Source organism: Gymnodraco acuticeps, unplaced genomic scaffold, assembly GCF_902827175.1.
Source record: "Gymnodraco acuticeps unplaced genomic scaffold, fGymAcu1.1, whole genome shotgun sequence".
NCBI classification, from domain to species: Eukaryota; Metazoa; Chordata; class Actinopteri; order Perciformes; family Bathydraconidae; genus Gymnodraco; species Gymnodraco acuticeps.
In genome coordinates, this window is record NW_022989840.1 from 405,337 (window position 1) to 466,422 (window position 61,086).

Consider the following 61,086-nt stretch of genomic DNA (forward strand, 5'->3'; position numbering starts at 1 on the left):
TAACACCCTTTTCACCCCGGTTACACGTTTCATTTGCCCTGTACGATGGGCGCTGTAAGTGATGAAAATGGGGGATGTTGGCTTATCTGGCGCCCGCAGCTCACAGCCAAAATGCGAGGGAGAGAGGGAGAGAGGGAGAGAGGGAGGGTGCACCGGTACCAGCGTTGTTGTTATTAGAATCTGGTGCCGTGCTAGCTGCTCTAACGGATATAAGAAGAAGATGTTTCTACTATAATGTGGAGGGAGAGTCCTCTCCAGTCAGACTGAGAGGCTGATACTACAGCTCAGTGAGGTACATGTAAGGACTCTTAGTCTAAATTCAAACGGTTTGGTCACAATTTATGTAAACACATATTTCCAAGGCACTCCTTTATAATTATTGGGATAAACAGGTTTCAAATCATTCCAATGTATAAGACAGTAACCAAAAATATCCTTTAAAACTGGAGAGATAAAAAAAAATGCATAAATAAATAAATGTTAAGGTAAAATAAGATATGAATGAACAACACAAATAAAATAAGTTACATTCATTTGTTATTGGCTATAGGTTATTGGTTATGTTCACATACTTATTTGATTACATCCACTTGTCTAAGATGACAACAGAGACTTTCGACCCAAAACCAGCTGTTGACTTGTAGATGCAAGCAGCTAATCGCAGACTCAACCAGAGAGAAAGAAGTAGGCCTACATCATCAGCTACCATGTCTGACAGTGAGGAGAACAGTCAGGAGGTAGTGATGACAGCTTGTAGGATTACTGGTCGTGCTAATGTTGTCTTGTGTTCACCACTGCATGTGTGTTCTGTGTTCACCTCTGCATGTGTGTTCTGTGTTCACCTCTGGATGTGTGTTCAGTGCCGTGTGTCTGGCAAATAAAGTCAAGACCCCCTCAAAAGTTACGGTTTATTTCATTTTAAGGATGAGCACCAAGCAACATCCCAGGTGCTCCTTTGAGAACCAGGGCAAAAAAGTTATGTGCACCCCTGGTTATAATCATTGTTTTCCTATACTCTAGCCAGGTGCAATAATGGTTGATTGAACTAGATTGTGGCTCCCTGATCAGCAGCGATCATGAAGAAATGGAACCCACTTTAACTCACTCCCCTTGCTATTTTCAGCACAGAATTCACTCATCTCTCAGGGCCATCTTGAGGTAATGATTCTTGATGAATGCAAATCATTTTAAAGCTTGCAGTATTTACACATAATGTACATTATTGCAATAGCCAAGAAAAGTAGCATCTTTACTCACAACTGAACAAAAGTAATAATGGTTAAGCTTTTCTCAACAAATTGGAACAAATCACCAGAATCACAAGTTATCAGAGACTGGGGGTGAGGTAGACATTATTCTTTCTCCATATGAAACTTAAGAGTTAGGCTTGCTTTCCTCTAATCTCAATATTAGTTATGGAACTAAAATGTGATCCTGAAAAATACATTTCATCAAATTCCACAAAGGTTGCAAAGGTTTCCAGTAAGATTACACAATTGCTCAGTAGGTTGAGAACAGAATTTTGCTCAGTTTTCATTTTGTGGTTCCTTGAGCACATTAAATGGACCATGAAACTGAGGATCCATCAGGGCCGATATTAAATATTGTCAAAAAGACTGGTAGTCTTCTTAGAGTAGGCTACATCCAATCCAAATAGTACTAAGGCCATGATAGCAGTGCAAAGTGAAAGAAGCGTTTCAACAGTCCACCTTACCACTATAATGGTGTGTGCGTTTGTGCGCGCGTGTGTGTTTGTGTGTGCGCATGCGTGCATGTGTGTGTGTGTGTGTGTGTGTGTGTGTGTGTGTGTGTGTGTGTGTGTGTGTGTGTGTGTGTGTGTGTGTGTGTGTGTGTGTGTGTGTGTGTGTGTGTGTGTGTGTGTGTGTGTGTGTGTGTGTGTGTGTGTCTGTGTGTGTTTGTAAGTATGCACAGTGACTGTGTTCATTCCCAGACGTCAGCTGTGCTTTTGGACCAAAGTACCAAAGTAAGTACCAAACCATCCTGAAGGTTACCGATGATCAAGACAGGGAGAAAAAAGCTGCGTAACCCATTGAATGCAGTTTTTCTTATAAGTCTTTGAATGTTGAGAAAACGGGATACACTATCAGACCAAAGTGAATGATCTGTATCATCTTAACACAACATTTTAATGAAGCTATATTCATGTTTGCACTCAGTGATTAACTGTATGATTTATGTGGGCTGAACTATTTGATGAATTTGCTTTAGTTTTGTGCACAGTTTGATCACGTTTGACACATTTACTGAAACAATAATAATATTTTAAATAAACTAGTTTTCTTTTGAATTTTAAAATGAGTTTGGCTGCATGACATGCATTTGCATAGATGGTGCAATAACAGCTCTTCAATGTATTATCAAATGAGTTGGTCAGTAGGGTATGAAGGGTGAAATAATACCAAATAAAGGAACATTTTCAGACAAGTAAGAAATGCCTTTTTCTGCTCATGAAATATCCTCTTCCTGTTCTCTGTATAAAGATACTTTCTTCAGGTCTGTGTCGCCACCTGTTGGAAATGTGGTGTTATTACAGCATATTTGACATTTCTATCAGGCACTGTGTAGGCCACCCCTCATGACGACGTACTATTGACTGACGAAGGACCCACAAACGGCGGCTCATCGTTGAGTTTAATGGAAATTGTTAGTATAAATTATACTTTATCCATCTGAAATCTGAAACATCATAGATAACACGCCGGTAAATATTGTATTGTACAATTCTACAGCCTTTTCTTATTCAGATGGGGGTTGTATGTGTGTGAAGTGTGCAAGGTCTTAAGTAATATAGCCCTAAAAGAAACGATAGCGTCGGGAAAAAGTGGCGCTTTCTATGAATGGGCTCTCAGTCCGTTGAATGCATGTCAATAAGTGAGCTATATGGGCTAACTGCGTACACAGTTTTCGCCAACTTTAAGTGTCGAGGGTAAAGATGGGTAAAATGGTGCTTCATTGGCTTTGCAACGAAGGAGCTAATTTGAAAACAACCGTAAACATTGATTACGAGATCTCGCCTAGCGTGAAGTTCGTAGCCACTCTGCTAAGCTAACGTTAGCATTGCTTGTCGGTTATATGCATGTATTAAACTGAAAGCACAACTTAAGTTTGTGTTAAGCACATTTTTAACTCACTGTTAACTGTTAATGGCTATGCTATAACAATGATTTTGTTTTGGGAACCTAAGTATTTTGAATACCGTTCTACTTCCTCAAATGTGCAGCTAAGTTAAGTTTACATGTCACTTTTAAAGTCAACACATTGTAAAGTATCATTTAAAACACTCCACTTGAATTCAACTGTTATAATATTAACGAAGATATTACCGTTTGGACTCAAACTTCCTTCTTTCTCTACAGTTTTGAGCTGGGCTTAGTGCTCTTTTTGCAGCCCCTGAAGATCCTGGTGGGAAAACCACAGAAAGGGAGCCATGTTTCTGTACAACATCACCCTGCAGCGTGCCACTGGCATCACTCATGCTATCCATGGGAACTTTTCAGGTCAGTTCCCCACCTGCCTTCTTTTCGTTTTTGGGTTTCTGCATTTCCCAACACTTAAAATGTATGGACTAGAAGTACAATACATGGCTTCTCCTTTGATCAATCATTCTAGAGCAAAACACTTGACCTTAAAATAATCCAGATGTCTGAGTCCATGGGGGACAGAGTTGTCTGATAAATGAATATAATATGTGTAAAATAGACCTGTCTTTGCATCAGTCTGTGTTTTCGTTTTTAAATAAGCGTCCTAGTTAATTCTCCTATCCATTTGGGTAGGTTGCCTGTCCTTCATTCTGCACATATCCTCTATGCCTGTCATTTCTTTTGGATTTGTTATTTCCAAATACACACATTTGTGCTTTTGTGTGTGTGTTCTGAATGTTACAGTAAATAGCACCCCAATACTGCAATGCAAACTTAAAAAACACAAAATACTAGACTTGCTTTGCCATATCTAGCCTCCAATTACTATATGTATACATGACGGACGCATGCTCAATGCTGAAAATACTTTGTTTATCTTGGTAGGAACCAAGATGCAGGAGATCGTTGTTTCCAGGGGAAAGATCATAGAATTATTGCGGCCAGATGCCAACACGGGAAAGGTTCACACTCTGCTCACAGTGGAGGTGTTTGGTATCGTCAGATCCCTGATGGCCTTCAGACTCACCGGAGGAACCAAAGGTACGTAGAAAATCATGGACTCTATAGTAAGGACACCCTGACGGCGTGTCCTTCAACGCTTCTGCCCATTCACTTTGAATGGGGTGACGTCACACTTTGCCCAACTGCATTGTGGGAGCTTGCGTTGCTCGCTTCAAAAGTTGAGCAATGTTCAACTTTTGAAGCTTCGACGGAAGCGTCAGCCAATCAAATCATATGCCAGTACAAGCTCTAGCCAATCAAACCGCGTGCTTGTGTGTCCGGGGCGGGAGATTCATGTTGTTGGTCGAGCTTCAGACACGCATGCCGCCGTGTGGACGCTGCGTGAAAGGAATACTTTTTAATGAAATAGAATTGCATATGTGCCTAGTTAGCTACTGGTTTCACATTCACTCACTGAAGGGGAAACGTTTCTCTCTCTTTCCAGAGATCCAACGTTTACATTTATGACCTGTATATACATTGATAAAGGCTTAGTGGAAGCACAGTTCTTTAACTGCATTTACTATCTTTTGCTAAATTGTTTTGTTTCTTACAGACTACATTGTTATTGGCAGTGACAGTGGACGTATTGTCATCCTGGAATATCATCCATCAAAAAACATGTTTGAGAAGATCCACCAGGAAACGTTTGGAAAGAGTGGCTGCAGACGCATCGTCCCCGGACAGTTCCTGGCCGTGGACCCAAAAGGCAGAGCTGTGATGATAGGTATGAAGAACTCAATATTTTAAAGGTCCCATGTCATGGCCATTTCTACTGATCATAATTCCATTGTTGAGGTCGAATAGATTTACATTGTGCAATTTTCCAAACTCACATTGGTTTCTCATACAGCATCTCTGTATAGTATGTGTATTCACTCCCTGTCCTAAACGGCTTGTTGGAGCTCCTGCCCCCCCCTCTCTGCGAGACAGCGAGACACCACGGAACTCAGCCTGGGCACACACACACACACACGCAGCCTGGCTGGGAGTTTGTGTGTGTGCCCAGGCTGAGTTCCGTGGTGTCACGCTGTCTCGCAGACCCCACACCAGTGAGCCAGCTCACAGTGTCCCGCTCCTCGCAGCAGCGAGCCTCGCAACGTCCCGCCGAGTGCGTGTGTGTGAGGAAGTCTGCGGATTGGTCCAAACGTAACGGCTCCGCGGACGTAAAGTCACTATACCCGAGATGTAAACAATGGAAAAAGAGAAATGCCCAACGAGGCGTTCTGGGGCAGCACAGACAGGTCTTTTCTGTGTTAGAGTTTTATTCGCTACAGGGTGTACTTTGAGGGTTTGTGACTCTGCAGACCGTTTACATGCAGAAAAAGCTACATAACACACAAGGGGACGGGTGATAACCAGAAAAGCTAGAAACTAGAAACAAAAAATATGTAGTGCTGTTCAACAGCCTCTTTTTTTCAGTGCATAAAGCTGTGTTTCCGCCAGACCAGGGCTGAGAGGGCGTCCACCCCGAGAGGGGGGGGGGGGGGTGTTGAATTTTGACTTGAGCCGTCCCTTATAGACACTATCTTTTTACGTTAGTGAGCCGGATCATTTGGCTCGGCTCTATTAAAGCACCGGCTGTTTCGGCTCCCAAACGGCTCTTCATGTTACCACAGTTTGCCACGGAGCCTCAGTTTCGCCGCTGCGAGGCTCTGGTGCGCGTGCTCCACTAGCACCGCTCATCGCGTCCAAATCGCGCACGTTCCGTGTTGTCCTGTAGCAGGCACCGCCGATGTCGGGGAAACGATCCTCAATACTCCGAAAAGAATCCCACCAGACTCCTTTGCCCCTCCAACAGAGGGATGTCCTTGTCCTTTTTCCTTTTCGTCATTTCAAGCGATAAAAACTCTCGATCTTCTCTCGAATTATTAATATTTTTGGACGCCCTCGGCTCGCGTTCAGGGCGTCCCGAGCTGTATAAGGGCGTCAAATGACGGCAAGACATTAGACTAGCTAACCAGATATTAATAACAACAAAGTTATTGACTGTAATGATCAGTATGACAGATGAACAGATGCCACTGTGCTTACAACTAAAGACACAGCCACGCAAAAACTGCGGCATGTGTACGGCTCCTTATGGGTACTGCAATTTTTGGAAGTGCCGGAGCCGCTCTCCGTCAGCACTACACCTTGTCAAACGAGACATATACCACGTGATGACACGTTAGGCTCGTGTTGTGTTCAAGGACCCTTACCTTGGCCAGGAAAAACAGGCACACGTTTAGACACTTGTTTATAAATTACCTCGAGGCCGTCCCAAATTGCCGCAGGTTCCCCACCCCTGCTTTAGGGGTTACAACTATCTTTACTGCTAAGAAAAAAGAACCACCAGACACTAAAGTGAGCTCAGATGTGGTGTGCTTGCTGCCGTTTCCTATCGTGCTGAGCAGTTGCCCTGGTAACAGGTTTGTGGTTAAGTATGGGATGGCCTGTGGAGCAGAGAAAAGGAGAGGGATAGATTCCCCACCCCTGCTATAAAGAGAGTTGGGAGAAGTACTCAGATCGTGTAGAAGTACCAGAGTTTAGGAAAACTGTTACAAGTAAAAGTCCTGAAATCAAAAAGTTACTCATGTAAAAGTATCAAAATCTACATAAAGTACCATACATACACATTATGCAGATTAGTCCATTTCAGAATAATATATATTTTGATTATAATTATTGATGCATTAATGTGTTATCAAAGCTGGTAAAGGTGCAGCTAGATCATTGTCACCTTTTTAATACCTGATGAGTTTGCATCCCTGAACCTTGATGCAATATTTCTCTCCCCTGTTTAGGAGCGACCGAGAAACAGAAGCTGGTTTATATTCTGAACAGAGATGCAGCTGCGAGGCTCACCATTTCCTCTCCACTGGAAGCCCACAAAGCCAACACACTGGTGTACCACGTAGTGGGAGTCGACGTCGGCTTTGAAAACCCCATGTTTGCCTGCCTGGAGATGGACTATGAGGTAAGGTCGTGAAAAGTCAAGGTTAAGCCTTTGTAAGATAACGCCCACTGGCCTGTGTTGCAGACATGATGAGATTCTCATGTCTCTTCTCTGACTATCTCTGGAGAAAGATTGAACCTCTCTGATCTCAGCACACAAGTTCAATTTCAATGCCTGCTTTTAACAAATATTGCTGACTAAACTGATGCTGTAAGACTTTCTTTTTACCTTTTGTTTGATTAAAATCAACTACCACTCGCATAGTTTGTATACTGAGCGTAACAATGGCCTCATTTTTACACTTTTTTCCCAACTGCTCCTGATCATGCGTGTTATTTTTTTTTCTCCAGGAGGCTGACAGTGACCCGACAGGAGAAGCTGCCGCCAACACGCAACAGACGCTCACCTTTTACGAGCTGGACCTCGGGTTGAATCACGTGGTGCGAAAGTACAGTGAGGCTTTGGAAGAGCATGGAAACTTTCTCATCACTGGTGAGCATTTTGGACCATGTGGTTTGCACTCTAGGGATAACATTGGTCTATTTAGAAAATGCAACGTTTGTTTCTAGAATAATCTATTTAGAGTTCTGGCTGGCCTGTTGGATAAACCATCAATTAAACCCATATAAAACTGTTGTTGATATGATGAGTTTGTCATGTCTCTTCTCTGACTTACAATGGAGAAAGATTAAACACCTCTGATCTCAGCACCCCCACATTCAGGGGCAAGTTAAAGTAGGAATAGGACACCTTGGATTCGAACACGGAGCACATACTGCTTAAGGATTCCAGCTGTTTTCACTGCAGCCCTCGTGATTTAAAAAAATAGCCTAGGCCACTAAACACTCTTCTCTCTTTAGTTCCTGGTGGTTCGGATGGTCCCAGTGGAGTTCTGATCTGCTCCGAAAACTACATCACCTACAAGAACTTTGGAGACCAGCCTGACATCCGCTGTCCCATCCCGCGACGCAGGGTGAGTCTTAACAATAGAAACAAAAGAACTCTATACATGTTACACAGTAAACTATCCATTGCTGGTTTTGTTGAGTATATTTCACTACAACTTCATACAGCATGGCAACAAAATGTGAAACTTCTCTTAGTCTCTTCTCTTTTCTAACTCAGGATATCATTTAAGTAGTGATTTTGTAATACAGCCCTATCATATCCTTTTTTACTCTTTTTTTGGAAGCTGTGTTTGGTCTTCTTTTTTTTTTCTCTGCATGCACTTTTATTTGACTCTTCTCCTTTCCTCTCTCCTTTTCCTAATCTCTTCCATCCTGCAGAATGACCTGGATGACCCGGAGCGCGGCATGATTTTTGTCTGCTCAGCAACTCACAAGACCAAGTCCATGTTCTTCTTCCTGGCCCAAACTGAGCAGGGAGACATCTTCAAGGTTACGCTGGAAACAGATGAGGAAATGGTGAGGAAAGATTAAGATTGGATGCATACCCACTTCTTTATGCGACTAATTCTTTGGTCAATTTTAGAGTGAGACAAACCGTGTAGTACAATGCATTTTCACCCGATGCAGCATAATTGTAATACCACACATATCTTCACAAAATAAATTAAAACCTCTGGATTGATTTAGTGAATACTTTTTTATTGTTTTACCTTAAATCTGTATGTTTATAAGGGCTTTGTGTTATTTCTCAGGTCACAGAAATCCGGCTAAAATACTTTGACACCATCCCCGTGGCAACAGCCATGTGTGTCCTGAAGACTGGCTTCTTGTTTGTGTCTTCAGAATTTGGCAACCAGTAAGTAAATTGCCAGAATTAAGTCTGTCTTACCTTTTTTATGATAATGTCTGTTACTTTTCTAAGACTATAACTTACAACCATTCAGAATTTTTCATTTTTTGCTTTATTTATTTTCTATTTTTCTCATAATGTGCAACTTTTTTCCCCCTTTAGTTACCTTTACCAGATTGCTCACTTGGGTGACGATGACGAGGAGCCCGAGTTCTCCTCTGCAATGCCCCTGGAGGAGGGAGACACCTTCTTCTTCCAGCCCCGCCCCCTCAAGAACCTCGTGCTGGTGGACGAACAGGAGAACTTATCCCCCATCATGACCTGTCAGGTCAGTGTGTTAGCGTGCACTTGCGCCCATACAGAGAGCCGTATTACTCTACCTGAAGACGTTTTTGATTGGTGTCTTTGTTTCCTGGCTCATTGTCTACTCCCCTCCTGTTTTTGACAGATTGCTGATTTGGCCAATGAAGATACACCACAGTTGTACGTTGCCTGTGGACGAGGACCACGGTCTACTCTGAGGGTCCTTAGACATGGACTGGAGGTACACACCAAACACACAACTACATCATAACATGTAACATTAAATAATAGACACACGTACACGCAGCTGTGTGAAAAAATGATGAGTATGTTCATGTCTCTTCTCTGAATAAAACTGAAGAGTTTTTCGATTGCTCTGATTTCAGCACAAAAACATTTGTTTTTACATAATGCACTGTCCCCGCTGTAAGCTGATTACAAACAATGCACCAATCAATCACTGGTTGTTTACTGGTTGCATGTGACAGACCTTGAAACATCCTTAGAATTAGCACCAACTTTCATAATGTGATATTTGATAAACACTAAACCCCCTTTACCTCTTTCTCCACGTTCTGTCCGTCTCTATCAGGTATCAGAGATGGCTGTGTCTGAGCTGCCCGGTAACCCTAATGCTGTGTGGACAGTACGCAAACATGTAGAAGGTAACACTTTTTTCCCGTTTTACTCTTTTTCTTCTTCTTCTGAAACAATTATATTCCGCCTTTTTGCAACTAAGAAATTGTCACCATATAGTCTGACCAGCAGAGGGCGCTCTTACAATACTGTGGCCAGCAATGTGGTATGACACTAGCAGCTTCTGCTATGTCAACCTTAAGTTCAAAGTAAGCGGAAATACAGCTGTTGTCAAGAAATGTGACTGCAATTTCCCCTTATGTTTAAATCTATAAAAATTATCTCTGAACTATAAACATCACAAAAAATGAAAGTTACCAACATAGACCACCATGTTCTGAACAAACAAACTCAAATTAGACAAACACTTACAAAACGTACATTTTTAAAGCTAGGAATGCTCATACAAGCAGGGGTGCACATAACTGGTGCGGGAAAAATCTGAAATGCGTCACGTCACTTTTGTCACTGCGCGCCTTTGCGTACCTGATAGGTCATCAAAACAGAACACATATTTCGTCTACACGTGTTTCTTGTCAACTCTGAACTACTAGACATGTCAAAAACACCAAAAGACATTAGGCAGCCACTTTGGCGTTTTGCTCCCTGCAAAAAATCTCCGGACTTTATTGTACCGATTTAAATTGAGCCGAGCCACGCAGGCCATAACCGACGGACCTGTGAAGCAGAGGCTTAGATCACCGGACGACAGTTGTTCACCGTGTGCACAGGCGTGGTTGTTGTTAACGTCGGTATGTATGAACAGAAATGTACTAAAACTACGTCAAATGGCTGCGGAGGGAGACTCCCCTGGGCACATTCTGTGCCCCGCGCACACACTGGAGAACTGCGCAAAATCAGCTGATCATAAAGTTCGCGCACTGTGGTCAAGCTGCTGCAGTTTTCTTTACAACAAGGTGGAGTAAAACCAAAGACACAGGTGCAAACTTAGGGTGTTAATGGAAGAGTTTGAAATCAGACAGAGGTGGAAGAAGTACTGTTGATAATGTTACTCAAGTAAAAGTAGAAAAGTATTATCATCAAAATATAGTGAAAGTAGCGACAGTAAAAGTAGTCATTGTGCAGATTGGTCCATTTCAGAATAATATATATGATGTGTTTTATAATGATTGATCATGAAAGTGTTCTCAAAGCTGGTAAAGGTGCAGCTAGTTGGAATGACTTTGTATACTGCAGGGTAGCTTGTGACTTTACTCCAGGTGGAACTAAAGTCTGATTTAACACTTGGTTATATTTCACATCATTCACCCAGGTCAAATTGAGATACTCAAGTAAAGTACAAGAATCTCAAAATTGTACCTAAGTACAGTACTTGAATAACTTAGTTACTTCCCACATCTGAAATCAGATATGACTTCAAGTCATGTGATCATTTCTTAGTATTTGATCCTTCAACTTGGCCTCAGGAAATGACTTCACAGTTTTGGCAACACGTTTTGGAGAAAGCAAATTGGAGGCTTAAACAGAGACAGGGAGGTGCATCTGCAGCATCTTCATCATCTAGCATGCAAGAACAGGAACTAGAGGACACTGAGGAAGATTGCACTTATTAACACCACACTTCGTGTGTGGTGAGTACCGAACGCTGTCCTGGTACTCATCTGAGTAACTCATTAAAAAAGTTATGTGCACCCAGTGCATGACATTAAGGATGTTGGGAGATGGCCCTGTGTGCCGTCTAAGCTAATTTACAGATGGCCCTGAGCCCAATAGAGATTGCCCTGAAAAATGCGCGCGGACGAAATGACGCACGAAGGGTTTGGGGGGCCTCCCCCTAGAACATTTAGATATTTGCAGGTCTTAGATCAGGGGTACTCAAATACAAATCTTAAAGGTCCAAAATAAATGTTTCAATAAGACAAAGGTCCGTTTATCACGGTCATTCAAACTTTTAAACAATTACAACAAGATTCTTAACACGAGGTTGCAAAAACAAAAATAATCTATGCAGCAGTTTTCATTGTTATTGTGTCTGTGCTTGACCCCTCAGAGTCGCAGTGTAAGAGCTGCACAGTTAGGAATAAAGGCAGCTGCACCCTCTTTCATTCAGCATTCCCATTATTGCTTTATAAATGTCTTGCCCCCTTGTGTGTCCACTGAGGTTCGTCAGGCCCAACACATCTTCAACAAACTCCCCCTTTGCCTCATCATAACAACTCACAAACACCAGCAACTGAGCATTGTCAGTGGTGTCAGTGGACTCACCCACAGCTAAGGAAATGCACTGTGCATTTTTTATTCCATCACAAAGCTGATGAATCAAATCACCAGCCAGTATTTATGTTCTTCTGGTTGCTGTGGAATCTGAGAGGGGGATTTGCTTGATTTGACCTGTTATTTCCTCTTTTTGTTTGCCTTCAACATGGTCTCCATCACTTCAGTCATGCATTCTTTTATACTGCAGTTATTATCCAGTGGAAAGCCCTTACCTACTGGCCTAGTTCAATCAAAGTGGTTACTTTTTTTTGGCTGGGCAGTGTAGTTTTACACACCGTCTGATTTGACTTTCTCAGGACTGAAAACAGTTTTTTGGGGGCAGACCCCCTCAAAGAAAACAATATATTTACACACGTAAGGTCATCATCTTAATAGTTGTGTATGCTCATCCGTGAGCAGAGCATCAAGTTGGCATGTCTATTACAGCTGAATGCGGCGATTACCATTTTGTTCAGCAAAACGCCTCACAAACGTATTAAGATCAACAGCTTTAGTGCGTTTTGATTCAATGCTGAGTACAGCCACACTGACAGTCTCTTCTCTGTCAGTGTAGACCGCAAATACCTCATTCCTTCAGCGCTTGGGTCCGAATGCTTCTCGTTTTGCGCCGTCCAGTTCAAAATGAAATCGCCGCCAATCGTATGTCCACGCTCGCGCCAGGACCGGGGGAGGGGTTACATGACGTGCATCTTGTGCTGCATTCACTTGCACTCGGACATTAGAGACTTTCTCTCATAAATGTCCGATGAGCCACAACTTTTCTTTCAAAACAAAGCTGCCAACTGGAGTGGCAAGGCCTATTTTTAGGGTGTCAGTTGCCACCCCGGTAGGTGAAACTAGGCTACTAGCTACAGTACAGATGGAACTAGATGAGCTGTTAACTCTCGCTCTGAATTTATTTATTTAAAATTCTCGCTCTGACTTAGACAGGTTGAAAGAGAAACACACATGTTTCCCACCCGCATTCCGCGAAGACCCGCCCTACTGTGCCTCTGATTCGCAGATTGTTTGGGGGGAAAAAACGCTGACTGGATGCTGAATGTGATTGGACCAAAGCGTTGACACACACAGGTGGAACACAGTGGAACAGTCAGACATGCAGAGCGCTGTTTGCAGTGGACATAGCGGAGAATTTTGACTCGTTGCGAATGCGTTGTGGCGATGTCTCACATATAATACAGAAAGATAATACATATGAAAAGTATAATTTGCTCAGAGTCCGGAGACAGTGGTGGTTCGGTCCGGATCCGGACCAGAGTCCGTAGTTTGAGGATGCCTGTCTTAGATGCTGTCTGGTTCTCTAGACTGAATTATAAGATGAACCACCACAATATTATATTGTACAATTTCAATTTTATTCTTCATTTCACTTGTTTGTTTGTTCTTGTTTGTGTTTGCTCGCTTCATGCCCTGCATAGCTATAAGAAATACTTAAGTTGTTGGTCAAGACACTTTCCATCTGATGAAGGCAAATGCCTTCCCAGATGTAAAAAAGTAGAAAACATTACATTCAGTTATTAATGCCAAAACAAACATTATTTACACTAGTATGAACCCAGTTAAAAATGTTTGTAATGTTATCTACTGTAAGTTGGTCGAACGAATGCCTCCTCATCCGGAAGCTGACCGAGCAGACCCGAGCAGCAGTCGAGAGGAGCCGAGCGCATCCGCGAAGCACACAAAATGGCGACGTCAGAGTTCCCGTTAGCCGGCAAATCTAAATCTCTTCGGTCAAAATGTCCGGTCAAAATAATTTCCCTTTAGCGCAATACCGCTTCAGTTGCGCCACTTATGTGACAGACAAGAAGAGTAAATTCTAATGTCTAACACGTAATGTGGAGAAAGAGATGTCCTGTGTGGGTTGATTGTGCGTTGATCTTTTGGTAATGCCTCGGGGTTCCGGTGGGCATGTAAACAAATGCATAATGCTGCGCTATACTTTGTGGCCTCACCCAGTTGCATAGCGACACTTATTGTTTAGGTGTCTTTTAATAAGCAGGTAGTCATATCATTAGCTAGAACTAGCTAGATCTGATCGATATGGACATAAACGCGAGTGAAGTCTAATCTGACGGGAGAGAGAGATCAGCTGCTGCTGACGAGTCAACACGCAGAACACACACTTCAGGTTAGAATATCACACGTAGCTATTTTAATGACCTCTCAAACTACCTAAACTAGTTATAGATATGTTTAATTTTACTGTCGGGTCACTCATTACTGGATCCGCGAGCGGCATGATACTGGCATAATAGATTGCCCGATCAGGCAACCAGCAGGTGAGGCTTCATTGCCCGAGCTAAATACTAGATGGCCCCGGGCCATCGGGCAGTCCTTAATGTTGAGCCCTGGCACCCCTGCATATAAGAATATGTTGTGAGCCCCTGGCTAACTGATCATTAATCGAGAAGATGAATGCCTTCATTGGTTCTGTTTTAAGTGCCTAACAACTCACGTAGCTGCAGTGATAATCGATGGGAAAATAGAGCCGCCCCTATTGCTACATCACTCCATTATTATTCTCAGGCCCACATGTGTTGTTCCTGTGAAGGTAAACTTCTGTTGTTGCAATGTTGAGGTAGAATGAAGGAGTCTGGAACCGTTGTTAGCCAAAAGCACTGAAGAGTTTATTGATCACAGTACATTAATTACATACGGCCGGGGAGATCATCTAAGTTTCACACATGCCCAGTGCTCCACCAGCGATCTCTGCCCCAAAAGACACAAAACATCTAACCAACACGAGGAGAGGCGGGCTTCCAGAAAGCCCGCGTATAATCAATTAGCCGATGCAAGACAATGATCTGCTTGTCTCAAAGAGATCCTGCCAGGTCAACCCTCGGACATAGGAGATGCGTTTGACCTGTGACCTCAACCCACAGAGAAGTCTCTGACTGACTACAAGCAGATGTTTGCAGTATCACAGACTCTAAGGAACCATAAAAGACTCTATAAACAGATCAGATGAAAATATTCTCTTACAGTTCCTGCCCGACTGCCTAAAGCAGGGGTGGGGAACCTTTTTCCTCTCAAGGGCCATTTCAATTTTTTCAACATCCTCCGAGGGCCGTACAAATGATTGACCTCTGCTTAAAAATACTAAAATCACAGCCCATTCATTTCGCCTTTCTTTCATGTTGTGCAAAGAAAAAGCAACCTCTTAATCCAGATATTTTACCATGACTCGCACATGCATGCACGTGCACGGTTGTGGCATGACTACCAAAACAGAAAGATGTGGACGCAAGATGTGTGCAATTTAGTTTCCTATCCATGTGAATATGATTTAGGGGGGGGGAACCTAACCTCCTCTAGGGGGGTCCGGGGGGCATGTTTAAATGTTGAAGTTAAAAGCATCAATTTGAGAGCAACATTAAGAGATCTATGGATCCATCTCTCAACATCCATATGAAACAGAACTGTAAGCAGATTTTCTTTTTCTTTATGGATATTTTACAAATCACTTCCCTTTCAAACTGTATTCTTGTTTATTAATAACAACTTTTTTTGACTGTCATATAGTATTTTATACCTGTTTACTTTATTCTCTTATTTTTTTGATAACTATAATGATCATATAAAGATGTGCCTTTACCTCACTGGTTGGAGAAAAAGCTTCTTATATTCGTTAGCATAGCTAGCTAACCAGATGCTAATAACAACAAAGTTATTGACTGTATGATAAGTATGACAGATGAGCAGATCGCCACTGGGCTTTCAACTAAAGACACAGCCACGCAAAAAACTGCGGCATGTGTACGGCTCCTTATGGGTACTGACATTTGTGATGTCCCGGCCCGGAGCGACGTCCTGGTGCTCTCCGGCAGCTCTAAACCCCTGTCGGACGAGAGATATACCACGTGATGACACGTTAGGCTCGTGTTGAGTTCAAGGACCCTGACCTTGGCCAGGAAAAACAGGCACTCGCTTGTTTAATTCTTTTGCGTCTAGATTTCTTAATTTTTTTTCTTTTTCGTGAGTTACCTCGAGGGCCATATCAAATTGTCTCGCGGGCCGTATACGGCCCGGGGGCCAGAGGTTCCCCACCCCTGGCCTAAAGGTTGCGCATTATGTCTGACCTTAGCTTCCATCAACATACTGACTGTGCTTTTAAAGGAATATGCAGTCCTGAGCACTTCAATGATGAGTAAAGAAGCCATGAATCACCTTGCCTTAGCATCTAGCATCCTAGGACATTTATTCAACATGTTTAGTCTCGGTACAACTCAATCAGCAATTTTATTTTCTTTCCTGTTTTCATTAGATGAGTTTGATGCCTACATCATCGTGTCTTTCGTGAACGCTACTCTGGTTCTTTCCATCGGAGAGACTGTAGAGGAAGTGACAGATTCTGGATTCCTAGGAACAACACCCACTCTCTCCTGCTCGCTGCTCGGTGAAGACGCCCTGGTGCAGGTGGGTGCAATGTCCCTTTTTAATATCATTATTCATACCGGTGAAAAAGTACTGGCCACATTCAAGCAGTCTTGAATCATTACGAGATCGCAAATATGTGCAGGTTTGATTCAAATCAAGAATTTGTCTAGACGAAGCAACATTACAAAAACGATCTTTGCACAATATACACAAAAACATATTTAAACTTCATGCAAAGTGTTAAAGATTGCCTCACAGATGACAAAATCTAATTTGATCCTGATTCCTTTTTAAAGATGCTTACCTTGCTGTATCTTAACCTGTTAAGCCCTGGAGCCCTCCAACGTTTTTTTTTCGAGACTGTGTCTCAGGGCTTCTTAACATTTATGAAACTATTAATGTGTTGCACCAGATTAACGGGAAGAATTTCAGCTAACTGAAGATATGAACACTTTTTACCAAAACAAAACACAACACAAGTCTCATAAGAAGCATCTAAATTACCCCTGAGCGAAAAAATGCAAACTGACTTTGGCACAGAACTCAAGATAAAGATACCCTTATTACTTATCGTAACTGCACATACAAGATATTCGATTAAAGCTGAGACTCCACAGATTATATAGGTATGGTATCATCACTGAGTGATCCGAACTCGTGACAGGGGAAGCAAACACAGACATCACAACACGTACTTTTACGGGAGATTGTCTCACCGTAGCTGTCAATCTGATCAAAAGAAGTGTTCAATGGCATTAAAACGAGAACAAACGCGGCTCAATCGGTTGATCCATAGGTTAATAATGTGTCTTATTTATAATCCATAATTCCATTTTTATGTAAAAATCGGAGAAAAAAAGTTAGCTGCTAATGGTAGCCAACAGAGTGTATGCAGCTTCCGGTTTTGGTCACTCTCACTCCTTATTTGGTAACGTGTTTGTGTGTGTAGAATTTCCCCTCGATTCCATTGGCTCTAGCGGTTATAAAGAGATTTCATTTATCAAAATCGACCAAGGGGTCCAGAGATATGGAAAATCCACCCAAATTTTTTTTTGCTAAATCTTTCCAAAAAGTCAAATTTCGCTTGTTTTTACATCAGTCTTTTTACAGGGAACTTATTATTTGTTGTACTTTGGATTCCTAAAGCTTTTAGTCTACCTTACCATCATCCAAGGGTAGTTTTCACTATGTACATTTTTTTTTGTGTGTTCAATCTGAATTTTCTTTTAAAATAAAAAACATCTATATTGATTCTGACTATTCTACATCCAACTCACAGGTTTGTCATTACTTTGAGAAAAAAGATTATTAATTTAACCCTTTTTAGAAGTGAAGATATGGTCATTTGTTCTGGGAATGTCATTTTCGAGCCTGAGACCTGAAAAACTCAGGGTTGAACAGGTTAACAGAATAAAGTAAAAACAAAGTAATAACATCTCCTCTCTCTCCCTCCCTGTTTCTCCATACAGGTGTACCCAGACGGTATCCGCCACATCCGAGCAGACAAGCGTGTGAACGAGTGGAAGACTCCTGGCAAGAAAACCATTGTGCGCTGCGCTGTGAACCAGCGACAGGTCGTCATCGCTCTCACTGGAGGGGAGCTGGTCTACTTTGAGATGGACCCGGTAAGAAAGAAGATGGTGCAACAATGACTTTTTGCCACCATTTGGTAGAATTCTATTGACTTGTAATGACATGCATGAAACACTTTAACAACAATATTGGATAATGTCTCTTGACACTTACACTCGACAATCAATGTGAAAAGCATAATGAAACCAGACTGAAAATGTGTAATACAGTTTATTTTCTCCTCTCTGTAGTCTGGCCAGCTGAATGAGTACACAGAGCGTAAGGAGATGTCTGCAGACGTTGTGTGTATGAGCCTGGCTAACGTCCCTCCTGGTGAGCAGCGCTCGCGGTTCCTGGCTGTGGGACTGGTAGACAACACCGTGCGAATCATCTCCCTGGACCCTTCGGTAAGAAAATAAACACTAGTTTGTAAATCAGCACATAATCCTCCAGACGCATTACAACCTAAACCCTGTCTTAAGTGCCTTGCTAGCTACGTTTTGGTATGCAGTAAATCCTTTTTATCCTCCATCATGACAACATTGGGTTTTAAGCCACATTACTTCTTTGATTATTGACATGAATCCCCACCTGCCATAATTAGTTTGTTTACTTTCTTCTCAGGTCAGTAACAACAAGTAATATCCAAGCTTGTTCAAATAATACCCAGCCTGCCCCAGGGGATAGCTCGGTGCTTTCTCTCCTCCTAAGAAGGACCAGCCCTTTGCTCTTCTAAAAAATTGCTTTAGATTCTCTAGGATTGGACTCTTCCATTAAAATGGCAGCTTTCCCCAATCCAGTGACCGAGTTGACATCAGCATATTTACTCTAGATGACCTCACACTATGACTGAGGCTAAAACGTCAAAAATGCAGTTATCAACAACAACAAAATCTGTTCTCAATAAAAAACAAAGGATTAGTTTCCATGAAATATTAAAGAATGATGAACTTCATAATGAATGCCAGCTCAAAGCACCTGAAAAATTTTGCTTACTTGGGGAATGTTTTAGTGAAAGTGATACTTAGTGTTTCAGTGTTTTTGGTGACGGAATTATTGAATGATGACAAATAATTGTTTTCAAAAGGTGCAGCTTGAATATGAAAAGGGTGCACAGACAGTTGCTGAATAGAAGACACTGCAGAAAGCTTGATTTCCAATGTCCATACCACCTAGAAAAGAAAAAAAACCTCTTAACTTCACATTCACGTTTATGCACTGCAACAAGAATGTTTTGTGTTGAAATGGTCTTAACCCTCTAAATCTTCATCATTCAGGACTGCCTCCAGCCGTTGAGTATGCAGGCCCTGCCAGCCCAGCCTGAGAGTCTGTGTATTGTTGAGATGGGAGGAGTGGAGAAACAGGATGAACTCGGAGAAAAGGGAACCATCGGCTTCCTCTACCTCAACATAGGGCTCCAGGTATGCTTTCTCATTTTTCTCAGTTTTTTCAATCAAAATCCCTATAAGAAGACCCATCATATCCACTCTTAATTAGACCCTCCAGAAAAACGCGATTCTGCGATCGCAGAATTTACCGCATAATCAGCAAAATGGCGCAGATTTTTAAAAGGCCGCATATTTATCAAAAGGCTGCATAATCCCCGCATTTTTCCACACAAAGTTGAGAAGAAAAAAAAGTTAACTCGTCTTGACGTGAAGTAGTGATGATGATGATGATGATTTAGATGACACGACGTCATCAGCTCGCGCATCACTTCGAACATTTCTGCTAAAGACCGGGCAAAGCAGTACCCCGATGTCTTGCACAAAAGTGGGGGGAAACTATTCTGCACCCCGTGTGTGTGTGTGTGTGTGTGTGTGTGTGTGTGTGTGTGTGTGTGTGTGTGTGTGTGTGTGTGTGTGTGTGTGTGTGTGTGTGTGTGTGTGTGTGTGTGTGTGTGTGTGTGTGTGTGTGTGTGTGTGTGTGTGTGTGTGTGTGTGTGTGTGTGTGTGTGTGTGTGTGTGTGTGTGTGTGTGTGTGTGTGTGTGTGTGTGTGTGTGTGAGAAATAGCCCAATTGCTTTTACAATAAATAAACATTGAATGTGTTTCATTGAATAGTAAAGGGGTTTGTGACGAAGGTAACTTCGTCACTGTGAACTGACTGCTTCGGGCCTCGTAACTCAGCACTTTAGTAAACAGTTTTGCACTTTATTAGTGTGATTGCACAGTACCGTTTGGCATGGCATATTTGCACATTTTATATAATTTATACTAATTATTGAGATAGTATTTATTAAAGGATTAAACCGTATTGATTGAAATGTCGTCTGGCAGGTGCTGGTCGGGTCCTCGGCTCCGCCTGACAAGATAGGGGAGTTAGCGAGAGCGCCGAAAGTGCTTATGCCGGGGTAGAATGACAGCGGTTAAGAATAATCCGGGTGCACATTGTTAGTCTACTACAAATAAACACGACGTTTATCTTCTGTTAACTTGGTTTATTCAATCAACGTGCATAACACCAATACAGAGCCATTAACGAACAGTGGACCTCATGCTCCAGGTCGACACAGACTAACTGCGCATGCGTTTCACAGTCTCAAGAGGGCAACCTAGACTACCGTAAGGCCAGTAGTATAGGCGCAAAGAGATTACATGTTAACAATCTCATTCTATATTTTTAAAGAAATAAACAAAACAAAAACAACTTTACATTGCATGAATCATAAAACAATCATACAGTGACTTAAAACAAAAATGTTTAAATTCCCTGAGTAGTCAACATAAATTAGGGAAACATTTAAGAAACAAATACATAAACAAAGGTGTTTTCAATGTTCCATTTCAACAGACACTTTAACCCAGATCCCATTGTCCTTCACTGAGTGCTTTTAAGGCCCTGACACACCAAGCAGTCACCAGAGGACTCGCCGACGTCGGCTGTTGCGTCGCGGTGTTCTCCTGCGTCTTGGCCATGTGTCGCACGGGAACACACCGCAAAGACTTCAGTGCGTGAGTGGCAATAACTCTCCTTACCAGCAGGCGGCGGTAGTGTGTATTCGTCATTAAAAATAGGCAACAACCGGAAGACAGAGAAGAAGAACAGACTGCGTGATATAAACAACAACAAATAGCGTGTGCAAACTGCAGCCTGGTTATGATCCACTGCTGTCTGCCCGCCTTTGGTGCTCCACAACTACCCGAAGGGGCAAGTCTCCTCTACCGGGTGTACTGGGTTTGCAGAGAATCCAACTTCTTCCTCAGCTCTTTCTCTGAAGCACACAAATAAACGATGTAAGCATTGTGGCTAGTTAGCATGTCCAATTCATATCTATATGCAGTGCCAAACTGCACAGCTAGCAACAAGATAACAACAAAACACAAGGTTGAAATAACAAATGACATTTCACGTTAACGTCACTGTACGCTGGCAAACAATAAAAAGCCAACAATATCTGCTAAAGAGCTCAATTGATGAAAAAGATAATCTTACCCGAGAAACCAAGTTGCGTTTCAATCTCTCGCCAGAGTCCGGTTTTCACTACTCGGTTCGAGTACCTTTTCTCTGTGATGTCGTACAGAGCTGGCCTCTCCTGGATCAATGTGATGAGCAGGTCTTCGTTTGCGTCATTCCAGATCGCCATGATGAGATGAAAATGAATATCAGTCTGTGTGTGCCTTCTTAAATCGTTTGTTTACGTCCCTCACTTCCGTTTCGCTTCTCATGCACTGATTCGCTAGCTGAACAGCCAATCAGAGTGATTGTTTGGTCCGACTGCCAGACCCGATGCATGGCCGATTCAACATGTTGAATCGGCCATGCATCGGGACAGGCAGTCCAAATAAGGCGTGTCACGGTCGACGGTGCGGGACACACCAAATTGAGTTTGGGCGACAGGACACGCTTCGTCTCCCGACTTACGAAAACAGCCGAAATCGGCCTGGTGTGTCAGGGCCTTAAGAACACAAGAGCCGAAGCTCCTTTTTTTTGTGAGACAGTCAGCGAGCTGAGATTTTGTGTCTGACCAACGCACGTGCTTGATCCTCTTGTTCTGTATGAGCTCCTTAATGCTACTGATTTCCAACCTGAGTCTCTTCTCTGTGACTTGTTTTGTGGACTTGAGCGCATCGAACAGAGAGTGGTTATCAGTCACACAGAGTACAGGGGGTGCATTCAGTCCAGCATTTCCAGTAGTGAGCTCAGAAAATAGTGTGGCTAGAAAAATTGCATTGTCTACCCCATCTGACATGGCAAGAGTTTCTCCTGCAAGGTTACTGCGAACCACTCGTCTGATTTTCTTTGAATGCCAACAGAGGGGGGAAAACGTCCCTCTTTCTCCCATAAGTGTTATAAAAGTACCTCCCTGTGTACCTCCGTCTGGGAGGTTTCCAAATGAAGCATCACTGAAAACTATCAAGTTCAAAGCATCACTGTTTCCCAGATGTTGAAATCTGAGTGTCACCTTTTCAGACTTTAGCTTACGGATTATCTTATTAGCATCATGAACAGACTGTACTGTTGCCCCTTTTATATTAGAAGCCAAACAACATGAATCAAACATTACATCAGGTCTTGTCTGTTTAGCAACCCATAGGATCTGTCCTATTTTTGATCTTAACTGCTCTCTCTCAGTTTCGTTGAGGGGTTTATTTCTCTGTGTGGCCCAACTTGCTTGTATGGGAATAGGCTCCAGGTTCTCGATATAACTTTGTTGATGTACCTGAACTTCACCGTTAACAGTTACCAAATCCATTCCTACATAGGAGAACTTTTCATGCTCCTCACGCCCAACCTTGAATGCAGACTGCAGTTGGGGGATCACATTGGATGAAAAGTTTGATGAGCCTGCCCAAAGAAAATCATCTACATGACACGCAAGAACCCCAGTGACCTTACATTGCTCATCCAACCAGTAAAAGACTGCCGGATCCACCTGTGACACTCTACCACCAGTACTCAGCATGATTTCCTTCACTTTGTTGTACCAATATAGTGATGCATCTGCAAGACCATATACACATTTCTTTATATTCCATACAACATGTTGACATCCTGCCTCTAGAGGGGGGCGGATATAAATATCCCTGGATAGCTCCATACCCTTTAAGAATGCAGATTTGATGTCCATAGAATGGACTTCCCACTGGTTTTGACATATCACTGATAACATAAGTCTAAGTGAATCTGTGGCACATGTGGGGGAATCTTTCGGTAACTCTTGAATATTCAGCTCTTCAAAACCTCTGGCAACCAGTCGGGCTTTAGGCACTATACCCTTGGGAGTGTCCTTAAGACTACAAACCCATCTGGTGGAAATGCATTTCTGCCCTGCATCTTCAACTTCCTCAAATACATTATTATTGTGCCAGTTCTTTATTTCTTCCTGTTTAGCTGCATCAAATGAGATGTCTTTGGTTACAAGTACATCAGCTTCTCTGTCTTCTGTTTCAATGTTGAGATTATCAACCTGTGAGATATCAATTGATTCATTTTGCCCATCACTACCATCATTCTCTAGATGTTGCATGTTATACCAGGTTTTATATTTCCCCGTAGCCTTGCCTGATCTCCCTAAGACTCTTGCTTTAAGTAGAGTATTGTCACCTCTGTTCATATATGTTACAGTCTGTCCTGTTTTTAAACTCACACCTGCAGAAGGAGCAGGATTATTATGGGCATTAGGCCTATGCGCCATTTCAGTTTGTGTTACGCTTCTCAAAGCTTCACTTGTATTGGCTTCCCTGTCACCGAATTGTTGTTCATTCTCTGTATTTTGCTCACTGTCTAAACTACCAGTTGCATTGTTTATACCTTGCTCACTTCCTGCTTCTGTGTCAGCATCATTTTGTACCATTTGCTCTTCATTAACCTTTGTGTTCACCTTGGAAAGCCTAGAGTGATGCACTCTCACTAGGCAACCACCATGCCTCACAAAAACAACAGCCCCATCCTGACCAATAACTATCCCTGGTCCTTTCCACTCAGTGCATTCAGCTCGTTTGTAATACACCTCGTCACCCATCTCATATTTCTCATCTGTGGGTCTGAGCTGCTTACGTAGTACTCGTCTTATCCTTTCTGAGCACTCTGCTTCAGTAAATGCTTTTCTAGAGGCATGCAAGGCTGAAATGTGCTCTCCTACTCTAGCACTCATAGTGGTACCTTCTAGCGCAGGTGGTTTATCAACCAGTACAGAAGGAAGGTTGGGGTTCTGGCCAAACACCAGTTGATGAGGACTGTAGCCGTGCACATTGAGCATACTGTTCTTTGCCATGAGAGCCCAGTCTAGGGCTGTTTGCCAGTCACATCCATTTTCCCGTCTGACCTTCTGGATGATGTCGGTGAGGGTCTGATTGTGTCTCTCCAGTAGCCCATTGCTCCAGGGGCTGTATCCTGCCGTGGTTTTTGTCTCAATGTTAAAGTTCTCTGCCATGTCACGGAACTCTGCATTGTTGAATTCTCCTCCATTGTCACTGAAAAGTCTCCGTGGTGGGCTGTGGACGCTGATCCATGTATGAAGGAAAGAGTTCACCATCACAGGAGGAGTTCTTTGTTTTCACAATGCTTCCAGCGCTGAAACGTGTAAATTGGTCAATGATGTGGAGGTACCATAAACTTGGTTCCGACTCGTGCAGGTCCGCTGCCACCGTTTCATTGTACTCTGAAGCCAGAGGCAAGCCCACAGCAGGCTTCGGCTTGGTCTTGCTGTATCTCTGGCATATGTCACATTCCTGTACTATTTGTTGTAAAATAGTGTCACAATCTTTGTCTTTATTTCCCGAACTGCGGAGGAGTCGCTGTAGTCTTTCTGCGGAAGCGTGACCAAACTGTTTGGGTAGTTTCAGGAGAGCTTTGTGTTTCTCATTTGAGGTCATATTGTCTGTGACTGTAAGGAGCTCATCTTCATTCTGGCTGTTTTCTGTGACTGTAAGGACCACATCTTTAATTTCAATTTGATTCATTCCTGTGTCCTTGTCTCTGAGATCTATACAGTAGTGTCCTGAACTGGTGAGTTCAAGAGGGATATTCTGTTTAAACATCACAGCTCTATCATTCTCCATGTCCAAGATGGTTCCTGCCCTTTTCAGTGAAGTCTTACTCAGAAGTAGTGGGATATCAGCTTTGACTACTTCAGTTTCCACTCGACATTTTGTCTGTCCTATTTTGGCAGGCAGTTTCAGTATTCTGGAGGAATGCACTATATTTCCATCTCCAAAACAGAATGGTCTGGAGCTTGGAGTTTCACTTTTCACAATCTGGTTCACTTGACATTGACTGAGATCAGCGACAAAGCTGTCCAACCATTTTTCTCCACACACTGTGCGGGTACATGCAGTGTCAATGATAGCCGTCCCTAAAGACTCAGTTAGGAATACCTCTGATTCAGACAGTGAGGCTTTAGTAAACAGTGTAATGTCACATTCCTCTACCTTTGTTCGATCTTCAGTTAGCTTTACTTGTTCGCTACTCTTGTGAGGACAGTCTTTAGCCCAATGGAACGTGCTCTGACATATAGCACATTTTGATCTCTTACCAAACCTATCCAGTGGGTTGGTACCCTGTGACGGTTGCCTTTGTTGTCCAACTTGTCCAAACTGCTGCGTTGTTGGACGTCTGAATCTTCCTTGTGAGCGTTGCTCTGTGACTAACGCTTCATCGTTAACGTGTATTCCGTTTGATGTGCCGCCTTGCACTCTCCCCCCAAAGATCCTCTTCAGCGCGGACTTCATTGCAGCAAACGTTAAATCTGTACACGCAGTCAGCGCCATGTGTCTATTTTTCTCGTCTAGACAAGCCGTGTCCAAAAGTTTAAAAGCTAGCACGGCGTCAGGAAGAGTCATGTCGTACTTTTTCATTCGGTTGTATCGCTGTTCAAAGTCAATCACATAGTCCGCCATGGACACTGAGCTCTCCTTTTTGATACAGTCAAAAAAAGAGTAAGCATTGTATGCGCGGTCTCTCTCTTCTTTGAGAAACATGCCATCTAGTTTTGCTAGCAGTGTGTCCATACCATTGTTGTTGTTCAAATCCAAAGCGGGTATTTCCATGGCGATGTCCCTTGCCCTTCCTTCCAGCCCCAGGACAACGGCGAGGGCTTGTTTCTTCTTATCAAGTTCAGTAACCAGCTTCCAAATGGCGATTTCATTTTTCCAACACTCGTATGGTCGGGATTCGTCGAACTTCGGTGGAACTTTGTAGTTAGCAGTAGCCATCTTCTGCTAACCATCCTCTGCTACCAATGTTAGTCTACTACAAATAAACACGACGTTTATCTTCTGTTAACTTGGTTTATTCAATCAACGTGCATAACACCAATACAGAGCCATTAACGAACAGTGGACCTCATGCTCCAGGTCGACACAGACTAACTGCGCATGCGTTTCACAGTCTCAAGAGGGCAACCTAGACTACCGTAAGGCCAAATAATATGTGGGGGTGTAGACATCATAGCGTTAAGTAGCAGTAATTGTTCAAGTGCTGACTGCGTTTAGTTGGGTTTGTATGTGTGTACTTCTGTTCAGTTATAAGTTTGTGTTTGAAAAGTGTTCCCCCTCCCGTTATGTCTGTTGCTGATTGTGTGCACCTGGTGCCCTGTGTTGTCTCCTCCCCCCTCACCTGTGTCTTGTTGTGCTGATTAGAGTGTGTGTATTTAGGCTCTGTTTCCCTGTCTGTTGAGGAGGCAGGGACTGTGGGTGAGATCCTGGTGGCTGCAGGCTGGGCTCACGTGAACAGCAGCAGCAGCAGGATTGAGGCTGTGTGTGTAATGTGTTCATGTTTTAATAAATGCCCACACCGGGTTGTATTTTTGGATGTTCTGCCTCTGCCTCCTTGCTTGGTCGGGCAGCTCAATTGTCAGCTTCACAGGGTTTAACGTTAGTGGCAGGTTGTGTGTGAGAGAGAATAAATAAGACAGCCCAATATTTAAGAAAAAATATTTAGCAACTTTCCGCATATTTCGCAATTTCACCGCATAAAAGCATATAAAACCCCGCATGTTTGATCGCATAATCAAGGGTTTTTGTCCGTGTTTTTCTGGAGGGTCTACTTAATGTGAGCTCCGACTGATCTTTTACTTAGTGATAGATTCATGAGAAAAAACTGTTTTGCATTCTTTATTAATGTATAGGATAGGGATATGTAACCCTATCCTCTATGGTTGTTCTAAAAATAGCTACAACAACCCATGACATCAATCAGAAGCTCTGCTCAAACATGACCCACAATCTGAGATCTGCTCTAATGTCATCTAGTAATCTTTGTGTCTGTTTGATCCCTTCTCTCAGAACGGCGTGCTGCTGAGGACTGTTCTGGATCCAGTGACGGGCGACCTGTCAGACACCAGAACACGCTACCTGGGGTCCCGACCCGTCAAGCTCTTCAGAGTCAGGATGCAGGGGCAGGAAGCTGTATGTGATACTAACATACAATCATCACACACACACAAAAGATGATATAGCTCCAACATAATAAAATACATAAATCGGTGTGCATTTTTACCCCTTAAGAATTGGTAAATCTGTTTTCAATTCATGTGAATCATTGGAAATCGTCTCCTCTCGCTTACAGGTTCTGGCCATGTCCAGTCGGTCCTGGCTGAGCTACTCGTACCAGTCGCGCTTCCATCTGACCCCGCTGTCATACGAGACTCTGGAGTACGCCTCTGGCTTTGCCTCTGAGCAATGCCCTGAAGGCATCGTCGCCATTTCCACCAACACACTGAGGTATGGATATACACTGCAGGTAGACCTGTTTGAATAGGCAGCCCTATTTGTCATACTTATTTAAAAGGTCTCTTAGATGTTTGGTAAGTTCAAGAAAAATGACATGCAGAAAAATATACATTATACGTCTTTAAGAAATTATGTTTGTGTGATTGTTAGGGTTACATTTTAATTATGGTTCTCATCCTTTGATAAATGTTTGTCGGTGTGAAGCTGACAATTGAGCGGCCCGACCAAGCAAGGAGGCAGAGGCAGAACGTCCAAAAATACAACCCGGTGTGGGCATTTATTAAAACATGAACACATTACACACACAGCCTCAATCCTGCTGCTGCTGCTGCTGTTATTCACGTGAGCCCAGCCTGCAGCCACCAGGATCTCACACACACTCCCTGGCCCTAACAGACAGGCAAACAGAGCCTAAATACCCACACACACTAATCAGCAATTAGACACAGGTGAGGGGAGAGGAGACAACACAGGGCACCAGGTGCACACAATCCAGCAACAGACATAACGGGAGGGGGAACACTTTTCAAACACAAACGTATAACTGAACAGAAGTACACACATACAAACCCAACTAAACGCAGTCAGCACTTGTACAATTACTGCCACTTAACGCTATGATGTCTACACCCCCACATATTATTTGCACCCGGATTATTCTTAACCGCTGTCATTCTACCCCAGCATTTAAGCACTTTTGGCGCTCTCGCTAACTCCCCTATCTTGTTAGGCGGAGCCGAGGACCCGACCAGCCAGACGACATTTCAATCAATACGGTTTAATCCTTTAATAAATACTATCTCAATAATTAGTATAAATTACATCAAATGTGCAAATATGCCATGCCCAACGGTACTGTGCAATCACGCTAATAAAGTGCGTTACAAGGCCCAAAGCCGTCAGTCCACTAAAATAGGAAAATAAAGGTTAACAAAAGCTTAGTGAATTTAATATTTTCAGAAATTCACGTTGTACTGCATCTTAAATAAAGAGTTGCAATGTGGGCCCCCAAGTTGTTCAGCATGGGCTGCCAGGGGTTTTTCTAGAAAAATATAGTATGAGGGCGCTAACGTCACTTAAAAATAGGCGCTTTCACACCAAGTACTTTTTCCAGGAATAGTTCCCGGAACTTATGGCGCATTTCCACTACAGCGCGGAGCTCGCTTTAAGTGTGCGTGGCCCGTTTTCTTCGCCCAGCCAATCAGAAATTGGAACCTTTTTCTCCCCAGGAAAGTACCTGCTCTCTAGCAGGGACTAAAAAGGGGTGAAAAGGTTCGCAAAAAAAAGTTCTAGTTCCAGATCTTTTTGGTGTGAACACAAAATCCCAGGAACTATTCCTAAGAAAAGTACTTTCACTACCGTCAAGTACCGTCCACTTTCCAGCAAAAATAATGCATTAGAGCAAAGCGGAAAATAATAGTTCCTTCATGTCTTAAAGCTGCTGAGTCATATATTGCACCTCAAACTACGAATATGTGATCTTAAAGCGCATCTTAAGAGCAATCTCTCGAGCAATCTCTCGAGCAGTGTTTCCGCCAGACCAGGGCTGAGAGGGCGTCCACCCCGAGAGCGGGGGGGGGGGGTGGTGGTGGTGGTGTGTGACATCACGTCTTGAAATTTGAATTGAGCCGTCCCTTTATAGATACTATCTCTTTACGTATGCACACACACACACTTTTGAATTGCGCCGTCCCTTATATATACTATCTCTTTACGACACCCCTCCTGGCATGGTCCTTGGAAAATGTGGCGTGTTTTTTTTTGTTCCGTCACAGGAACACGCTTTGCTGGCGGTGAAAATAATCCCACCAGACTCCTTTGCCCCTCCAACAGAGGGATGTCCTTGTCATTTTTTTTTTTAGACGCCCTCGGCTCGAGTTCAGGGTGTTCCGAGCTGAATAAGGGATTCAAATGACGGCAAGACGCCCGTCTGGCGGAAACGCTGCGCTCTAGCCTTTGCTCAGTAAAAAATCAGGAATGCAATGACTCTACTGCACTGTTTATGTACTTATTGGAAGTCACTTTGGACAAAAGTGTCGACTAAATGAAATGTAATGTACTACTCCTCTACCTAGTGTTATGATGTGGTTTGACAGTTAACAGAATAATTTGTTGCCCTGTGAAATAAATGTTGGGTGGGACGGATTAGTGGAGAAGCATGGTTCTAATTTCGTAGCTCGGCTGTACCCTTGAAGTTAAAAAGGATCTGTAACAGTCTCTCCCTTCTCTTCATCTGTCTTGCAGAATCTTGGCTTTGGAGAAATTGGGAGCAGTCTTCAACCAGGTGGCCTTTCCTCTGCAGTACACTCCGAGGAAGTTTGTAATCCACCCGGAGACCAACAACCTCATTTTGATCGAGACCGACCACAATGCCTACACCGAGGCAACCAAAGCCCAGAGGAAGCAACAAATGGCTGAGGTAAGATTTGCAATGTTAATCATAGGATTAACCTGTTAAGCCCGATTGCCCCCGCTGGCATTCACAAAACTGTGTCTTGGGGCTTCTTAACATTTAACAACCTATTAATGTGTCATACCCACTTAACGGGAAGAAACTCAGCTAATTGATGATATGAACCATATTTAGCTAAACGAAACACATGGGTAACGCCAAGCCTCTAAATTAGCACTAAGCGAAAGAGTGCTAACGCACTTAAGCACATAACTCACGGTAGCGATATTTGATACTTCATGCTATCTGCATAAACTCGATACAGGGTGTCCGCGTGGTCTTAAAAAGTATTAAAAGTTGATAAATCAATTTAGAGAAAATTAAGGCTACTAAAAAGTATTAAACGGCATTTTCCAAGGTATTACATTTTGTAGCTTGTTTTCAATACGTTTATAAATTGTCCAAAGAGGTTGTATCCTACAGTCTGCCTGAATGTAATCATGGCGTAGGTGTGTCGTGTGATTCTGTGTAGTTTTATTTATGGAATCCCGTTGGATGTAACGTAATCTGAACAGGACATCGCACGCTCACTGCTTGATAGCGCGCGAAGGTCCGTTTACACCGGTTATTAAACATCGTTATGTGGAAATGCAAGTCTGCGTCCAAATGGTTGGAAGATAAGGAGGAAGGACAATCAATACTGTATATAGTCAATGTGAGGTAAAGTGTGTCGCCAATGTAACCGGTTAAAACTCAAAAGTGGTGATGAGGTCTTAAAATGTATGGAAAGGGTCTTAAAAACAGGTCTTAAAAGGTATTAAATTTGACTTCAGGATTCCTGCATATACCCTGAGATATCATATGAAAGCTGAGATTCCACAGATTCCAATGGTATAAGTATCATCACTGTGCGACCAGAACTCATGGCAGCGAAAGCCAGCAAAGACAACACACAACTTCACTTTACGGGGCCAAAACGGCAAATATGTCTTACCTTTGCTGTTTTCTGATCAAAAGTTGTGTTCAATGGCCTTACAACGCATATAAACGCTGCTGAAGGTTAATCCAATGTCTCTGTGTCACTTTGAAATGATTACTGATAATCCGTCATAACATTTATGGCAATATACCTATTTTTCATTATAGTGTAACGGTTTTGGGCAAACTGCGTGCGCATCACTCTCAATCCTCAATGGAAATGTTTAGATGGATTTAAGAACCCCCCCTCGATTCTATTGGCTCTAACGGTTCAAAAGTGTCAATCATCAAAATCGACCAATGGGTTCCAGAGATATGGCAAATAGACCCAGAAGTGTTTTTTTCTTTCTAAACCTCTCTAAAAAGGTCAGATTTCTCTGTTTTGCATCAATCTTGATACAGGGTACTTATTATAGGTTACAGTTTGAATTCCTAAAGCTTTTAGTCTCCGATCCCATCATTCAAGGGTGGTTTTCACTATAAGTAATATTTTTTTTGGACGGAAACTATTTAAAAAATGTTTTTACTATGTTCAATCTGAATTTACTTTAAAATAAAAACATCTATATTGATTCTGACTTTTCTACATCCAACTCACAGGTTTATCATTGCTTTGAGAAAAAAGAATATTAATTTACCCCTTTTAGAAGTGAAGATAGTAATTTGTTCTGGGCATTTTTTCCTGAGGCCTGAAAAACAGGCTTGGGGCTTAACAAGTTAACAGAGCCAGCCCCGATTAACTGCTGTTTTTTTTATAGTTTGACATTTTGTTTATGTTAAGCACTTAGTAAATATAAAAAAAAACAGCTACAAAACGCTTTTATTACCGAAATACCAGGAACTCGGCAGTGTCCTGTATTACACAGGGCTCGACATTATAAATGGCCCGCTGGCCCGGAAGCACTATTTAGACACCCCGGGCCAGCATAACATACTTTCCACTTGCTCGCTCGGGCCATTAAAAATATTGCTATAAAATGTTTTATTTGTCCTGTGGTATTGGTATTTTGACAAGCAATTTTATTAAATTGTTTCGTTTATTAATGCTACAACATAGCGTTTCGTGAGGCGGTTGTCGTTGTTGGGTGAAAAGCAAACCGCTGTTTGGTGCGGAGTAGAGCGCAGCGCGAGCAGGCTCCCGTGGAGAGAAAGTTTCAGCTACACTGGCTTGATCGATGGAGTTGGCTTTGATATGATGCCAATATAAACAGTCTTTTGTCGGCTCTGTACATCAATGCCGACCTATGCTGACAAGTAAGTGAACAGTAGAAAATATAAAGGTATTCTCTATAGGGAAATGTCCCAGCAGTTTAGGATAATGACGGTTCTAATCTATTGCATAGCCATTACATTTCTAACTCCTAATGACAGGAAGGCAGAAAGTGCATTATGCAAATAATAATACTCATAATAATGATAATGGCAGACTTTTTTTTAACAATGACCACAATATAATTATTTTAATAAACCAAATATGAACAATTGAGGAAAATTAGGAAGAACTGATGATTCAAATGTTGTAGTTTGTGCATAAATTACTATTGCAACAAATGTGTTAATTTTCTTCACTATTAGTCGTTTTTTTTGGACGAATGCTCTTGGGCCAGTGGTTACAATGGTGGGCCAGTGGAATTGTACTCTTAATATCTACCCCTGCTACAGAGAAAAAGTATATGTATGATATTACTGTCCTCAACGATGTAAAGTAAGTCGAATAAAAAAAACAAGTCGAAACTGTACTCAGCAGAAGTTCTTCATTACAGTTATTTACCCTAAACTTGTTGAGTCGTCACATACAGTTGCTCAATGTGTCAAAACTCTGCTGCCCACCAGCTGATATCAAGTAACTCTCCCAGAAATAGGAACAGCACTCAGTTCAGTTTGTCACCTAGAAAGCCTACTCATACATACAAACAACAAGTCCCTGTCCTTCCAGAGACATCCCGGGAAAGATCTCAGTAGTTGTGCCGAGCTGAGTTTGTAAACACCCACCGCTGAAATGTTTAATCAAATGAAAACAAACCCTATTATTTACCTTGGTGTGAGTCTGTAAAAGAACACTTCCTAATCCCAAGTGTAAACTACATTCCAAACTGAAGAGCAATGAGTAGGGTTGGGTATCGTTTGAATTTCCACGATTCTGATTCCGATTCTAATTTTCGATTCCGGTTCTTAACGGTTCTCAATTCCGATTATTTGTGGGGCAGGGTAAAAAAATGATACATGCTTCTTCCACCAAAAAAAATTACATTTATTCGAGAAACTTTTACACAGGTTAGTTTAGAGTAATATTCACATTAATCAGTCTGTTTATATTCACTGCTATGTAACTAACCTGAGAACCACTGAAGCTACAACAGTGCAACAGTCCAACTTTTAAAGGAAACCCCCCCCCCCCCCATTTAAAAACAGTTCTTGTTGAGAAAAAGCAGCATATCTGCCTTCTCAGGCATACCGGGAAGAAATGTTTGAACATTTCAAAGTAAAATGCTTCAATCTGGTGCACTTTAAGCAGAATTACTAGAGACTAGATCTAGGGGGTACAACTCTAAACACCCATATGAAAAAGATCGGTTTACATTTTAGTAATTAAATAAGTATGTGAACATAACCAATAACCCATAGCCAATAACAAATACATGTAACGTATTTTATTTTTGTTGTTCATTCTTATCTTATTTTACTATTTTATTTATGTATATTTTTTTATCTCCAGTTTAAAACGATATGTCTGGTTTACTGTCCTATAGTATACATTGGAATGATTTCAAACCTTTTTATCCCAATAATTATAAAGGAGTAGGCTACCTTGGAAATATGTGTTTACATAAATTGTGATCAAAACGTTTGAGACCCACTGAGATAACTTAGACTAAAGTGAACTATCTAAACACTCAAGAGTCCTTTACCTCACTGAGCTGTAGTTATCAGCCTCTCAGTCTGACTGGAGATGACTCTCCCTCCACATTATTGTAGAAACATCTTCTTCTTCCGTTAGAGCAGCTAGCACCAGATGCTAATAACAACTGCGCTGCTACCGGTGCACTCTCCCTCGCTCGCTCCCATGCTCACTCGCACTTTGGCTGTGAGCTGCGGGTGCCAGATAAGCCAACATCCCCCATTTTCATCACTTACAGCGCCCATCGTACAGGGCAAATGAAAAGTGTAACCGGGATGAAAAGGGTGTTACATTTACTTAATTATGAATGTTGTTACATCAAGGCCGAAAATTAGGATGAGCACCAACGGTCAAAACATTTATTTTTTCTCCCAGAGCTGTCAGCGCAGCGCCTCCACAGATCTGGCGCCCTAGGCGAACATCTATAACGCCAATGCGACGGGCCGGCCCTTGTCTCAGGTTACGCTGTAGGAAGTGTAGGTACAACGCTACATTTCCCGCCCCGCCGCAGTCATACAGTAGGCTACGGAGAGCGGCGAGAAACATTTCCTCAGGCATCGAAAAGCGGAACCGAAATTCACATGTCTAAATGATGCCGTTGGAATCGAAATGTTGGAACCGGTTCCGAACCGGAACCTATATTGTCTCTGGCCAGATGCACACACATACATACTCCATAATCTTCGACCTGGCTCATACAATAATGATACATTGTTTACTGTCTCCAGCAGACCTTTGATGTACACTGTAAGCTAGACCATTTGGACTGCTGAGACCTCCTAGACTGAGTTTTAAGACCACCTTTTTGGTATTTTTTAAGTTAAACCTAGACCTGAATCTTCTGTTTAAGAAGATAGATCAAAGGTCGAGTTCAGCACTCAGGTTTGACCTTGGAACCATTATTCTCTTTTTTGTGTACAGAATCAGGGAAGAAGCACTGACCTGTGTGTTACATTTTAGTTTTGGGTGTTTTAATCATTTGAAATGAAAAGAAAAATCTGATTTCTGGAACAGTTTTATTGACTCTAAACCAACTGAGCCCACATGTATTCTGAAACGAAGAAGCTCTGAGCTGTTGTTAGCTTCGGGGCTAACACCCTCAATCTAAATTATCAGTTTTCAAGCGAGATACAGGAACTTGGCTTTGGTGTTAAGGAGTTTGTTTACCGACACATTTACTAAACGCACAGTGTACTTCTACCAACTGCTCTCTTCATAGCTTCGCACACACACAGCTCTTTAAACAGCAGAACTCTTGCACTTGAAAAGCTGAAACAGGCAAATGTTTGTCCTTATGCATAGTCAATTACTTTTACCGATTATAAAAATAGTTGCGGATTAATTGACGGATCAGAGGACACAAACATGTAGCTGCTTATTCTTTCATACAAAATGGTGGGAATCTGGTGGTTTCAGTGGGAAATAACTGGCTGTACTTGGTCAGAACACAGTGGTTTCCACTCAGCTGACCGTCTGTGTTCTTTGGCACTGTTGTGTCTGCAGGAGATGGTGGAGGCTGCTGGAGAAGATGAGAGAGAACTAGCCGCTGAGATGGCTGCTGCGTTCCTCAACGAGAACCTCCCAGAAGCTATTTTTGGTGCACCTAAAGCCGGAGCAGGACAGTGGGCCTCACTGGTGCGGCTCATCAACCCCATACAGGGAACAACACTGGACCTGGTGCAGCTGGAACAGAACGAAGCTGCGTTCAGGTGAATGGCTCCATTTTGTTACATTACTTGTCTTATCGTAGTTACATTTCCAGTATGGTAGGTATCATCGGGGCTTGAGACTTGTAGGTTCCTGTTGTCCTTGCCACGATTGAAAATGTGCATCTATCACAACCTATTTATTTCCCTCAAAATGCTACATTCGGAACAACAAGGCTGTGCTGTAATCATAAAAACCGTTCATTTATATAGCACTTCTCCAAAAAGTGCTTTACTATTAAAACAATAACGAAGCTGAACGTACAAGATAATAAAACATATCAACTTAAATATATAATTAAACAGCTTCAATTCGCACACTCTGTTAATCAAAAGGCGCTTTCACACCGGAGTACTTTTCCCGTACTTTCCCCAGAAATAGTGCCAATAGTTCCTGGGATGTTGCGTTCACACCAAAAAGATCTTTTTTTTCGGGAACCTTTTCACCCCTTTTTAGTCCCTGCTAGAGAGCAGGGACCTTCCTGGGTAGAAAAAGGTTCCAATTTCTGATTGGCTGGGCAAATTGCAAACCATGCCCCGTAAAACAAAGCCATTTTATTTCCTCGCATTATTAGCATTAGCCCATTAGCCCAGCGCACCAACGGAGAGAGACTAACTTTTGGCAACACAAAAGAAAACATGGGATCGGTGGAGTGATGAGACTTCGGGTGGCAATATACGCCGTGAAGTTGTTTGTGGTCTGCTAGTAAACCCAAAGCAGAAGAAGAAGTGACGTCAGCGGCTTCATTGGCGTAATCCTCCTTCAGGGACTTATTCCGGTGTGAACGCGATTAACTAGATAGTTCCGGGGAAAAATTCCGGGAACTATTCCTGGGAAAAGTACTTGGTGTGAAAACGCCTAAAGCCAAATAAAAAAAGTTTCGCGAAAATATTTAAAAGAGGTCACCGAGTGTGTCTGCCGGAGATCTTCAGGGCAGGGATCTCCACAGCTGAAAAAAGCCTGGTTAGCTTTTAATGACTGACGCAGATTTTGGAATGATTAGTAGGGCTTCGCTGGAGGTTCTCCAGCAGCAATCCGAGTTGGTAGGTCACGGATGTAGGCTTTAAAAACATATAATGAACCCTAAAAGTCGTAGGTCACCACTGAAGGGCAGCAACCATGGGAACAAGTTAAAAGCCTGACAGCAGCGTTTCACATCAACCACAGTCTTTCCAACATAAGGCTGAAAAAATAAGGTTTTGCATGACTTTGTATCATAGCTTTGAATCCTAAATGGTGTATGGGTGTGGTGGGGGTAAGTTAGTGAAGCCTACAGTCTGAACTGTCTCTTGTTTATTACGCCTTTCACATTGATTGAGAGTCAGGCTCCATAAGCATCTAATAACACTTCATCAGAGTGCTTCCTAACTGTCTTAATCAAACAGTCTCTTCATTTTATGGGTTGCCAAAAAGGACCAGACAGTCTTTTGAAATGTAACATCTCATTTTTATCTGGTGACTGATTGCATAATTCAAAAGACAGAGTTGGTTTGTCCTTATTTTGAGGAAAGAGGCTGTTAATTATCACTCTCCTTTCCGCACTGACCACAGTAAACATGTTTGCTACAGAAATAATGTTTTATTCAATTGCAGACTTTGCCATCTTTTTAAAAAATGTTATCAGTTTGATTCAATTTAAATATTTGCACTTTTTTAAAGCTTTTAAAGCACTTAGTCTTAACTATGTTGACAAGTTCAGTTAATAGTTACTCTACATGGTATGAACATCGTAAACACAAAAGGAGTCAGCTTCCAGCTACATAAATGTGCATGTTTTACTTATTAGCGTGTGGAATCAACAGGAAGCATGATCATCTTTTATTGTTCTTACTTCTCCATTGTGTTCAATTCTTTATTTCACACCTCCTCTTTCCCTGTGTTTTATATGTTCTAGTGTTGCAGTGTGTCGCTTCCCCAACACAGGAGATGATTGGTATGTCCTGGTGGGCGTTGCCAGAGACATGATCCTCAACCCCAGATCAGTGAGCGGCGGATTCATCTACACCTATCGGCTCATCAGCGGAGGGGAGAAACTGGAGTTTGTGCACAAAGTGAGTTGGCTGAGCTTAAATGAAATTCTATTTAAGTGGCCAACAGCAAAACTTCTTTAGCTTTTGTCTTTTTGGTTTGAATTAATTACTCTACTGCTCAGTAAGTTTATTGTGAAGAAATAAATCTGAGAATGCTAGGTTCATCAGCAGTAACTCTTTATACATCTGAGTGGGCATTAAACCTCACAAAAGTACTGAGAGCTGAAAGTGTTTTGGTCTGCAGCACTGACATGGGAAGAAGTGGGTTGTCACGCACCGTTAAAACTAGGGATGCTCCGATCGATCGGTGCTCTCTATAAAGGCTGATCAGGAGAGCCGATCACATGACGTAAAATACATGACACTTTTCTCTGAGCGGCAAAACAAGCTCGCCAAAATGGCTTCACCGGTCTGGCAGTATTTTAAGGTACCCGACAATGAAATAGCGGTATGCAACGTGTGTGAAGCAGAAATCCTGCAGCTCCACCCGCTCTGACGGACCGGTGAGCGGAGCAAAACACACACACACACAAGAGTTAGACCTAACCCACTTAGCTATTTTATCTACCTCTGGAACTAGCTAAACTAGTTATAAATATATGTATTCTTCACTGTCGGGTCACTCATTACTGGATCAGTGAGCTGCATGAGACGATACTGACAGGCTGTCAGGAGAGAGAGAGAGAGAGAGAGAGGGGGAGAGAGGAAAAGAGAGTGCTTCCGCTCAATTCTCCCGTGTTATTATCCAAAGTTAATGTAAACTTGAATAATGTACTTAATTTGAATGTAATAATTATGTTGGTTGTTGTTTGTGGAAGCGTCAGTGAATGAGCCGCATTAACTGAGATTTAAACATCACTTTAAATGGAAGATCCCCATTGGCCCACTCGATCGGTATCGGCCGATACTGATTTCGGAGATCGGCCACAAAATTGGCGATCGGAGCATCCCTAGTTAAAACCATTTTCTTTTGAGCAGAGGGTATTAATAGCTATTATTATTATTATTATTATTATTATTATTATTATTATTATTGAAATGTGAGTTAGAAGGTCACGGTTTGAGATGCTCAGACGAGGGCTTGGTCAAAGTGCAACAGGAAGGATGGCCTTGAGTAAAGTATTAAACACAGATGTTACCGCCATGACGCCACTCACTTCTCTCAAGGCAATTCCCCAGAAACTCAAGAAGGGTGGAGGCCATCCGGGTGAATTGGCCCACAGCCATTTGTTACCTGATGTGGATTAACAAGGGGAATGAGTACCGAGTGTTGAATTGCACAGTGGTGTCTGCTGCTTCTCTTCACTTTCAGTTGAATTTCCCAAACACCAGATCAGATATTTATATGGGTTTATTTCTGGGAAAAAAACACTGTATTTTATTCATATATTATTTTTGACTGATTCACTTTCGTATGCATATGCATGCCGGGACGGCAATTTATTATTTATACCATACCAGACAGGAACACACACATACGTGCAATATGATAACACATCTTTGACCCAGTATCTTGTTTCATATATTTTTGTCTGCTTGCTACAATCAACATTGCCAAACTGATGACTTGTTATCGATATATTTGAACAATACTTAAAGGAGACTACCTTTTTGATTTATTTGTTTACTTATCTTTATTTATTCAGAAACCAGTTTTTAAGTTTAATGATGGCACTGAAGTAGAGTGAAATTATTCCGTGTGACTATGCCATTTGGTGAAACGTTATTGAAACCTCAACACAATTGTAAAGTTAATTATCGTAATTTTAAGCCATCTAACCAATCAGAGCAGACTAGGCTCTGGTTTCAGACAGAGGGTGAAAAGAGGTGCTGCAGCACAGGCAGTATGAGAAAGTAAAGAGCTACTACACAGAGCCTTGATAATCTGATTTGCTTAATGTATTCTTTGTTTTGATTGGCAGACACCAGTCGAGGACGTTCCTCTGGCTATTGCTCCATTCCAGGGTCGAATCCTGGTGGGAGTGGGCAAACTGTTGAGAATCTACGACCTGGGGAAAAAGAAGCTGCTTCGCAAATGTGAAAACAAGGTAGGGCATTAGGGCCAGAACCCAAACGTGTGCACACTGTTTTCATTGAGCTCTTGATGTCAATACGTTTATTTTTATCACAGAGCTACCTGTGTTAACATACTTTTTTTTCTTAATCACTTAATTTGATTAAAAAAGAAACACCGAGTACTGATGGTATTAATAATTATATCTATTCATGGCTAAATGCACTGCATTTATATAGCGCATTCCTCATCCAAGCTACAAATAGAAGTGCTTAATTGCTGTTTTTATACATTTTAAAAGTCCATTTGGAATAATTAAAAAATATATATATTTTATTATATTATATTAATATATTCCCCAATAATTGTAACGTCTTAAAGGGTTGTCTTACCAATTTACAACGAGCTCCGTCATCATGTGTACAGATACACAGATTTTCCTTCTTTGTATATTTTTTGTGTTTTGAATATTCTTTAATGAGTGTGCTTTATTGCTCACCAATTTAGCACGTTCCCAACCTGGTGACCAGCATCCACACCATCGGCCAGCGTGTGATCGTGACGGACGTTTCGGAGAGCCTGTTCTGGGTCCGCTACAGACGCAACGAGAACCAGCTGATCATCTTCGCCGATGACACGTATCCCCGCTGGGTGACCACGGCCTGTCTGCTCGACTACGACACCATGGCCGCCGCTGACAAGTTTGGGAACATCAGTATCGTAAGTTTGGGGAAGGGGAGCGCTGGGTCTGTGCATATCTGACTTATTTTGAACGGGAATGACATTTACACACTATGAAATATACAGCTTATGATTTGCATTGTAACTTTTAGTTTTATTGTAACAAAAAGACTTCTGTAGCCCAGTAGGACTGACAAGCTAAATAAGTGCATCCTTTTTTCCCCATTTCATTTTCTCAGGTGCGCCTTCCGCCCAACACCAGCGATGATGTGGATGAAGACCCCACTGGGAACAAAGCTTTATGGGACAGAGGCCTCCTTAATGGAGCATCACAGAAGGTAAATCCATAACTCTGCAAACCAATGCTTCTGACATGTTAACCAACATATGTTACGTTTACTTTCAGAGTGTTTTCTATTGTTTGTCAAGTTTAAAAAGAAAAGCATCTTTATCATATACTTTAGGAACTGGAGCATACCCTTAACCAGTTAAGCCCTGAGCCTGTTTTTCAGGTTTCAGGCTTGAAAATGCCACTAACACAACAAATGATATATCTTCACTTCTAAAAGGGGTAAATTAATAATTATTTTTCTCAAAGCAAGGTTACATCTGTGAGTTGGATGTAGAAGTGTCAGAATCAATATAGATGTTTTTATTTTAAAGTAAATTCAGATGGAACATAGTAAAAACATGTAAATTCTAATGTCCACCTAAAAAAAACCTTTACTTATAGTGAAAACCACCCTTGCATGATGGGTTATGTTGGAGATTTGGAGGGATAACTGGTCCGCTTTTCAAATCTCCGCGCGTTCCTATGAAGCTGGTTATAATACAGGAAGGAATCCATAGCTACAAAGTAACCGTTAACAATAATCTACTTTAATGGCAATATGACAATGCAATACAATCATTACAATACAACATGATATATTACAGTTATATTGCAATGCTTAAGGAGTAATGCCGGCTTACTCCTGCTCTAGTCCGCATACTACAGAGCTACTTTCACCCGAGGGCAGCATGTGAAGAAGAGGCCGAACGCCAGGGATCCACCGGAGATATACCAGAGTAAGAAGGAGGGGTTTGGTGTTAGGTCAGCTGGTCATCTTTTCAGGTCATCTCATTGGGAGACGCAACGCAGCAGGAAACCAAACAGGCTCACTTTACAACCAAAGGTCTCAAGGCCTGCATACCTACACCTCCCCCACAGAGCCATAAAACCCTGTTTACTCCAACCAGCCCAGAATGTTTATAGCCATTTGTAGTCCTTACATTTATGAAAGGATAAAACAGAGAAATCAATATAAAACACAAACACAGGTATTGTTTGAACAGTATTCACTTAACTGCTACTATTGATAAGCACCAGAGAAACCCAAGAGACCTCTCTTAACCTCAAACACTGCAGCTAGATCTAAGTTGAATGCAAATCAGGACATGCTCTCCCCTTCCCCCATCTTCCTTTGTCCTCAAAAACACATGTCAACAGGCCCCAAATGCAGCTCACAGTTTTACCCAAATTATTCTCATTTTAAGCTTATCCATAGTTTGCTAACATGAATAAATACAAATATAACTCTACAAATCCCCCTTTTTATCTCCTTCTCCAGAGATAAACTTAGACAAGGCATTTTGAAATATACCCACGGTCATTCTTTTCTACTGTGTCCGTAAATCCATCCGAAGCTGGTATTCAGAGTACTTGAAACCTTCATGGAGACCGAACACCACTTTCCATGGCAGTGAAGGAACCATGAGGGGGTAGCTGAGTGCTAGAATCATCAGCCCCCCCCCCCCCCGAGGAATAGCCCACAAGGACAGCTAATAGGGAGGGGGAGATGCAGCTTTCCCTTCACGGGTAGAACTGATCAGAGCAAAGTAGACTCCTCTGCTGCGCCGTCCCGGCTTGCCGTGTCTTTGTCCACCCAATCCGCTGACAGCAGCTTCTGGGCTGCCTGCTAGAGAGATGTCTTCCTCCTCCTCGTCCCGCTGATGGCGGCTTCCGGGTCGATGCTGTAGAGATGTCTCCAGGGTCCTCCTTCTCCGGCCCGCTGATGATGCCTCCCGGGTCGTCTGCTGTAAGGATGTCTCCAGGGTCCTGCTCCTCCAGTCTGCTGCTTCCGAGTAGTCCACGTCTGCCAGGGCCACGTCCGTCCTGATGTCGTCCCCTGGTCCTAGTAGGTGGTTTCCCCGCCGCACACTGGCTCCCGTGGTACGAGCTGTCCCCCTTTTCTCCCAGGCAGACGGCATAAGAGGTCCGCTGGGTCACTCGGTCAGGGTCGGAGAGCCTGGGGTTGAGCCACTTTGTCCTCGTGCTTCTCGGGTCCCCCTTTTGGCGCCGGTGACCTGTGTGGAGAAATCTGATACAACTCCCTCAAGCCTACGCTCAGCTGTTTTGACCCACTTGGAGCCTGTTGGTGGGGTGTCTTGAAACAACAGCCGTCTGTGAACAGGTTTTCCAAATTAATTGTAGACCTCCTATCTGCCAGTACAGCTTCAGAATCTTAATACTTGGATTGTGCCAACTAAATAAGAACCTCAACATCTTTAGGTAAACTAAATAACATATTTCAATAGCTCTGAATTTCTGACAAGCATCTGTGTTTATTTTTAAATGAAATCCTATTTAAAATCCAAATCTAATATGAACTGCTAATGTTTCTGGTAAAGAAACACACTAATGTTATGGATTCAAAAACAACCAAAATCACGATGCTAACAAAGTGAATGATTTCCTGGTGATACTGCTTCTACCTGTCAGTGCTTAGATATTATCACGCTGAAAAAATGAATACAGAATTCCAACAAACTGTCATCAAATGTCTTTCTATTATAAATTTAGATTAAATGTATATCCCTATAATGACCTAAATAATAAAGTATATGGCTTTTACTCCTTTACCAGGCTAGTTACATGATGTTGTCTAAATTAAATTCTGTCTCAATACACTACTATGTTTTAGCTTTAACTGTAATATGTTCTTTCTACATTTCAAACCTCAGTTGCTCTAATGTCTGTTAAAATATTACAAAATTGTTTAACTATCACAGGTCAACTTCTTCGGTTTCACAGTAGCCCCTTGGCCACTGCTTCTTTGTTACCTGCTATAATTCAAATCAATATTTAGAAACATCTCAACATTCATCAAACAGTATCTTATCCCCAGATATGGAGCAGGTTAATTACATTCAATGCTCAATCCTTAAAAAATGTAAATTGTGAATTTTACAGCCATGTTGACATTTATACATTATACTTACTCACTCCCCCTTTTTACACATGAAATCATGTGTAACAAAAGCCTGTAATGGGAGGGGAACAAAAACTGTCAGGTAATTGGTTAGGAACATAACGAACATTATTATCATTATTTCCACAGTGAACACTTCAGTGAAAAGAAGTGTTCCTCTCCGTCCTTCCGGCCTAAAAGAAACAGAATCTTCAGATTGTAGTTTTACATTTGCAAACCGCCAACTCATGTGAGAGGAAAATATCACATGTGCGGTTTCCCCTTTTTGTGGAATTTTTAGGAAACCTCTCGTTTCCCTTGGAGCTCCAAAATAATATGTTAGTCCAAAAACATGCTTGGTTAGTTATTGTTTTAGAATCATGCAGTTACACTGATCACATGCCGGCATTCATTCACACTCACACTGTCTGGTTGTCATGTCAAGTTTGGTCAGCTTCACCCCAGAGTCAGTCATCCACAGTGCCTTGTCAAGTTACACTGTCGGTCAGGGTCAAAGGTCAGTTGGTCTCCGTCTTTTTTGGCCATGTGTCGTGCTCTGCAGAGACTTTGACATTTCAGCATAGGCCAGTATCCTTTGTCTACAAAAATATGTCACGATTTCAACTATAATTTTCAAGATGATTCTCACTTGTCATTGGGACTTCCGCCTCCCACTTTTCCTGAAACTTGGTACAAAACTCACTTCATTCGAGTACCACTACTAATTAAAATGTCTAATGATCTATTTCAGAAACTTGTGTACAATAACTATTATCTTGAGTCAAAACATTACTAGGATCTGTGTCGCTCTGCATTTCATAGCTCATTATAATTCTGGTCTACTTAAAAAACGATGTTAAACTCTTTAGCAGTGTGTGGAACCTTGGGTGTCCGAACATGCAACAATTACTCCCTCCTTTATCAAGGATTTAAAACCGAAGTCTGGTAATAACTATGCCACAATGGTGAAATCAACACTTTAGATTGGAATTTAATATGTGGCTTGGCACTAGCCATTAATACAAACAAAGATTTGTCCTATAGAGTGGTTCCTAAAACTATCCTTTTAATGGTGATCAATATTGTAACCAATGAGATCACTACTTTATTCACACGTGAATAAAAATGTCTTAAAGAATGAATTGTTAACATGATGAAAATATTGAAGAATATGGTTATACTCTGTCAGTGTGTTTTAGGATGATTATCATTTTACTTTAATAGTTTCCTCTTTACTGCTATTTTTAATTTACCAAATGATTAATAAATCTTTCTGTCTTTACGTATTTATGAAGTTAATTCAAGTTATTTAAATGTGCGTTTCGTGAATAAGTGTGTTTATGTGTAACTCACTCATTCCCGTTCTCCTTTCCTCCTCCCCTGGTTTTCTCAAGCCGTGACCCCGGCCTCCTCACTTCTAATCGACCATGCCAACTCCTCTGATTCTGTCTTCTCTTCAGTCCATCAGCTGTTGAATCCATCCACTGTAACTTTTGTAGGCAGCCATTGGCCCAGTCACATCTGCAGCCCCATCATGCCACTGTTGTTGCACTCCTCCTTTACAGTCTCTCTGCTGTTTTTATGGAGGGCGGATTCTGCTCTCATGTCTATTGTGCCAAATCTCGCAGCGCAGTTTGGAACTTCATGTCCTGTTTGAGGGACCGATGAGAGTATCTCTCTGTATGTCAGCATGCTGGTTTGGTTCTGGATGCCACAGGTGGAGATAGTTCTGGCTGCAGTCTTGATGTAGTCTTGTTGTTGTTGTTGGTTCAGCTCTGGTTCTCTGTCTGTACGATGGAGAAGGAGGAGTCTCCTGTTGGGTTAGGTCTCGTTGTCTGCTTGGAGGGTCGGGATCAAAGCCTTTCTAACTCAGAGGGGGAGTCCAGGTCCCGGTACACATTACCTATAAGAAGTCTAGTACACTGATGTTAAATAAATCTAACCCTTTCCACTCTGTCTCTTTCTAATCATACTATCTGTCTTAGTTGTTAAATGCCATCTAAACAACATAATTAATGTCTACTTATGATATTACAAAAACTCACTCCAAAAATTGTTTCATCCATTGTTACATATTTACCCAACACAACTCTGAAATACTTACATGTTTCCAGCATCACATATTCCACACACTATGAAAGAACATCTCCATATCTTCTCTCATTTTACATCCCACTGTTACTTCGAACAATAGTAAACCTGCAGAGCACACCAATCGGATCACAGTAATGAAATTTGAATCAAGTGTAGGCCTATGTCTTCTTTCTGAACATTTATTTATATTGTCTACATTTGCAAACAGTTCGAGTGTAAAATGTGTTTTGCACAATGTATTTACACTCTACAGATTCTTGAGTTTACTCATCTCCTGGTGCTGTCGTTGTAAAAATGTTCAATCCCTTATTGTTTTGTACCAGTTTACCAAACAATACCGGCCAGCAATGTAATGATTAAACTCTAAGCTCGCATAAGTTTCAAGGGTGTGATACCCCCTTTCAGCCACTAGATGGCAGCAGCAGAAGTTTCAAGGGTGTGATACCCCCTTTCATCCACTAGATGGCAGCAGCAGAAGTTTCAAGGGTGTGATACCCCCTTTCAGCCACTAGATGGCAGCAGCAGAAGTTTCCAGACAAAGGGAAACGCTCTACCTTGGTTTAATATATAACAGACCTCTGGCTTTAAGCTTTTAGCATTGGTCTGTTATTTAAACCCCAGTTTTAAACGGCGACTCGATCTGATATATCGAGTTTTCAGGTTTTGCCGTGCAGGATTCAAACCTCGCATTCACACAAACTGCACCATTTCTACGCCACTCAGGAATAAACACCTGCAGATCCGCGCCAAACTGCTCTATTTCACGTCACGCAGGACTTTCGTCTACCTGTCGATCCACGTTTACGTTTTGTATATAACTTTCCTAACATAGTAAAATATGCATTGTATATTCCATTTAAACTATAAAAACACTGTGAAACGCCTACAGACAATCCTAAAGTTTTAGCGTATCCAATTACAGACAGGCGACTTTCATCGTCTGCTTACCTTATTTGCAAAGTTGCAGAGTCCTGCTGATTGTCTGAGATGTTTGAAAGCGTCTGAATTCTTCCTCCGCTTCGTTATCTCTAGACGTCGGGTCACCATTTCGTTGGAGATTTGGAGGGATAACTGGTCCGCTTTTCAAATCTCCGCGCGTTCCTATGAAGCTGGTTATAATACAGGAAGGAATCCATAGCTACAAAGTAACCGTTAACAATAATCTACTTTAATGGCAATATGACAATGCAATACAATCATTACAATACAACATGATATATTACAGTTATATTGCAATGCTTAAGGAGTAATGCCGGCTTACTCCTGCTCTAGTCCGCATACTACAGAGCTACTTTCACCCGAGGGCAGCATGTGAAGAAGAGGCCGAACGCCAGGGATCCACCGGAGATATACCAGAGTAAGAAGGAGGGGTTTGGTGTTAGGTCAGCTGGTCATCTTTTCAGGTCATCTCATTGGGAGACGCAACGCAGCAGGAAACCAAACAGGCTCACTTTACAACCAAAGGTCTCAAGGCCTGCATACCTACACCTCCCCCACAGAGCCATAAAACCCTGTTTACTCCAACCAGCCCAGAATGTTTATAGCCATTTGTAGTCCTTACATTTATGAAAGGATAAAACAGAGAAATCAATATAAAACACAAACACAGGTATTGTTTGAACAGTATTCACTTAACTGCTACTATTGATAAGCACCAGAGAAACCCAAGAGACCTCTCTTAACCTCAAACACTGCAGCTAGATCTAAGTTGAATGCAAATCAGGACATGCTCTCCCCTTCCCCCATCTTCCTTTGTCCTCAAAAACACATGTCAACAGGCCCCAAATGCAGCTCACAGTTTTACCCAAATTATTCTCATTTTAAGCTTATCCATAGTTTGCTAACATGAATAAATACAAATATAACTCTACAGTTAGTAGACTAAAAGCTTTAGGAATCCAAACTATAACATATAATAAGTACCCTGTATCAAGATTGATGCAAAACAAGTGAAATTTGACCTTTTTAGAGAGATTTAGAAAAATAAAGTCTAAGCGGACTCACCTCTGGGTAATTTGGGAACCATCGGTTCCATTTGAACTTTTTCACTGTAAAAATCATTTTATTACTTTGAATTATCATTATAGGTATTCATTCCATCCAAATACAACTGTTGTGAAAAAAATAAATAAAATAAAATAAAACATAGGCCTACTCTTACAGTGAGCCTCTGAATTAGCCCCTAGCGAAAAATGCTAACCTATTACAGCACCGAAAATCACTCCTCGCTCCCTTATTACTTATCCTAGCTGCACATCCAACACATTGTTTATGATCGCAAGGAGACACAGAATCTAACGGTGCCCACCTGAACAGCCCAACACTGAAAGATACAAACTCGCAACGTTATCAACAAAAACGTACATCAAAACAAATGGCGCTAGCGCTAATGCGCTAGGCTAACAATGACTTACCTTCCTCGTTGTCTGGTCTAAACTGGTCTTCAATGGCATTAAAACGATAAAAACGATGATGTAGTTAATCCATAGATTAATATCCAATGGGGCTGTGTCCCCTTTGAAATGTTCTGATAATCTATAAGCAATAATAAAACTGCAATTCCGTTATCTGCTGTCCGCTCTGTGCTCCGTGCGCTCTGGGTCCTGCTGCAATACCTGCTTCTTTACGCTGTAAACAATAAATGAAGTGGGCTGCGTAATGTTGGAACGCTGGCTGGCATTCTTTATCATTTGCGCAGGACCATATCTCTGGAACCCATTGGTCGATTCGTGTGATTTACACCTTTTTCTTAACCATCAGAACCAATAGAATCGATGGGCAGTTCCCAAATCTACGTAAACATTACCATAGCGGACGTAATAGAGAAGCAAACGAAGCATATCTGAAAGTGCAAGCCTGGACGGCAATACTTTATACCGAGTATATTGCCATAAATATGATGATTGATTATCAGTAAAAAATTATATGTGACACAAAGACATTGGATTAACCTTGAGATGCGTTTTTATTCCGTTGAACACAACTTTTGATCACAAATCAAAAAAGGTAAGACGTAATTATTGTAATATTTTTGAAACCGGATGTTGTTTACTTTCTCTTTTCTGGCTGATAGCTCCAGGAATTCGAGGTCGGACAGTGATGACATTACATGTGTGGAATCTGTGGAGTCTCAGCTTTAAATCGTATATCTTGTTTGTGCAGTTAAGATAGTAATAAGGGCATTTCTACCGTGTGTTGTGTGTAAAAAAGCGTTAGCATTAGTTAGCATTTTTTCGCTCAATGCTAATTCAAAGGCTTGGTATTACTCTTGTGTTTTTTTTAGCTAACAATTGTTCTTATTGTCAGTTAGCGGAGTTTCTTACCTTTAAAAGGGTATGAAACATTAATAGTTTCATAAATGTGAAGAGCCCTGAGACATGTGAGAAAAAACAAACTGTGGGAGGGGTCCACTGGGGAGACCTTCGGGCTTAACTGGTTAATAAGGGTTTATACATTTATATAAAGGATTTTTTGTTCTCTATTTCAATGGTAATGCAAGCAGATGTTGTTGAAGTCTTCAACGTGACGTAATCCTGATGGAACAAGTCCACCTTAAAGGGACGGTTTGGATTTGTATGCGTTGGGTTGAACGAGGTAACATTCCATTGTCAGTGTGTACAGTAGTAGGCGGTCTGCAGGCAGTTAAACATATGTGAGGATACAGTGATGAAAGAGCATTTGACCTGCTAATTCCTCAGCATTTATGTGTAAGGCAGGAATTTACAGAGGGCAACAAGTGAGTCTTAATTTTTCAACTGTGGCTTCATGCTTTGAATTTCTGTTAAACCCCAGCCGCACAAGTTTATACATTTCAGGCAGAATCTGCCTCCTACACTGTTCTGACCTCTAACCGCTGACACACAGAAGCTCAACACACACGCACATACACAAACTGCATAACAGAGTGAACCACAAGTTTAACCCTCTCAAAAACACAAAGTGTGTACACACACTCTCACTGATTGAAGAAACACACACAGTATCACTCATCCCATATTTAAATTCTGGTCAGAAACTGTTTAGGTAGCAGATGGACTGGGAAAGTCCCTCAGATTTAGACGATGTGAGTTTGTCCCAGTTGTCTTTGGGACACAGACTTTGTCGGCTATTTTTGCCTCCGCGCACATTGATTGAAAATCTCTTCAAGTTTGAAAATGTGCTGTGTCTCCATTTCAACGTGAGTGTGCAAGCATGGATTTTGTCCATCTCCGAAAGTCGTATGTGTGTAACATCTGGGTCGAATAACTTGATTATCCATACATGGATCCTTCAATATTAAATTAGATGCATTCCACTTTGATTTGATTAATGTATCTCAAAAGATCAAGGTCAGGGAGATGCAGCTGTTTGTTGTCAATGAAAGGACTGACTGTCTCTACCCCAAATGTCACATAGCATTAGGAGGGGGATATTATTCTGTTATGTTTTTTTAAAGTCTCCTGGGTCGCCTTAACACTTGAGACAAAAACATCGTCTGAGGCCTGCTGCTTAACCTTTGTAGGCTGGGTGAGCCTGAGTCCCCTACAGCGGCATATATGTCAACGACATCTCCGCGCAATGGATAACCTGACAGAGATGCTAGCATTGCTCTATACTCTTAGTTTGTTAGACAGTGAACACCCACAGGGAAATGAGAAATCAGTGATTAATAGATTTGTCGTAGATCTCAGACAGACGTCGTTTTTGTACACTTCTGTCTCCGCTGTGTCTTACGTTTGTGCTTTCCTGTTCTCTTGGCATCTGTATGTACTTTGTTCACTCGGCTCAGACTAATACTGAGGTTGTATTGCTCCCAAATGCTGCCTTTGTATCTACTTTACTTGCTGATAATTACCTCTAATTATGGACAAAGTGGTTTTTTGATGGTTATTGGATTACATCTGACCATCCGGACCAATTTCCTCCTAAGCACAGGGTGACTGCGTGTCTTTTTGGTTTGTCATGTCTAAACTAACCCCCTAGTTATTTTCCATCAGGCTGGATGGACAAATGTAGTCAAGAGGTCATTGAACCATCGTTCTAGTCTTTCTATGCCACCAAGCTAATTGTAATAGCTGTGTGTATTTTTAAATTAAAAGCCAGATATATTCATGTCAATAAGACTAGGGGTGCTCCGATCGGCATTTTTTGGCCCCAACGCCGGAATCAGTATCAGCCAATACCGATCGCCTCTCCGATCGGGTGGTGGGGGCTATGGGGATCTTCCATTTAAAGTGATGTTTAAAACTCAGTTAATGGGGCTCATTTTTATATTGCCTCAGTTTATAATCGTAACAGATCGAAAAGTTCAGATTAATTTTTCAATAAATGATGTGCTTCCACAAACAACCAACATAATTATTACATTCAAATGAAGTACATTATTTAAGTTTACATTAAAGGGGACCTATCATGCAAAATGCACTTTTGTACGTCTTTTAAACATGAATATGTGTCCCCGGTGTGTCAGGGAACTCACCAAGTGTCAGAAAACACAACCCTCTTTTCCTCCATACCCAAATCTCTAAAAACGGGGCTGCAACGGAGCTGATACAGATTTGAATTGTTCTGACGTCAGAAATGGGGTGCTCCGCCTATATGGGCAACTCTCCACCTATCAGGGGAATGGGGGGTTGGGCCACAGCCGGCCATTGCCGCTGGAAAGCACTGGAGACACTGTAGTACATATGCCAGGCCTGTAAGTGGTGCTGTAGTCTGCCACAAAAGCAGCGAAGAAGACTTCCCGCGCATGGTTGTCATGGTTGCCCTTCTGTCTATTCTCCGCTCTGGCTCTTTTTCCTCCCTCCCCGAGGCAAGCGTTTGCTCCTGCTGCTGTTATTCAATGCAATCCCTCCCTCGCTGTAATTCTCTCCGGTTAGTCCACCAGCAGATGACAAACACCCACCTCTCCGCCTCTTCCAAGGGACGAGGGGACCGTGCGGCAGAGTTTCAGTTAGATTTTTTTTCGCCGGTCAACATGTCCGTTAAAGTTTAAATCTTCCGGACAAAATTAGAAACGTGCCGGTCAAAGGTCTTCTTTGTTATTTATTGAGTTTTAAAACAAATGAATAACGACTCTATATAATAATAAAACACGGAGGACAGAGATCTCTTTTTCTCCCCCTCTTCTGACAGCCCAGCAGCTGATCTCAAAGCATTTTAGCCATGCCTCATTTCGCTCTATTTGCTCTTTCCAGCCCTGTTTTTGCAAGGGCTGATTCTGTGACGTAGCTTTAATGCAAATGAGCTGCAGCTTACCACGCCCCCCTGCAGGAGAGGGGAGGAGAAGCCCCTCAATGCAGTGCGCAATGCTTCAATGACCTCAACGTGGGCGGGAGCTCAACCTTTGAGGCACGTGACGTCCCGACTCCCGTGTTGTGTACTTACCATAGACTGTATGGTACTTACCCAGTCACAAAAGTAACATATTATATCTTATATTATTAATAGGGCTGTCAAGTTAACGCAAAAAAAAATGAACGCCACTAATTATTTTAACACGATTTAACGCACGTGTATTTTTTTTTTCTCGGCCGCCCCGTAGTTTCAGAGCGCAGCGAGTTTAAAATACCATCTACAAGCTGATGCTGACAGCCCCGCTCCTGCCGCCCGCTTGTGGCAGACCACACTTCCACGCTCACCGGCTGGCACCGACTGGCCATCGGGAGGACCGGGAGGGTGTGTGTATGTGTGGCCCGAGCGAGTGAGAGAGAGACCTTACGTGCATTGTTGTTGTTAGCATCTGGTGCTAGCTAGCTGCGCTAACGGATATAAGGAGCTGTTTAAATGAAAACAGAGGAGCAACATTTCGCCACAACTGCACCGAGCACTTGACTTTATGCAGGTAGCCAGACAGTGGGACATTGTACGAAAAGTCAGCACACTCAGCACGGATAGTGCGCAACATGATTGCAGCGTCCAGGCAGCTCCCGTTCGAGCATATGCCTTGAGTTGCACATAGGATAGCTCCATCACACACACACGCGCGCAGAAGCACACACACAAACACACACACACCATTTGTATTGTATTATTGTATGAGAGAGGTTCCAGGTTGAATTGAGGCGAATATTTGTAATGTTCGGAGGTTGTTGTGTTTAATATTCATGAGAATATTTGTCATTGTTCAAATGATAATAAACATTAGCATAAAGCATATTTGTCCACTCATATGTTGATAAGAGTATTAAAAACTTGAAAAATATTCCTCTAAGGTACATTTAGAACAGATCAAAAATGTGCGATTAATTTGCGATTAATCGCGATTAAATATTCTAATCGACTGACAGCCCTAATTATTAATATATATATAATTCTGATGTCTGTGGTTATTTAAACGTTATTTCAGCGTCAATAAATGAGTGTTAATCCCAGTGTGTTTAGTGTACAACATCACATGTAATTTCACCTTCAATTCACAGTTTTCAAAAAGTTAGCCACATGCTAACCGGAAATGAAGAATTTTCAGAATAAAAGTGTTAAGTTAATAGTTAGTGTGAACTTCCGTTTTTTCAGAATAAAACTGCTTTAAATTAAAACCCTGTATTTAATTTAAATTACGTCATATCAACATTGATTTTAATTTCTTACAGTAGGAGAGGTTTTGAGGTTAGGGAGGGAGGGAGGGAGGAAGGAAGATTTAAGATTAGGTAAAAAGGTAGGAAGTGGTTAGGGTTAGGATGGGGGAAGGAAGAGAACTGCTACCCGGGAAACAGGATGCAACGCGTCATCTGTGAAGGTCCGCCCACGTTGAGCTCCAGCCCACATTGAGCTCCCGCCCACGGTGAGCTCATTGAGGCATTGCGCACTGCATTGAGGGGCTTCTCCTCCCCTCTCCTGCAGGGGGGCGTGGTCAACTGCAGCTCATTTGCATTAAAGCTACGTCACAGAATCAGCCCTTGCAAAAACAGGGCTGGAAAGAGCAAATAGAGCGAAATGAGGCATGGCTAAAATGCATGATCTGTTTGGTATTTTGAAAAAAAAACTTCACAGACATGTTTTATATAGGTATGGCCCTACAATATATATTTCAAATATAGCATGATAGGTCCACTTTAACTTTGGATAATAACACGGGAGAATTGAGCGGAAGTGCTCTCTTTTCCTCTCTCCCCCTCTCTCTCTCTCCTGACAGCCTGTCAGTATCGTCTCATGCAGCTCACTGATCCAGTAATGAGTGACCCGACAGTGAAGAATACATATATTTATAACTAGTTTAGCTTGTTCCAGAGGTAGATAAAATAGCTAAGTGGGTTAGGTCTAACTCTTAGTGTGTGTTTTGCTCCGCTCACCGGTCCGTCACAGGAGCTGCAGGATTTCTGCTTCACACACGGAGCATACCGCTATTTTATTGTCATTTTCGGACACCTTAAAATACTGCTAGACTGGTGAAGCCATTTTGGCGAGCTTGTTTTGCCGCACAGAGAAAAGTGTCATGTATTTGACGTCATGTGATCGGCTCTCCTGATCAGCCTTTATGGAGAGCACCGATCGATCGGCTGAGAGTGAGTATCGGCCGAGAGTGAGTATCGGCCGATAACGATCGGAGCATCCCTAAATAAGACAATAACCACATTGTGTTAAACACACCCTGTCACATAAATAGAATACAATTGGCTAAAACAGTTTCACTCATAGCCTGTGTTCCAGTTTGTTTGTTTTCTTTTATGCTAGTTGTCACATAATGTTGATAGGAACTAGTGAATGCCAATAGTTTCTTGATGTTTAGCTTAGGAAATTAAATTCACTTCACATGGAATGTTGCCGGAATTAAACAGTTTTGTTCCGAGTCCCATTAAGATATACAAGGGGTCCGACAGAGAAGGATGGCCGTCTGTGTCGCTGTTATTGCCCTATCTGTTCATGTCTCAGGCTGAAGGATCATAATCTGACATTCTTGTCTCTCCAGGCTGAGGTGATTATGAACTACCACGTAGGAGAGACCGTGTTATCCATCCAGAAAACCACTCTGATCCCCGGAGGATCCGAGTCCATGGTCTACACCACGCTGTCCGGAGGCATCGGCATTCTGGTCCCGTTCACGTCACATGAGGTATAACATCAACGCCTAGAAATACACAGCAAGAAATCTATTTTATTCCTTTTCTATAATCATGGACAATTTGCATATGATGCATATACATATTGCAGCCTACTCACAATTCCTCACATGATATATTTAACTTTTAATTTCAAGCTAGTGTACACAATCTCATATTGTGAATAAATTTGTAAGACTCAAAATGCTGCTGTGACAAAAGTATGTCCCAATTTGGGATTAATATAGTATCTATCTACAACTATTATCACTTATTTTTGCCTCGTTGGATTTTTATTTGAGTCTCTTAATTTATTTTTCTCACATTTCCCTCCCTCCTTTGTTTCTTTGTCCAGGACCATGACTTCTTCCAGCATTTAGAGATGCACATGCGCTCTGAGTTCCCCCCACTGTGCGGCAGAGACCACCTCAGCTTCAGATCCTATTACTTCCCAGTCAAGGTTGGTTATGTTTTACGAGATCCAATCCTTCAGATGTTTCAGATTTATAAACTTTTATGTCCCGAGTCTTTTATTTTTGTCTGTCTTTTTTATTTCCTCCAGAATGTGATTGATGGAGATCTGTGTGAGCAGTTTAACAGCATGGATCCTCACAAGCAGAAAAGTGTGGCGGAGGAGCTGGACAGAACACCGCCCGAGGTGTCTAAGAAACTGGAGGACATTCGTACTCGCTACGCCTTCTAATCGTACACCCTCATGCAGCAGGGCTGGACACACACACACACACACACACACACACACACACACACACACACACACACACACACACACACACACACACACACACACACACACACACACACACACACACACACACACACACACACACATATCTCCTTCAGTACCACAGTGTGCCCAGGTTCAGGAAACACACACACCTTATTACGCAGAAACAAACCGCAAGACGTCACATGGTTTTGATTCCCGTACATTGCAAGTCACACACAGCTCATCCTTGCAACGCAAACACCCGCAATTCAAATTATGAGTGCGCAAACTTTCAGTATTGCCGTCATTACCTGGAAACATGGCAGGAAGTCTCGGGCCAGTTCAGCCCTCTTGCATTGCTAGACTGTTAAATTACCTTGATTCAGACAAACAGCAGTGGGAACATTCTCATCACACTCAGTCATAAGCGTTGTTCACACACAGATGTGTGGACAGAAACTGAGGAGCAACTGTCATCTACACCTCAAGTACATGCAACCAAAATAATTGTAAGCGCATACATTTTATTTAAATGCCAAGCAGAGAAGTCTAGTTAGGGACACAATGTGTAGAGAGGGATTGTCACTCTGAAATCTAAGAACATTTTTTGTCTGTTATTCAGCACGACGGTGTGTTTGTGTCCTTTAATCTAAGCTGAATGAAACATGTTTTTGTATGGTAAGGTCTTTTTTATGTGTATTGATTAGAATTATGCCATTATGCATATACCATAGTCCATGAGGGTATCATTAAATCTTTCTTAGCCCCTCGCCCTGTCTGTCTGTTTGATGACATGTCGGCCTCTTTAAAGCATATTGCTTACTTGCAACTGGGAACCAAACAGAAGCCAGCGTCTGACCCACGTTTGGAGAAGTGTTGCCATACTTTGGCATTAGACGTCGACCGGACTCAGACTAAATAAGTGGGTGGAAGAACACTGAAGGTTTGCACTGGGTGTTGTTCTTCTCAGTCCTGTAAATTCCCAACCTCAGCCACAGGCTCAGACATAGCATTCCTCAGTAGTCACTGAATTTAGGGGTTTGTGGGATGGGGGCAGTGGTCTGTTTTTTGTAAATAAAGTTGTTGTTTTTTTGTGCTTTTATAAAACCATGCGTTTGGTTCATTTCCTGCCACTGAAACATCGATCAGCCAAATGATTCATCAGTGCATTTGTCTTAATCATGGAGAAATTAGAGGTCCAGTATTAAGTTGTGTGATTCGTCATGGTATCCGCACAGGGAATGTAATTATTATTAAAAGTGATACTAACTATCTGATTTAGACCTTGTACAAACAAATAGCAGATTAAACACCTGAGGAGCAACATTCCTCTTAGGCTGTAATAATGCTTTTCCCTATAATTCAGCTTGGTGTTTTTCATACAAAGAAATGGATAAATATAATGTTCCTGCCCACTTTCTTGCCAGGAAGTGTATCGTAGGTCTAGAATCAAAATGTATATAGTTTATTAGCTTATCATTACCTGGCTTATATTTCAAATTCAAAAACCAGATTACAGAGTTGCATCATTTTGGCATCTAACACCGGGCAAGGTGGTAAACACCACTTCTTACAGCCATTTACAATGCAAAACAAGAAGATAATGATCTTTAATAAATTAGAATAATAAGCAGACAAGACTAAGTGCTCACATCTGTCTTTGCTTTTGGATGTGTGATGGGTTTTGTCGCTGCGGGATGAACTTGGTCTGACTAAACTTCCCCACTTTTTGCCACAGTTTATATTCCATAACCACATGGGCAGCATTTAAAAAATGTTATGGACAACAAAACTGTACCCTAAAGTGACTCATCCTGAGGACGTGCTGGTCATTTGAAAATAAAAGTCTTCCAGGCACAGAAGAGAAACATCTGTGTCTTTGAGAATGCCCATCCTGTGCAATTACTGGTTTCACATGCTACTTTATCAATTTATTGTAAAGTGATTTTATTTGAGAAGGTATGATGGTGCTTAAATAGGTAGCAGTACGACCATGAGATGAGAGGCATTTAGTGAATGGATTGTTTTTCATTTTTTTATTTACATTGACTCAGTTACTCCTTTTTTATCGCAAAACTTATCTGTAAACCCAGGTCATAATTCTGAGAAGGAAAACATAACTACCACCAAACAGGAATATCATACACCAATAATGATAGGCAGTGTTGCTAAAGAAGCCTTCATTTTTTTTTTTACTAACGGTAAAGCAGCACTTGGTCTAAAAGCATAGGTACATCCAAGAAGTACTTAATACAGAATTTCCTATTTCTGAATATCGTATATGATTTTATTGAATTAATTATGATATAAGTAGATATTCTGTTATAAAATTAAAACATAAAATCTAGTTGATTATAGGCAGTAATCATTATAAATCTGGATAGTGACTAGTACCTTAGTTTTAACATAACTAGTGAAGTAAACATATTTGCCTCTGAGATAAAGTATAAGGAAGCTTAAAATGGAAACACTCAAATTACAACTATCTGAAAGCTGTACTTAACCCTCCTGTTGTATTCTATCGTTCGTCGTCGTCGTCGTCGTCCCCCCCCCCCCCCCCCCCCAACTTTGGTGTTCACGGTCAGATTTGACCGGTCCTGTTTTAACTGCTATTACATTAACACAAAAACCATTCATCATCACCACATTTCATTTAACACCCATTCAAACTGTAAATATTGTATCAGACTGGTATACATGAAAAACTGCAGTAAATATACAAAGAATAGACACTGAACATGTATTGCGTGTGCCAGTGTGATCCATGTGGGGGGATGGGCACATAAGAGCGGGAAATGTATCAAATTGTTCTGTGTGTATTTGTGTGTGCCAGGTGTGATTCACATGGGGGGATGGGCACATAAGTGGGGAAAACACATCTAGTGTATGAGTGTGTTTTATCTGATCTGGATGGTTACTAATTCCTTTTCTTTATGGCGGTCATTTTTGACAGGGAACACCATGGGTGTTACAAAGTTGACTAAATCATCCAAAATTCAATGAAAGCGCAGATCAGCAGTTCTATATGTTCAAATGTCTACTGTGAAGGATATCATAAAGCCTTAATGCAATTGAATGTAAAACAAGTTATGATTGATGAAAGTATACTAAATTGGTCAGATTTGACCCGAACACAACAGGAGAGTTAAGTAACTGATTAAATGTTAAGTAACTGATTAAATGTATTTATGTATATTTTGACATTCCACCAGTTAACCCTGTTGGTTAACCAGACACGCTGGTCATCATGTGTCAGACCCTAGGTCAGACCCAGACAGAGACCCCCCTCTCTCTGAGGCTCTCACTCAGCTGCGAGGCCTCTTCTTTCATGTAGAGGGTTAAATAATATGCATTTCTCACAGAGGTGGGAAGTAAATAAGAAGATTTACTCAAGTTCTAGTGTACTTTTACTCCACTACATTTATGTTGTACCTTTAGTTACTTTACAGATTTGGATTAATGATGTGAAATATAATCAACAATTAAATCAGACTTTAGTTCCACCTGGAGTAAATTCACAATCTACCCTGCAGTATACAAAGTCATTCAAACTAGCTGCACCTTTACCAGCTTTAATAACACTTAAATGCATAAATAACCATAATCAAAACAAATAATATATTTTTTCTGAAATGGGCCAATCTGCATAATGAGTACAAGATCTGATTACTTCTCCCACCTCAGATTTTTTGGAATCTCTTGGACAAAAAATAATAATAAAACCCTCAAAGATCTATAGCAGCATTAATCTTCTGCAAACACATTTTTATATTTAAATCTGATGTTTATGTTTTTTGCAATAGTCCCTGTAAATATACAATGAAATGGACACGTCTATCCTTTTCTACACTCCACATGGGTATATATATATATATATACGAGTAAGTAAAAATGTTAATACAATGTTCAAATTCTGTATAAATGTCTATTCATTTGTGCGCAGTTTACTATTCAATGTTTGCATGGAACTACTTGATCACAGTTTATCATGACAGACACACAGTATTGCACATGGTCAGGTAGGGCCACTAGTTGGTTTTGCACCTAATATTGCGGACTGGGAATGGGAATTTGCAAACGGGTGGAAGTTGGTATGGAGAGGGTGTCAAGGCCAGATTTGAGCCAGTGAGTTTAGTCTAGTCTGAGTTTAGTAACCAGCAAGCAAACCATTTTGTTTCATCACATTTTAAGAATTAAGTCTTGTGAATTTTGCAGATTCTTGTCAAAAACATTGATTATTTTAATGTTCCCATTTTGTAAAAAGTGGGATTTCTCAAATAATAAAGCAGGTCTAAAATCTATAAAATACTGTTGTAAAAGGCTTAAACCATGGAGAAATGCAGAAACCTGTGTTTAAAAATGTACCTTTAGATAATCCGCCCAGACTTCCTTCGGGTTGTGATTTCACAACTACAATTTGTATAGGTAAAGAGTGATTAAATAGTGCTGTTACAGTCATTCCCAGGCTGCAGTGACAGTGCAGGTACACTGAGGGGTCTGATGGAAAACTGACCAATGAGAGCAGAGCAGACTGGGGTCTTAAAGAGACAGGCGCTAAAACTGAGTGTTAAAGACAGAGGGTTATGATTCAAGAAAACAGTATAAGAAAAATAATTAGTTTTTTGAACATTAAAGCATGTCAACGTTCCTGAAAAAACAAATAGATACAAGTATGAACCTAAAACATTGCATTATAAGTTTCCTTTAATGCAAATGGAGAAAAGAAAAAACACAATGTAACTTTAAATTATTGTTAGGCCGGATACATCAGTTCTCCCAACGTCATGAAAAAACATCTGAAGAAATGTATCCTGAGGGTGAATGACACTAGTTAACTCATACCAATATCTTGGTTCCATAAGATGGCCAAAGGGAACTTGAGTGGTCCAGCTGCGAAGCCCTGTTCAGACATTTGACAGTAACTGATATTCTCCTTATATGCATCCCACCCGTTTGGACTGATCTGGGTGTTTAGGGTTTATGACTGGGATTATAGGTGCTCATCTATCACACTGCATTCCACTGCCACCTCTACTTACATATTGTTTGTTCAAAGCATTGATGCTTGACTGTGGCTTTAAAGTTGAGAAAGTATGTGCATCAATAGTTCCTGTGAACTTTTTCCACATTTTATGGCAAATTCAAGCTTGCAACTATATTGTAGAAAACAGATTTCTACTTGACAACAGCAATATAATAGGTTGCTTTATATACGTGTGTGTATGATGTCTACTATAATGTTTATTCCATTCATTTGAGCAGCCTTTGCTCTCTGCACTATTGCGCTACTGTTATTCTTCTACAATTACAATGTGTATTTATATCAGATACATGAGCATCTCAAAATGGACCAACATTACAGTCTCACACAATCAAATCATTATGGTCATAGATTGCAATCAACAGAAGACTTAATTGATGGAAGCGTATGTTATTAGATGTTCAAAGTCTGGATACACAGTATCATCCATCCATAACCTTAAAGGGGAAAACACCCCTTAAAAAAGTACACATGTAAGGCCTGAATAACAAAAACATACTGTAGATTATAATTGTATTATAAATCAAATACATATAGATAAACTTAAAGCAGGAGTATGTGTTGATACAACTTTGAGAAGTAAACATAAACCATACTATTAGAACATCAACAATGAAG

At 41.6% G+C, this 61,086-nt stretch overlaps 1 protein-coding gene across 3 annotated transcripts; it reads left to right on the forward strand.

Annotated features, from left to right (window-relative positions):
* The first annotated feature begins 2,539 nt into the window (after positions 1–2,539).
* Positions 2,540–56,537, forward strand: sf3b3 (splicing factor 3b, subunit 3). Of its 3 annotated transcripts, XM_034236114.1 has the most exons (28): positions 2,594–2,722; positions 3,378–3,518; positions 4,047–4,202; positions 4,720–4,890; positions 6,950–7,122; positions 7,452–7,593; positions 7,962–8,074; positions 8,388–8,525; positions 8,762–8,865; positions 9,022–9,187; positions 9,308–9,403; positions 9,755–9,827; positions 16,301–16,452; positions 17,883–18,038; positions 18,237–18,392; positions 19,263–19,406; positions 27,212–27,334; positions 27,495–27,649; positions 29,903–30,077; positions 35,431–35,636; positions 37,529–37,685; positions 39,587–39,712; positions 40,186–40,398; positions 40,599–40,697; positions 54,571–54,714; positions 55,056–55,160; positions 55,263–55,430; positions 55,491–56,537. In XM_034236114.1, the coding sequence occupies exons 2-27, from the start codon at positions 3,449–3,451 to the stop codon at positions 55,401–55,403; spliced, it is 3,654 nt and encodes a 1,217-aa protein (XP_034092005.1). In that variant the 5' UTR covers positions 2,594–2,722; positions 3,378–3,448; the 3' UTR covers positions 55,404–55,430; positions 55,491–56,537. The 3 variants fall into 3 exon arrangements, with proteins under 3 accessions (XP_034092015.1, XP_034092005.1, XP_034091995.1); XM_034236124.1 differs by having other exon boundaries at positions 2,540–2,664; positions 55,263–56,537; XM_034236104.1 differs by having other exon boundaries at positions 55,263–56,537.
* The last annotated feature ends 4,549 nt before the right edge of the window (positions 56,538–61,086 follow it).

Coding starts and splice junctions, on each gene's coding strand:
- sf3b3 (XM_034236124.1), top strand. CDS start 3,449: ATGTTTCTGTACAACATCACCCTGCAGCGTGCCACTGGCATCACTCAT. Junction 3,519..4,046: donor TATCCATGGGAACTTTTCAG/GTCAGTTCCCCA, acceptor TTATCTTGGTAG/GAACCAAGATGCAGGAGATC. Junction 54,715..55,055: donor TCCCGTTCACGTCACATGAG/GTATAACATCAA, acceptor TTCTTTGTCCAG/GACCATGACTTCTTCCAGCA.